Genomic DNA, 72,089 nt, shown 5'->3' on the forward strand with positions numbered 1-72,089 from the left:
GAGGCCATGGAGGGAATTGGACGGCAGTGAGGTCAGGGGTGACAGGTCAGTGAGGTCAGGGGAAACAGGTAAATGAAGTCAGGGATGATAGATAACTGAGGCCAGGGGTGATAGATCACTGAGGCCAGGGGTGATAGATCACTGAGGCCAGGGGTGATAGATCACTGAGGCCAGGGGTGATAGATCACTGAGGCCAGGGGTGATAGATCACTGAGGCCAGGGGTGATAGATCACTGAGGCCAGGGGTGATAGATCACTGAGGCCAGGGGTGATCAATCACTGAGGTCAGGGGTGATAGGTCACTGAGGCCAGGGGTGATCGATCACTGAGGTCAGGGGTGATAGGTCACTGAGGGCAGGGGTGATGGATCAGTGAGGTCAGGAGTGCTGTTGGAATGACACTTGGTGTGAGACAGAGTCCAGACCCACAGCATTTGGGACAAGCTGGAAATAAGAGGCAGATGTGATGGAGAGAATGTGGAGTTTGAAGCTCGGCTACGGGAGGTTCCAGTGGGAAGGAGGCCCATGTTTACTGGTCCCTACTGGAGGTTCCAGTGGGAAGGAGACCCATGTTTACTGGTCCCTATTGGAGGATCCAGTGGGAAGGAGACCCATGTTTACTGGTCCCTATTGGAGGTTCCAGTGGGAAGGAGACCCATGTTTACTGGTCCCTACTGGAGGCTCCAGTGGGAAGGAGGCCCATGTTTACTGGTCCCTATTGGAGGTTCCAGTGGGAAGGAGGCCCATGTTTACTGGTCCCTATTGGAGGCTCCTGTGGGAAGGAGGCCCATGTTTACTGGTCCCTATTGGAGGTTCCAGTGGGAAGGAGGCCCATGTTTACTGGTCCCTATTGGAGGTTCCAGTGGGAAGGAGGCCCATGTTTACTGGTCCCTATTGGAGGTTCCAGTGGGAAGGAGGCCCATGTTTACTGGTCCCTATTGGAGGCTCCAGTGGGAAGGAGGCCCATGTTTACTGGTCCCTATTGGAGGTTCCAGTGGGAAGGAGGCCCATGTTTACTGGTCCCTATTGGAGGCTCCAGTGGGAAGGAGGCCCATGTTTACTGGTCCCTCTTGGAGGTTCCAGTGGGAAGGAGGCCCATGTTTACTGGTCCCTATTGGAGGCTCCAGTGGGAAGGAGGCCCATGTTTACTGGTCCCTATTGGAGGTTCCAGTGGGAAGGAGGCCCATGTTTACTGGTCCCTATTGGAGGCTCCAGTGGGAAGGAGGCCCATGTTTACTGGTCCCTATTGGAGGTTCCAGTGGGACATGGACATCATGGTCGATGTGGAGCAGTTTCTTTCTGTTATACATATGTCATTGTCCACCTTTGCGGAGGTCACAAAATGGATAAAGGGGAACTTGTAGCTGTGATGTACTGGGAATTCAAAAATGTATTTCATAAATTACCACATCAAATGTTACTACACAAGATATGATGATGTGTGGGTAAGAAGATGGTGTGTGGGTAACATATTAGCATTGATAGAGGATTGGTTAGCTCACAGAAACAAGGGAGAGGGGATAAATGATTGTTTTGAGGTTTTGAAGATGTAATTTGTGTAGTTCTGGAACAATCAGTGCTGGGACCACAGCTATTCACAATCCATATCAATGACTTGGATAAAGGGAGGGAATGGAACTAATGTCCCAGTGACACTAAGATAGGTGGGAAAAGTAAGTTACCAAGAGGAGGTAGAGAGTCTGCAAACAGATAGAGACAGAGGAAGTGAGTGGCTAAACATCTGCAGTACAACCTGGGTAAATGTGAAGGTGTCCACTTTGGCAGGAAGAATAGAAAAGCAGTAAACTCTTGAAATGGAGAGAGATTGTACAACCCGGTGCTACAGAGGGATCTGGCTGTCCTGGGACATCAATCACAACAAGTTAGTCTGCAGCTCCAGCAAGTGATTAGGAAGACAAATGGAATGTCGGTGTTTATTACAAGGAGAATGGAATATAAAAATAGGGAAGTTTTACTGCAGCTGTACAGGGTCTCGGTGAAACCACATCTGGAATACTGTGTACAGTTAAGGTCTCCTTATTTGAAAAAGGATATCATTGTGTTAGAAACAGTTCAGAGAAGATTCACCCGACACATTCCTGGGGTGAGGGATTACCTCATGAAGAAAAGTTGGACAGGTTGGGCCTGAACCCATTGGAGTTTAGAAGAATGAGAGGTGATCTTATTGAAACATATCAGATTGTGAGGGGACTGACAGAGTGGATACCAGGAGGATGGTGTCTCTTCTGGGGCAGAGTGAGATGAGAATACAGAGGAACAAAGAGAATGAGCGATGTGCCACAGGGATCGATGCTGGGTCCATTGTTATTTGTCATTTATATTCATGATTTGGATGAGAATTTTGGAGGTATGGTTAATATGTTTGCAGATGACATCAAGATTGGTGGAATAGTGGACAGTGAAGGAAGTTATCTCCAATTGCAACCAGAATCAGGCCAGTGGGCTGACAACTGACAACTGGAGTTTAATTTAGATAAATGCGAGGTGATGTATTTTGGTAGATTGAACCAGGGCAGGACTTACTCAGTTAATGGTAGGGCATTGGGAAGAGTTACAGAACAAAGAAATCTAGGGGTACATGTTCATAACTCCTTGAAAGTGGAGTCACAGGTGGGCAGAGCGATGAAGAAGGCATTCGGCATGCTTGGTTTCATTGGTGAGAACATTGGATACTGGAATTGGGATGTCTTGTTGAAGTTATACAAGACATCAGTAAGGCCACACTTGGAATACTGTTCACAGTTCTGATCACCCTGTTATAGAAAGGATATTATTAAACTAGAAAGAGTGCAGAAAAGATTTACTCGGATGCTACCGGGACTTGATGGTTTGGGTTATCAGGAGAGGTTGGATCCACTGGGACTTTTTTGTCTTGAGCGTAGGAGGCTGAGGGGTGACCTTGTAGAGGTCTAAAAAATAATGAGGGGCATAGATCAAATAGATAATTTATATCTTTTCTCAAAGGTAGGGGATTCTAAAACTCGAGGACTTCGGTTTAAGGCAAGAGGGGAGAGATCCAAAAGTGTCCAAATGGGCAATTTTTTCACACAGAGGTGGAATAAGCTGTCAGAAGTAGTAAGAGTGGCGGGTACAATTTTGTCTTTTTAAAAGTATTTAGGCATTTACATGGGTAAGATGGGTACAGACAGATATGGGCCAAATGAAGGAATTGGGATTTGGGCTTTAAAGAAAAGGGCAGCATGAACAAGTTGAGCTGAAGGGCCTGTTTCCTTGCTGTGAACCTCTATGACTCTATGCGATAAAGTGAGGGAGAAACCGAGAGGAATAGAGGGAGCCAGGATGAGAAGGGAGAAAGAAAGAGTGAACGAGAGGGTAAACAAAGAGTGTGAGACAGGAAGGACAAGAAAGGGAGACAGTGAGAGTGTGATGGACAGAAACATAGACTAATGAAGAGTTACTCAGAGAGTGAAAGAGACAGCAATTGAGGGAGTGATATCAACAGAGTGATGGAGACAGAGACTGAGGGACAGATATTGAGAGAGAAAGACTGAGACTGAGAGAGAGACTGAGAGACAAATATTGAGTGAGAGAGACAGAGACAGCAAGTGAGGGAGAGATATTGAGAGAGTGAGAGACAGAGGCTGAGGGACAGACTGAAGGACAGGCACTGAGGGACAGAGACACTCAGTCTCTGACCCTCAGTCTCTGTCCCTCAGCCTCTGTCCCTCAGCCTCTCAGGGAGAGAAGAAGAGGAAGTGAAAGGTGCTGACGTGGTTTCTCTGGGTCAGACCATTTACAAACTGAGGAACAGGCAGTGAGACTCTCACAGGCTGCAGCTTTATAAAGCAGAGCCCAGTGAAGGGAGAGTTTATCAGTAACCAGGCACAGGGACACGAGCACACACCATGATTTCAGCCATCCAGCTGCTCTGGCCTCTGGCATTCTGCATCACAGGTACAAATCTCTCTCCTTCCACCTTGAATATTTCCCTGCTCTCCATTTCAATCCAATTCTCCTGACTTGTGATTGAAGGGAAAATGCTGAAAGGAGAGGAACAGTCAGTGTCTCCAACAATATCTCATTGTACAGCCTCTTTCTGTGACAGTTCTTACTTCACTCTGTTTCTCTATTACACCTCAGGTATCAGTGGAGACATCATCTTGACCCAGACTCCCCCGGTGCTGTCAGTGAGCCTGGGCCAGACCGCCACCATCACCTGTACGGCCAGTCAATCTGTTAGCGATGACGTGCATTGGTACCAACAGCGAGAAGGACAGAAAACAGCTCTGCTGATCTATGATGCAACAAATCGATTCACAGGAGTATCCGACCGATTCACCGGCAGTGGATCTGGGACAAGATTCACCCTGACAATCAGCAATGTTCAGAATGAGGATGTCGCTGATTATTACTGTCAGCAAGATTACAGCTCCCCCTAACACAGTGATACAGAGCCCTACAAAAACCCCAATACACATAGCACCACCTCCTGTACTGACACATCCCACAGTTTTATATAATATATAATAATGGACACACAGTCCCACCTCCTGTACTGACACATCCCACAGTCTTATATAATATATAATAATGGACACACAGTCCCACCTCCTGGACTGACACATCCCACAGTTTTATATAATATATAATGAACACACAGTCCCACCTCCTGTACTGACACATCCCACAGTTTTATATAATATATAATAATGGACACACAGTCCCACCTCCTGTACTGACACATCCCACAGTTTTATATAATATATAATAATGGACACACAGTCCCACCTCCTGTACTGACACATCCCACAGTTTTATATAATATATAATAATGGACACACAGTCCCACCTCCTGTACTGACACATCCCACAGTTTTATATAATATATAATAATGGACACACAATCCCACCTCCTGTACTGACACATCCCACAGTTTTATATAATATATAATAATGGACACACAGCACCACCTCCTGTACTGACACATCACACAGTTTTATATGATATTTAATGAACATAAGAAAGGAAACTGAACAAGTTATTTGCACTATCCACTACACACTCCAGTCCCTGTGGTGTCCACCGTTCGCTGAGGGCCTCGAGTTTCCCTCTTACTCTCCATGTCCACATATGAAGAGCAGCTGAAAGATTTATCATCTCAAATTAGAATTCTCAACTCTCCCAACAAAACACAGAGATATTGAGAGAAACAGAGAGAGAGAAAGAGTGAGAGAGAAAGAGATGAGTGAGTGAGTGAGTGAGTCAGAGAGCAGAGGTTTTTGTACAGCTCCTCCACTGGAAGCTGTCAGTGTGCTATACGTTCAGTAAAGGAACCAAACTCACTCTGAGTAAGTAAAGCCCAATCCTCCATTATTAACCCTTTCAATGCTGAAACTTTCTCAAACACAAATACTGAATAGTTGAAGGTGTTAGTGAGGAAGCTGCAGTCAGTGAAATGGTTGATTGAAGAACACTGTGTAGAACAGGGAGTCCAGCTGTATTTCTTTCCTTCCATTCCCCCCTTTAAGCAGCAAGATATAAGTAAGCAGCTTTTACCCACCGTGTGGAGGAGATCTGGACGTTTGCAGACTGTGTTCACATTCCTGCAGCATGGAGTGAAATCACTCTCTAGACTCCTGTCAGTCTCAGTGTGACACACACAGGCAGAGTTTGATGTGAAGTTGAACTCTCTGTCTCACTCTCTGATATAACTGATCACAGCAGCAGCACAGTGAGACACCGAGGTGCCACCTGCCCCAGCTTTCACTCTGCTCTCTCCACTCCCTGCTTATCTCTTGCTGAAGTTCTGATGACAAACAGCCACAGCAGGGCTCACAATCCAGTGGCTTCAGTGTTCCAGGCTTTTGGGGAGACTCGCTGTTACTTTCTCTTTGGGATGAGTTCAATCCAATATTTATCCCGAATCCAACATCACTGAAAATGCTGATTGTTTCATTGCTGTGTGTGGGATCTTGCTTTGTACATGTTGTGACCAGTCCTCAGACAGGCTCCCTCATTTGTTAACTTCCTCAACCGGATCCCAATTTTGTTTTGCTCCTGGATGAGGAGTAATCAGCTGGAATCCCGCCCTCGATTGGTCACAACAGGGTTCATTTAAAATGGATCCCTTCACCCGTGGAAACCTTACACAGTCCATGTAGTTTTTTATTAGCCATTGAATCCCTACAGTGCAGGAGGAGGCTATTCAGTCCATTGACAGAATTACGAGGGACAGAGATAGGGTAGATATGAGGAAACTTTTCCCCTTAATCACAGAGGCAGCAGATTTTGAGAGACGTGAGGGAAATCTTTTCACCCGATTCTCCAAAAGAGCTTCTTACCCAGGCTCCCTGTAACCCTGCGCATTTACCATTGCTAACCCACCTAAAGAACACACTCGGGGTAATTTAGCATGGCCAATCCATCTAACCTGCAGACCTTTGGAATGGGGGAGGAAACTGGAGCACCCCGAAAAATGTCTCAACTCACATTCTGTCACCCCAGCACCAGTACACACAGCTCAGGGATACAGTTGGAATTTTAACCCATTTCCCTGTTGTTTCCTGAAATGTAACAAACAAACATGTCTTTCACCCAGAATCAGTTTACTTTGAACTCAGACCATTTCCACATTCTGGGATATAACTCAACAGGAGATGGGTTTTGGATTCAGCTGAGATGTGACAATCAGTCTCCATTGTCTCCATAACCACAGGAGATTAAAGTTTCTATTTTCTGTTTGAAGAAGTCCCTGACACCTTTCAGGTGTGATATTCCATCTTCTCTCGGGTCTGGTCAGTCAAATATAATCCACATCGGAATTTTCCAGAAGTTGGTCACTTTACATTCTCGGCCATCTTGGTTCAGTCAGCGTGTCATAGACATTTACAGCACAGAAAGAGGCCCTTCAGCCCATCCTGTCTCTGCTGGCCATCAACCTCCTAACTATTCTAAACCCATTTTCCAACACTTGATCCGTAGCCTTGTGTGCTTTGGAATTTCAAACGCTCATCTAAATACTTCTTCAATGTTGTGAGGGTTCCTGCCTCCACCACCCTTTCAGGGAGTGAGTTCCAGATTCCCAACACCCTCTGGGTGAAAAGGTTTTTCCTCCAATCCCTCAAAATCTTCTGTTTCTGAAATTAATTCTGTGCTCCATGGCTTTTGAATCGACTGCTAAAAGGGGAAAAGTTCCTTCGTATCTGCTCTGTGTCTTCATAATTCTGACCTGCTGCAGTTATTCGGGGCTTTGGTGAAGCAGCACTGGGAATATTGTGCACAGTTTTGGTCTCCCTATCTCAGGAAGGATATTTTTGTTCTAGAGGGAGTGCAGAGAAGGTATCCCAGACTGATTCCTGTTATAATGGGACAGATGTATGAGGAGAGATTGAGTTGGTTAAGACTTATATTCATTGGAGTTCAGAGGAATGAGGAAACAACTCATGGAGATTTATAAAATTCTAACAGGTTAGGGGGAATAGTGAGGTAAATACATGGGGTTATGGGGAAAGAGTTGATGCAGACTCGATAGGCCGATACAGGAAGCATGTTCCCAATGCTGGAAGTGTCCAGTTTGAGGGATCATAGTCTGAGAATATGGGGTAAACCTTTTAGGATTGAGGTCAGGAGAAATTCCTTCACCCAGTGAGGGGTAAACCTGTGGAATTCACTATCACAGAAAGCAGTTGAAGCCAAAATATTATACGTTTTCAAGAAGGAGTGAGATTTAGCTTTTGGGGTGAATAGGATGAAAGAATTTGTTGGGGAAGGCAGGATCTGACTACTGATTGGATGATCAGCCATGATTATGATGAATAGTGGAACAGGCTCAAAGGGCCAAATGGCCTATTCCTGTTCCTACTTTCTGTGATTCTATGCAGACCAGCATTTATCACCCATCCCTAATTGCCCTGGTGAAGATGGTGCTGAGGTGGTGGAATAAGTTCTACTCCAATGAGTATCGGCCCAACTTGCTCAAGCTTTCCTCATAAGACAATCCCTTACTCGGTGGAATCAGCCGAGTGAACCATCTCTGAACTCTTTCCAATTCTCCTGTATCTTTCCTTAAGTAAGGAGACCCTAAGTGTCCACAATATTCTAAGTGTGATTTTCCCAATGTGCTGTAGCAAAACATCCCTCCTTTTATACTCATCCTCATTGGAATGAAGAGCAACATTCCATTCATCTTCCTAATTTCTTGCTGTTCCTGGATGGAAAGACACCCAGATCACTCGACAGAATTTCTCCAGTTTACTAGTATTCTGCTCTATTCTCCTGCCCAAGTGGACAACCTCACATTTTCCCACATTGTTCTCCATCTGTCAATGTTTTCTCACTCACTGAACCTATCTCTATTCCTTTTCAGACTCTCTATCCTCCTCACAACATGCATTTCGACTTTTCATTTTATCATCAGCAAGTTTAGTGACATTACTCTCATTTCCTTCATCCAGCTCATTAATATAGCTTGTTGAGTTAAATCCTAACCATCTTCCTTTGTGCCGGGTATAACTCCAACCAGCGGAGAGTTTTCTCCTGATTCCCATTGGCTCCAGTTTTGCGAGGGCTCCTTGATGCCACATTTGCTCAAATGCTGCCTTGATGTTAAGGGCAGTCTCTCTCACCTCACCTCTGGAGTTCAGCTCTTTTCTCTATGTTTGAACCAAGGCTGTAATGAGGTCAGGAGCTGAGTGACCCTGGAGGAACACAAACTGAGTGTCAGTGAGCAGATTATTGCTGAGTAAGTGCTGCTTGGTATCACTCTGGATATGTTCAGATCACATTGCTGATGATCGAGAGTAGACTGATGGGGTGGTTATTGTGCAGATGGATTTGTCCTGTTTTTGTGCACAGTTCATAACCGGGTAATTTATCACAATGTTGGGTTGATGCCAGTGTTGTAGATGTACTGGAACAGCTTGGCTAGGGACACGGGAAGTTCTGGAGCACAAGTCTTCAGGACCTCCGGAGGAGGTCGAGATGGACCATCCACTCGGAACTTCTGGCTGAAGATTGCTGCAAATGCTTCAGCCTTTAGTTAGTTGTTTAATTGTCCACCACCATTCACGGCTGGATGTGACAGGACTGCAGAGCTTAGATCTGATCCATTGGTTGTGGGATGGTTTAACTCTGTCTATCACTTGCTGCTTCTGCTGTTTGGCACACAGTCTCTGTGTTGTAGCTTCACCAGGTTAACACCTCATTTTTCAGTATGTCTGTTGTTGCTCCTGCCATGTCCTCCTGCACTCTTCATTGAACTGAAAGCAGCAGAGAATCCACAGAAACAGACTGATGTTTGTCTGATGTGTCTGTGTGTTTATTAGTTGTGACTGAGCAGATAGCAAGAGTTTCAGCAGCAACAAAGATGTTTCTCTAGTTCACCTCCCACTTTCCTCATCCACTTCCAAAATCCTTACGGGGAAAGGGCCAGCACCTGTCACATCCCCCCTCTAAACTACAGGCCTCCCATCTTTCAGATGAGACAATCTGATATCTGCCCTCTCAGGGGGTGTAAAAGATCCCATGGTACTATTGGAAGAGCAGGGGAGTTCACCCCGGTGAACTGGTCAATATTCATCCCTCAATCAACATCACTACAAATCTGCTTATCTGTTCTTTCTCACACTGCTTCCCGGGATCCTGCTGTGCACAATGAGCTGTAAAACACATTGGGACATTCTGAGGTGCTGACAGGTGCTGTAGAAATGTAATTCTGTCTTTGAGCTTGGAGATTCCTGATCCTGACTCTCACCCATTATTCATACATGCACACCCCAGAGTTCATGGGGTCATTCAGAGCAGTGACCCTGTCTGACCCCCTGGACACTGAGACTAATTCTAGCCTCACCCTTGACCTCAGCCCAGTGCTGGGCAGTAAGGTTTGAAATGAAATCTGGAAGCTTCTACACCAGCCAATGGGAATCCTGTGTGAAGTGTGTTGATCCAAGTCTGCTCCAATGTTCTGGGATAAAGTTCTCCTGATCTGTGTGTGATCTGAGGTTTGTTGATGCTCAACCTGTTTCCCCCAGACAGACTGAGCAATAGTTCCAGCTTCCTGATTGGTTAACACTCTGTTAAAGGGACACTGTGTCTTTAAATACTCTCACTATTAACCATTTCAGTGCTGAATTTGTAGTAATCTTCTTTACAAATGTTTCAGTAACATTGTAAAATGATTTTACCAGCTACAAATCAAACCTTTACCCTCAGACACTAAACTAATTTGAAATCGAATGTGCCACTTTCCCTAGGATTCCATCAGCTTTTAATTTTAAAAAGCATTATCCATCCTCCAGTCCACCCACACCACACCTGTCGCCAGAGCGGATTGGAAAATAATGGTCAGAGTCTCAGTTATTTCTTCCCTTGCTTCACTTCGCATCCTGGGATACATTTCACCCGGCCCTGGGAATTTCTCCATTTTAAAAGATGATAAACACATTAATATCTCCTCGCTCACTATCATTATCCCATTAATTATTTCACAATCCCTCCCCCCTGAACTACAATGTCAACTTTGTCCCTCCCACTTGTGATATTTGATATAAATTATTCATTAAGAACCACCTACATGTCTTCTCTCTCCACACACAAGTTACCTTTTTGCTCTCGAATTCGCCCTATTTAATCCTTAGTTATTCTCTTTGCAATGTCCCACACTATTGCTTGATGAACAGATATGTCCTGAACTCTATCTCCAGCTCGAATATCCTCCCACTGCTCTGACACTGATTTACCTTCAAGTTGCTGTTTCTGGTTCATTTTAGCAAATTCCAGTTTGGTGAAATTGGCCTTTTCCCAATTTAAAATGTTTACCCTTGATCGATCTTTCCCCTTTTCCGTAGCGACTCTAAATCTATTATGATCATTATTATCCAAATGCTCTCTCACTGATATACCTTCCATGTGTCCAGTTTCATTCTCCAAAACTGCTAAAACTGCCCCTTCTCTTGTTGGGATTGTTCCATACTGGTTAAAAAAGTTCCCCCGGAATGGATTTTCAGAATTCTGCAACGTTGAAACATTGACACTGATTTGATCCCAGTTAATATTCGGGATGTTGAAAGCCTGAAAATGGCAGTGATTAAAATTCCTTCTCTTCTCTTTCAGCCCGTGAGAATTCACAACCCACGCTGACCCTACTGCCCCCCTCACCGGAGGAGGTCAAGACCAAGGGCACTGCCACCCTGGTGTGCCTTGCCGATCACTTTTATCCCGATGAGGTGGAGGTGAAGTGGAAGAAGGATGGTGCAGCCATTTCCAACGGGGTTCAGACCAGCAACTACCTGCGAGCTTCGGACAACACCTACAGCGTCAGCAGCCTGCTGACCCTCTCTGGCTCCGACTGGGAGTCCAACGCTCGCTTCTCCTGTGCCCTCACCCACGTGAGCCTCTCCTCTCCCCTCAGCAAGAGCATCAGGAGTTCAGAATGTGCCTAGAGTGTTAGAGACAGTTCACAGAGGAGACACAACTTGGAATAGAACAGGGGTGAGCTGGGAGGGCAAAGGTCACTGTCAGCATTGAATTACAACTCTCTTCCTTCCTGGGACTGAGTCTGAGACACTTCTGAGGGTCAGGGATTAAAGAACATTGTTGGGATATTGTAGAGGGAGCTTTACTCTGTATTAACCCCATGCTTTTCCTTTACTGGGAGTGTTTGATGGGGACAGTGTGGATTTGTGATAACAAGTAAAACCTCTCAAAGATGCTGAAGACTGTCAGCTGTACAGAAATAATGTGACCCTCTGAAGTATCTGCTTCAGTAAACCAGACCTCCTTCCTGCTCACCCTGCAGTTACAATTGAAGCTTTCGTCACTGTTTAAAGGGACAGGATTCTCATGTTATTGAGAAAATCTCCACAAGTGTTTTAATAAACCTCCATTCTCCCTGTGAATTTCTCCAGCTTCCTCTGGCTGGGCTGTTTATTCAAGTCTTTTTTCTGTCAATGTCAATGTGTAAAAGGTAATAAACATTAAGAATATTCAGTATATGTCTGGTGAGTGCTTTGGAAATGTCCCACCTCCCCATCAGCTGATTGGCTGCAGTTCACCAAGTGATTGTCCTGATTGGCTGCTTGGCCTGTCAATCAATGACATCAGCAGAAGATTGGATTCCGATCCAATGATCAATCATTTGAAAATGATCAGTTTGATCTGGAATCTCTTGAGTGACAAGATTGAAATCAGAAAAGAAACTGAAAGTTGCTGGGATTATACAATCACAATCACAATTCTCCATCCCATATTCACCACCTTCCCCTTGACCTTTCCATCTCACGTGGTCCCACTACTCCCATAGTTTCAATCAGAGATAAGACCATCTCTCATCACTTCCTTCTATCAATCCCCAGACACATCCCCCTTCCATACCCCAACCCTACTCCCTTCTGTATCCATCCCTGCAAAAACCTATTCCCCAATTTACTTACATTCAAGTTTCCAAATCCCGACTATCATAAATTTCATTGTACTTGAAGCCAGTTTATTGTCAGACCAGCTCTGTAAGGAGGCAACCCCTTTGTTTCTCCTCACCCAACTCTTCCAGCTGTGTCCATTGACTTACAACCACACTTTCCAAATCCCAACTGTCTCGTCTCTGGCCCTCTGATCACCACAACATTTCAGCAGTGACTGATTTGCTCCCCTTTACCTTACCTTTGATATCCTAATACCCAATAAAACCATGATTCTCTCTCCCTCTGGCCATTCCCCCTACTCTGGCCTCATCTCCACTCACTTCATCCCAGGGATACAGAGCTGAAAAGATCTGGTGGACAACTGGTTTATCCATTCACTGGCTGATCTAACTGGAGCCCTTTAAACATTTCCCGGCTCCTAATCTCATTTGCTAAAACTGCTGACTATTCCAGGATCATCCTGGAATGAGAAGATAAGCTCTGGCTTCTTTTCCCAACTGCAGATTGTATTTTTAAACCCCTTTCCCCTGTCTGGTTCCCCTTCACCTCCAGCAACAAGTGTGAGGATCTTACGGAGGTCTTTGTCTCTAAAATTGAGACCATCCAATCTGCTGCCTGTGCCTTCCACTAGCATAGTGGAAGATATCTCCTCTGAGATATCTGTGTTCCTCTAATCCTGGCCTCTTGATCATTCCTGATCGTAATGTCTCCACCATTGGTGGCCGTGCCTTCAGCTGCCTGGATTCCAAGCTTTGGAATTCCCTCCCTAAACCCCTCCAGCTCTCCGACTCACTTTGATCCTTTCAAACTCTCATTGTCCACCTCTTTATTCCATCTTCAGTTGGTCTGACCTCCTGACCCAAAACTTCCAATCTCCGGATGGTCATATCCCAGACTGATATGGGGGAATTCCCCTGAGCCTGGAACCCTCTGAGTCTCAGACTGAAATCCGGAGAATTTGGATGTTTCTGACTTACTGCCCAGAGTTGTTACCCAGGAAAAGTTCGAAAGATTCAGAGCAGTTCTTACATCGGGTAAGTATAAAACGGAAACATTTCCCCTGCCTCCACAGGGCACTCTGTCTGACCCCCTCACCCTCCTGAATACCCTCCTGACTCGATTGGCAGCACTAAAACACCAACCACCCCGTGACCTGACCCGTCCTTCACAATATCCCCCAATCTCAAACTCAACCAAAGCCCCAATGCATCCAAACCCTCACCCACTCCAGTGACATCTTACCCCCTCCCTTACCCACTAAAGCATTTGCCTCATCAACCACAGGAGGCATCACACACACACACGTACACACACTCACACACACACACACTCACACACACACACTCACACACACACACACACACACACTCACACACACAAACACACTCACACATACACTCACACACAATTCCCAGCTCATTGATCGTAGGAGGCATCACAAACATACACAACTCCCAGCTCATCAACAACAGGTGGCATCACACACAACACACATACACAAACATACACACACACACGATTCCCAGCTCATCAACCATGGGAGGCATCACACACATACTGCACACACAACTGCCAATATAATACAACATTTTTGTCTGTGAGAATGTTCACTTTTGACCTTTAGGATTAGTATCTGAGGTTGTCAATTAATCTGTCCAAGAAAGGTCGGACATCCAGAATAAACAGACCAACGAAATACCATTAAAACTGATAAATCTCCGGGGCCTGATTGCATTTATCCTAGGCTGCTTAGGGAGGTGAGAGATGAAGTTGCTGGGTCTCTGACACAAATCTTTGTCTCTTCTTTGGACACAGGTGAGGTCCCAGAGGACTGGAGGATAGCGAACGTGGTACCGTTGTTTAAAAAGGGTAGGAGGGATAACCCTGGTAACTATAAGCCGGTGAGTTTGATGTCAGTGGTAGGCAAGTTGATGGAGAGGATTCTTAGGGATAGGATGTCTGAGCACTTAGAGCGTTGCGATCTGATTAGGGATATGTAGCATGGCTTTGTTAAGGGGAAGTCTTGCCTTAGAATCTGGTAGAATTTTTTGACGAGGTGACAAAAACAGTCGACGAAGGATGAGCCGTTGATGTCGTCTATATGGATTTCAGTAAGGCGTTTGACAAAGTCCCTCATGGTAGGTTGGTAGAAAAGATTAAAGCTCATGGAATACAAGGCCAGGTATCTAGATGGGTTGAGAACTGGCTTGGTAAGAGGAGACAGGGAGTAGTAGTGGAAGGGTCCTTTTCTAGCTGGAGGTCTGTCACTAGTGGTGTGCTGCAGGGCTCAGTACTAGGACCTCTTCTTTTTGTAGTATATATAAATGACTTGGAAGAGGGAGTAAGTGGTGTGATCAGCAAATTTGCTGATGACACTAAGATGGCTGGATTGGCGGGCAGTGAGGAGCAGTGTCTGGCAATACAACGGGATATAGATGGGCTGGTATATTGGGCAGATACATGGCAAATGGAGTTTAACCCTGATAAATGTGAGGTGATACATTTTGGGAGAAATAATGTAGGGGGGAGTTATATGATTAAGTGTAAGCCTATAAAGAGTATAGAAACTCAGCGGGACCTGGGGGTGCAAGTGCACAAGTCTTTGAAGGTGGCAGTACAAGTGGAGAAGGTTGTGAAGAAAGCTTATGGTACGTTAGCCCTGATAGGAAGGGGTATAGAGTATAAGAGCTGGAGTCTAATGTTGCAGTTGTATAGAACGTTGGTTAGGCCGCATTTGGAGAACTGCATCCAGTTCTGGTCACCTTACTACCAGAAAGACGTAGAGACCCTGGAGAGAGTGCAGAGGAGGTTTACCAGGATGTTGCCTGGTATGGAAGGACTGGGTTATGAGGAAAGATTGAGCAAATTGGGGCTGTTTTCCCTTGAAAGAAGGTGACTGAGGGGAGATCTAATAGAGGTGTATAAGATTATGAAGGGTATAGATAGAGTCAACAGTGGTAAGCTTTTTCCTATGATAGAAACGCACATTATGAGGGGCCACGGGCTTAGGGTGAGGGGGGCGAGGTATAACACGGATGTTAGAGGGAGGTTTTCCACACAGAGGGTAGTGGGGCTATGGAATGCTCTGTTAAGCAAGGTGGTGGAGGCAGGCACGCTGGAGTTGTTTAAGAGTTACTTAGACAGGCACATGAGTGGGTTGGAGATGGAGGGATATAGGAGATTGTTTTAAATAAGGTTCAGGAGCCTTGGGACGTCCCTGGGAATGTATAAGGATGTGGATTATAATGATGTTTTTCTCTCTTAATCCACAGGTGCTTCGGTCCGCCTTGTTGTCCAACGAGGGGCATACACGCGATGGGTCGTACAAGGGCTGCTCTTGGAAGTTTGAGAGTAGCCTAGTACTTCATGTCGTTAGTGCGTGCTTAAACTGGACCAGATGCTGGGCAACATGACAGCTCAGTGACTATCACTGTTTGCTGTGCAGACACATGGATTTGGGCCGGTGTCTGTGGGAGTTTGCGCATTCTCCCCGTGCTTGCGTGGTTTTTCTCCGGGCGCTCCGGTTTCCTCCCACACCCCAGGGATGTGCTATTAGGCTGACTGGAGGTAATAAATTGTCCCTAAATTAGTTTTCCCTCAATGTGGAATGCCATAAGCATAGATAAGGGTCATGGGTGGAGGGGGGACTCAAAATGTTAAAATGGCGGCGCAGGCTCGTTGGGCCGAAGGGCCTGTTTCCCGGGCTGTTTTGTTTTTTGTTCTTTGTTCTTTGTTGTTATTCAGATGATATTCTACAATTGGTTGAGGTATATGGCAGGTATTATTGCTGATTGTTGTATACTGAAGATGATTGATGCTAAGCTAGTGAAAGGCATTTATATCTGATAAGAAAGTAAATAATGGTCCTGTTTCAAGCTGTAATTGTCATATTATCATCAGAGGGGTCCGGCTGCTCAATCACTGAGGAGCTGGGACCCTTCGGTGATATCTCACAATGATCATCGGTTTAAATAAAGATATGTCTTTAACTGTGACATCGGCTTCATGATGCTTTGTGGTCACCTAGCAAAAAACCCTGCTAATATTCAGGAACAATTCCTTCTCCTGTGTCTGCTGATCCTGTCCCTTGGGAACAATCCCTCCCTCCTGTGTCTCCTGATCCTGTCCCTTGGGAACAATCCCTCCCTCCTGTGTCTCCTGATCCTGACGCTTGGGAACAATCCCTTCCTCCTGTGTCTGCTGATCCTGTCCCTTGGGAACAATCCCTCCCTCCTGTGCCTGCTGATCCTGTCCCTTGGGAACAATCCCTCCCTCCTGTGTCTCCTGATCCTGTCCCTTGGGAACAATCCCTCCCTCCTGTGTCTGCTGATCCTGTCCCTTGGGAACAATCCCTCCCTCCTGTGTCTGCTGATCCTGTCCCTTGGGAACAATCCCTCCCTCCTGTGTCTCCTGATCCTGTCCCTTGGGAACAATTCCTGAGGGGAACATCTGCTCTCTCACCATCACCAGATGGTGAAATATTCAACGGGACTCCAGGGGAAAGTGAAGATTGAGGGCTGACCTTAAAGCCCTTCTGGTGTCACAACAAGATTTAATCTAAAAAGAATCCCTTTTCACGGAAGGGGAGAGGTGAGAGTGACTGCCCTTGACATCAAGGCATCATTTCACCCAGTGTGGAATCAAGGAGCCGCAGCAAAACTGGAATCAATAGGAATCAGATTGGAGGTCAGTCATCTGAGCTCGTGGACATCACTGCAGGAGTTCCTCAGGATAGTGTCCTCGGCCTAACCATCTTCAGCTGCTTCAACAATGACCTTCCTTGCATCATAAGGCCAGAAGTGGGGATGTTGACTGATGACTGCACAATGTTCAGCACTATTCAGGATTCCTCAGATACACAAGCAGTTCCTATCTGAATGCAGCAAGACCTGAACAATGTCCACATCTGAGCTGGCAAGTGGCAACTAATATTCATGCGACACAAATGCCAGGCAATGACCATCACCAATAAAAGACACTCTAACCATTGACCCGACATTCAATGGCACAACCATCACAGAACGCCCATTATCAACATCCTAGGGATTACCATTGACCAGACACTGAACTGGGTGAGCCATAGAAAAACTCTGTCTACAGGAGCAGGTCAGAGGCTAGGAATCCTGTGGCGACTGACTCACGTCCTGACCCCCAAGGCCTGTCCACCATCTACAAGGCGCAAGACAGGACTGTGATGGAATACACTCCACTTGCCTGGATGAATGTATCTCCAACAACATTCAAGAAATTAGACACCATCAAGGACAAAGCAGCTCGCTTGATTGTTACGCCTTCCACAAAACCTCCACCACCGATGAACAGTGACAGCCATGTGTACCATCTACAAGATACAGCACAGGAACTCACCAAGTCTCGTTTGACAGCACTTTCCAAACACACAAGCACTACCACCTAGAAGGACAAGGGCAGCAAACACCTGGGACACCATCACCTGGAGATTCCCCACCAACTCATTCACCATCATGACTTGGAAATATATCGCACTTTCTTCACTGTCACTGGGTCAAAATCCTCAAACTCCCTCCCTAACAGCCCTGTGGATGTACCTGCACTTCATGGACTGCAGTGGTTCAAGAAAGCAGCCCACAGGAAAATAGGGATGGGTAATAAATGTTGTAAGAAGTCTCACAACACCAGGTTAAGGTCCAACAGGTTTATTTGATCGTAAACACCACAAGCTTTTGGAACACATTGTTCCTTCGTCAGGTGAGTGGAGAGTTCTGTTCAGAAACAGGGCATATAAAGGCACACAACATTTACAGAATACTGATTAGAATGCAATCTTTACAGATAATCTGCGACTTAATTCTTAAAGGTGCAGACAATGTGAGTGGAGATAGCATTCAGCATAAGTTAAAGAGATTGTATTGTTTCCAGACAGGACAGTAAGTGAGATGTTGCAAGTTCAGCAAATCATGGGGGTTACAGATAGTGTGACATGAACCCAAGATCCCGGTTGAGGCCGTCCTCGTGTGTGCGGAACTTGGCTATCAGTCTGTGCTCAGCGACTCTGCGCTGTTGTGTGTTGTGAAGACTGCCTTGGAGAATGCTTACCCAAAGATCAGAGGCCGAATGCCATGCCCATGAGAAGGGAAATTGTGAAATTAAACAGGAGTTTATGGATTGAATGATGTATTATGAATAGAGTATTATGAACTGTCCACAAATCCACCAACCTTTGTGTTATCCGCATTATGAATGTGCGAATGACACAAAGGTTGGTGGATTTGCGGATAGCGATGAGGACCATCAGAGGATATAGCAGGGTATAGATCAGTTGGAGACTTGGGCGGAGAGATGGCAGATGGAGTTTAATCTGGACAAATGTGAGGTAATGCACTTTGGAAGGTCTAATACAGATAGGAAATATACAGTAAATGGCAGAACCCTTAAGAGTATTGATAGGCAAAGGGATCTGGGTGTACAGAAACACAGGTCACTGAAAGTGACAATGCAGGTGGAGAAGGTAGTCAAGAAGGCATACGGCATGCTGGCCTTCATCAGTCAAGGCACTGAGTTTAAAAATTGACAAGTCATGTTGCAGCTCTAAAGAACCTTAGTTAGGCTGCACCGAGAATTTTGTGTTCAATTCTGGTTGCCGCACTACCAGAAGAATGTGGAGGCCTTGGAGACGGTACAGAAAAGATTTAACAGGATGTTGCCTGATATGGAGGGCATTAGCTGTGAGGAGATGTTGGAGAAACTTAGCTTGCTGTCACTGGAGCAACGGAGGTTGAGGGGAGACCTGATAGAGGTCTACAAGATTATGAGAGGTGTGGACATAGTGGATAGTCAGAAGCTTTATCCCAGGATAAAAAAGTCAATTACTAGGGGGCATAGGTTTATGGTGCAAGGGGCAAGGTTTAAAGGAATGTATGAGGCAGATTTATTACACAGGGAGTAGTGGGTGCTTGGAACTCGTTGCTGGGGGAGGTAATGGAAGCGGATACGATAGTGACTTTTAAGGGGCGTCTTGACGACTATATGAAGAGGAGGGGAATAGAGGGATATAGTCCCAGAAGGGTAAGTGTTTTAGTTAAGTCGGGCAGCATAGTCAGTGCAAGCTTGGAGGGCTGAAGGGCCTGTTCCTGTGTTTTAATTTTCTTTGCTCTTGGTATTTCTCTCTGAGGTCGGCCCTGTTGAAAATGGATTGTTTCCAGATAAAAACAAACTCTGCGATGTTCTATTGGTGTCAGAAGGAGAGAGCAGCAGGAATCTTTATCTTGCATGTTCAGTGGGGAAGTTTTGTCGAAATTGATCAATAAAATCAAGAAGGAATTCCAGGCTGGAAGCCAGGCTTCAGGAGCTTTTAAACACATCGGTTAAAACAGGAAGCAAAAGAATTTAGGTGTGACATTGAACCGACAATCATTTGGGAAATGTTCATCCCATCCCAATAAATGTGGTCAGATCCTCACAAAAAGGAGATCCAGTGTCCAAGGAAGAAAGGGGTCCTTGGAGAATTTTGATTGGACAGTTGACCTGTGTATTCAGCCCAGACCTGATGCCAGTTGTGAGGTGTTGGAGCAGAGTACATGATGAAGCAGGCCAGGACAGAGGGGAAGCTCTGATAGCAAACTAAACATTGAGGGAACTAAACTTGGAGAAACCCACACTCAAGTTCCCAGCCCTGACTGAACCAGGTGAGATGGGTGGTAAGAAGCAGAAAGGATATACCCAATGGTGGGGATGTCCAGAACCAGGGTTCACAGTCTGAGGATCAAGGATAGAGTGTTTAGGACAGAGATAAGGAGAAATTTCTTCACCCAGAACATGGTCAGCCTGTGGAATTTGCTACCATAGAAAGCAGTTGAGGCCAAAACCTTGTATGCTTTCAAGAAGCAGTCTGTAACTAGTGGTCTTGAGCAGGGATCAGTGCTGGGACTTCTATTGTTTGTAATATATACAAGTGACTTGGAAGAAAATATAGTTGGTCTGATTAACAAGTTTGCAGATGATACTAAGATTGCTGGAGTTGCGGAAAGTGATGAAGATTATCAGAGAATATAGCAGGATACAGATAGGCTGGAAAATTGGGTGGAGAATTGGCAGATAGAATTTAATCCAGATAAATGTGAGATGATGCATTTTGGTGGATCCAATTCAGGTGGGAGCTATAAAATAAATGGCAAAACTATCAGGAGCATAGACACACAGAGAGATCTGGGAGTCGAGGTGCACAGATCCTTAAAAGTGGCAGGACAGGTGGAAAAGGTGGTGAAGAAAGCATATAACATGCTCACCTTCATCGACTGGGGCATTGAGTATAAAGGTTGGCAAATTATGTTCCAGTTATACAAAACGTTGACTAGGTCACATTGGGAATACTTTGTTCAATTCTGGTCGCCACACTACTGGAAGAACGTGGTGGCTTTCGAGGGAGTACAGAAAAGGTTTGCCAGGATGTTGCCTGGTATGGAGGGCATTAGCTTTGAGGAGAGATTGAACAAACTGGGACTGTTGTCCCGGGAAAGACAGAGGCTGAGGGGCACCTGATAGAAGTTTATAAAATAATGAGGGGCAAAGATAAGGTGGAGAGTTGGAAGCTTTATTCCCAATTACAAGGGGGCACAAGTTTAAGGAACGGGGAAAAAGTTCAGTAGAGGTGTGCAGTGGAAGTCTTTCACACAGAGGGTAGTGGTGGCCTGGAATGCAGTGCCAAGTAAGATGGTTGAGGCAGTTATGTTAGCAATATTTAAGACTTTCCAAGATAGAAACATGAACAGGCAGAGTATAGAGGGATACAGGGTCTAGATAGAACAATGTGATTGGCATAGGCTTGGTGGGCTGAAGGGCCTGTGCCTCTGCTGCATCGTTCCTGATTCAGTTCGATAAAGCACTTGAAGTGGAAGGGATCAAAGGATCAAAGGATACACGAGGAATGCTGTTGAGTTGGATGATCAGCCATGATCATAATGAATGGTGGAAGAGGATCAAAGGGCCAAATGGCCTCCTCCTCCTCCTAGCTTCCATGTTTCTATGTGAAATTAGTGATGCTTCACATGCCAATCTTCTGGGTAGGTTTTTGAGCAGCACAGGATTCATCATATTCTTGGTGGGAAAGAATACGAAATGTTACCCTTTAATTTGAGAATCCAAGAAGAGTTGTGAAAAGCACTCATTGTTCTCCATGGGATAATGTCCAAGATAATGCAGCGGAAAAGGGCTAAGAATAGACTTCGCTCACATAATAGATAGAGGATTGGTTGTCAAATAGGAGGCAGAGAGTGGAGGTCAATGGGTGCTATTCGGATTGGCGGTTGGTGACTAGTGGAGTGCCCCAGGGGTCGGTGCTGGGGTCCCAGCTATTTACCATTTATATAGATGATCTGGAGGAGGGAACCGAGTGTATGGTGTCGAAATTTGCTGATGACACCAAGATTGGTGGAACGGCAAATTATGTGGAAGGTGTGGAAAGTCTGCAGAAGGATCTAGATAGGCTGGGCGAATGGGCCAGGAAATGGCAAATGGAATTTAATGTTGGCAAGTGCGAGGTAGTCCACTTTGGTAGGAATAATGGTAGGAAGGACTATTACTTACATGGCGAAAAACTGCAGCAGGCGACGGTGCAAAGGGACCTCGGGGTCCTTGTGCATGGGTCGCAAAAACCCAGCCTGCAGGTGCAGCAGGTGGTCAGGAAGGCGAATGGGATGTTGGCATTCATAGCGAGGGGGATTGAATATAAAAGTAGGGAGGTCTTGCTGCGGCTGTATAGGGCATTGGTGAGGCCGCAGCTGGAGTACTGTGTGCAGTTTTGGGCGCCGTACTTACGCAAGGATATTTTGGCCTTGGAGGGAGTGCAGAGGAGGTTTACTAGGCTGATACCGGAGTTGAGGGGGTTGAGCTATGAGGAGAAGCTGAATAAACTAGGCTTGTACTCGTTAGAGTTTAGAAGAATGAGGGGAGATCTCATTGAGACGTATAAGATGATGAATGGGATGGATAGGATAGAGGTGGAGAGACTCTTCCCGCTCAGAAAGGACAGTAGGACTAGGGGACACAGCCTCAAGATAAAGGTGGGGCGGTTTAGAACGGAGTTGAGGAGGAACTTCTTCACTCAAAGGGTGGTGAATTTCTGGAATTCTCTGCCCATTGAGGTGGTGGAGGCTGCCTCGCTAAATATTTTTAAGACGCGGGTTGATGGGTTTTTGATAAGTGAGGGGATTAAGGGTTATGGGGAGAGGGCGGGAATGTGGAACTGAGACACGACAGATCAGCCATGATCTTATTGAATGGCGGGGCAGGCTCAAAGGGCCAGATGGCCTACTCCTGCTCCTATTTCTTATGTTCTTATAAATACAGTGTTCAAGAGAAGGGAGATCTCCAAGATACAAAGACTTAACACGAGTCACTAATTATCAACTGCTTTACAGATAAACATGCTTGTTCCAAGAAATTATTAATTATGTTGGGACGTTATAAAGAAAAAGTGCATGTTTTGCTTTGTCATTGTGTCTACAAATGGCAGGGTTTATGATGGTTTTGTTTCATTTAAATCTGTTGTCTTTGAAGAAAGTGGGATGAAAATATTACAGTTCCATAACAGTTTGAGGACCACAGCATATTACCTTGTCCAATACCAGTATCCTGGAATGGAAAGAGTTCAAATTCCTCCCAGTGTCATAATGGGATTTGAACCCAAATCCCATTTGGGTTCCCCAGGCCTGTAACATTGTTATTGTGCTACCATCCCTCCCTGTTTCCAAACTGGCATTTTCACCAACTCAGCCTTTGTCAATGTGCTCGCCATTGCATCCTTTGATATTTATATTCTTCATCCAATTAGATTGTTCAAGACAGGTGATGATCATTGGTCCAATGATCAATGGACACAGTTTGGAAGAGTTGGGTGTGGAGAAACAAACAGGTTGTCTCTCTGCTGGGCTGGTCTGAGAATAAACTGGCTTCATGTAAAATCAAGTTGCCGATAGTTGGGATTTGGAAAGTGCAGTTGTAAGTGTATTGTGGAATAGGTTTTTGCAGGGATGGATACAGAAGGGGGTGGGTTTGGGGGTGTGGAAGGGGGATATGGCTGGGGAGTGATACAAGGAAATGATCAGAGATGTTCTGATCTCTGATTGAAATTATGGCAGCAGTGAGACCATGTGAGATGGTAAGGTCAAGGGAAGGTGGTGAATATGCGGTGGAGGATTTTGACTGTAATGATTTAATCACAGCAACTTCATTTCACCCCAGAGTCAGTTTCCTTTGACCTCAGACCATTTCCACATTCTCAGATATAACTCAACAGGAGATGGGTTTTGGATGTCTGCTGAGATGTGACAATCAGACTCCATTGTCTCCATAACAACAGATTAAAGATCAGAATTGTGATTGTGATGATTTAATCCCAGCAACTTTCAGTTTTTTTTCTGTTTTCAATCTTGTCACTCAAGAGATTCCAGATCAAACTGACCATTTTCAAATGATTGATCATTGGATCGGAATCCAATCTTCTGCTGATGTGTCATTGATTGACAGTCCAAACAGCCAATCAGGACAATCACTTGGTGAAATGCAGCCAATCAGCTGATGGGGAGGTGGGACATTTCCAAAGCACTCACCAGACATATACTGAATATTCTTCATGTTTATTACCTTTTACACATTGACATTGACAGAAAAAAGACTTGAATAAACAGCCCAGCCAGAGGAAGCTGGAGAAATTCACAGGGAGAATGGAGGTTTATTAAAACACTTGTGGAGATTTTCTCAATAACATGAGAATCCTGTCCCTTTAAATAGTGACTAAAGCTTCAATTGTAACTGCAGGGTGAGCAGGAAGGAGGTCTGGTTTACTGAAGCAGATACTTCAGAGGGTCACATTATTTCTGTACAGCTGACAGTCTTCAGCATCTTCGAGAGGTTTTACTTGTTATCACAAATCCACACTGTCCCCATCAAACACTCCCAGGAAAGGAACAGCACAGGGTTAGGTACAGAGTAAAGCTCCCTTAGCACCATCTCAATATCGTGCCTCAACCCCTGACCCTCAGAAGTGTCTCAGACTCAGTCCCGAGAAGGAACAGAGCTGTAATTCAATGCTGACAGTGACCTTTGTCCTCCCAGCTCACCCCTGTTCTATTCCAAGTTGTGTCTCCTCTGTGGACTGTCTCTAACACTCTAGGCACATTCTGAACTCCTGACACTCTTGCTGAGAGGAGAGGAGAGGCTCACGTGGGTGAGGGCACAGGAGAAGCGAGCGTTGGACTCCCAGTCAGAGCCAGAGAGGGTCAGCAGGCTGCTGACGCTGTAGGTGTTGTCCGAAGCTCGCAGGTAGTTGCTGGTCTGAACCCCGTTGGAAATGGCTGCACCATCCTTCTTCCACTTCACCTCCACCTCATCAGGATAGAAGTGATCGGCAAGGCACACCAGGGTGGCAGTGCCCTTGGTCTTGACCTCCTCTGGGGAGGGGGGCAGCAGGGTCAGTGTGGGTTGTGAATTCTCACGGGCTGGAAGAGAAGAGAAGGAATTTTAATCACTGTCATTTTCAGGCTTTCAACATCCCGAATATTAACTGGGATCAAATCAATGTTAATGTTTCAACGTTGCACAATTCTGAAAATCTATTCCAGGGAACTTTTTTAACCAGTACGGAACAATCCCAAGAAGAGAAGGGGCAGTTTTGGGTAGTTTGAGGGAACAAATCTGGGTCGCTGGAAGTTGTAACGGTGGGGGAACATTTGGGTAACACTGATCATCATAAAGTTAACGATTTAGAGTCGTTATGGAAAAGAGGAAAGATCGATCAAGGGTAAAAGTTTTAAATTGGGGAAAGGCCAATTTCATTAAACTGGAATTTGCCAAAATGAACCAGAAACGGCGACTTGAAGGTAATCAGTTTCAGAGCAGTGGGAGGATATTTGAGCTGGAGATAGAAATATATTCACACAAAGCAATAGCATGGGATATTGCAAAGAGGATAACTAAGAAATGAATAGGGCTGGTTAGAAAGCAAAAAGGTAACTTGTGTGTGGAGGGGAAAGGCACAGAGATGGTTCTGAATGAACAATTTATATTAGATATTACAAATAAGAGGGACAAATCTGACATTGTATTTCAGAAGGAGAGAGATTGTGAAATAATTGATGGGTAATGTTAGTGAGAGAGGAGGTATTAATATACTTATCATTTTTGAAAGTGGAGAAATGCCCAGGCCCGGGTGAAATGTATCCCAGGATGCGAAGGGAAGCAAGGGAAGAAATAGCAGAGACTCTGACCATAATTTTCCAATCCCCTCTCTGACCACAGTTGTAGGGTGGGAGGACCAGAGAACGGGTAATGCTGTACCGCTGTTGAAAATTAGAAGCTGATGGGATCCGAGGGAAAGTGACAAAGTGGGTTTCAAAGTAGTTCAGTGTCTGGGGGTAAAGGTTTGACTTGAAGCTGGTTGAATCATTTTACAATGTTACTGAAATATTTGTAAAACATTACTACAAATTCAGCACTGAAATGGTTAAAATGGAGAAATTCCCAGGGCCGGATGAAATGTATCCCAGGATACCAAGTGAAGCAAGGGAAGAAATAGCAGAGACTCTGACCATTATTTTCCAATCCTCTGTGGCTACAGGTGTGGTGTGGGTGGACTGGAGGATGGATAATGCTGTTTAAAATTAAAAGCTGATGGAATCCAAGGGAAAGTGGCACATTCGATTTCAAATTAGTTCAGTGTGTGACTTTAAAGGTTTGATTTTAAGCTGGTTAAATCATTTTACAATGTAACTGAAACATTTGTAAAGAAGGTTACTACAAATTCAGCACTGAAATGGTTAATGGTGAGAGTATTTAAAGACACAGTGTCCCTTTAACAGAATGTTAACCAATCAGGAAGCTGGAACTATTGCTCAGTCTGTCTGGGGGAAACAGGTTGAGCATCAACAAACCTCAGATCACACACAGATCAGGAGAACTTTATCCCAGAACATTGGAGCAGACTTGGATCAACACACTTCACACAGGATTCCCATTGGCCGGTGTAGAAGCTCCTAGATTTCATTTCAAACCTTACTGCCCAGCACTGGGCTGAGGTCAAGGGTGAGGCTAGAATTAGTCTCAGTGTCCAGGGGTCAGACAGGGTCACTGTTCCGAATGACCCCATGAACTCTGAAGGGTGCGAGTGTGCGGACAATGGGCGAGGATCACGAATCCCCAAGCTCAAAGACAGAATTACATTTCTATAGCACCTGTCAGCACCGTCTCAGGAGTGGGATTTGAAGCATCAGTGTGTTTCTGTGGATTCTCTGCTGCTTTCAGTTCAATGAAGAGTGCAGGAGGACATGGCAGGAGCAACAACAGACAGACTGAAAAATGAGGTGTTAACCTGGCGAAGCTACAACACAGAGACTGTGTGCCAAACAGCAGAAGCAGCAAGTGATAGACAGAGTTAAACCATCCCACAACCAATGGATCAGATCTAAGCTCTGCAGTCCCGTCACATCCAGCCGTGAATGGTGGTGGACAATTAAACAACTCACTGGAGGAGGAGGCACCACAAATATCCCCATCCTCAATGATGGAGGAGCCCAGCACAAAAGTCCAAAAGATAAGGCTGACAAATTTGCAACAACTTTTAGCCACAAGTGCCGAGTGGATGATCCATCTCAACCTCCTCCGGATGTCCTGCAGACTCGTGCTCCAGAACATTCCATGCCCTTGGCCAAGCTGTTCCAGTGCAGGTACAACATTGGCATCAACCTGGCAATGTGGGAAATTCCCTGGTTATGATTTGTCCACATAAGAGAAATCCAATCTGCACAATACCCGTCCCTTCAGTCTAATCTTGATTGTTAGCAATGTGATCTGAACATATCTACAGCGATATCAAACAGCACTTACTCTGCAATAACCTGCCCATTGACCCTGACTCTGGGTTCCAGCAGGGTCACTCAGTTCCTGAGTGACTCTGTTTGCCTTGGTCCATGTTTGCCTTGGTTCAAACATGGACAAAAGAGCTGAACTCCAGAGGTGAGGTGAGAGTGACTGCCCTTAACGTCTCGGCAGTATTTGACCAAGTGTGGTATCAAGGAGGCCAAGCAAAACTGGAATCGATGGGAATTAGGGAGGAAACTCTCCGCTGCTTGGAGTTATACCTGGCACAAAGGAAGACGTTTGTTGTTTGGGGTTTGACTCTACAATCTGTATTAATGAGCTGGATGAGGGGAATGAGAGGATTGTCACTAAATTTGCTGATGATAAATTTATGAGTACAAATGCAAGTTGTGAGGAGGATACAGAGTCTGAAAAGGAATAGAGAAAGGTTCAGTGAATGGGAAAACATTGACAGATGGAGAATAATGCAGGAAAATGTGAGGTTGTCCACTTTGGCAGGAAGATAGAGCAGAATACTAGTAAACTGGAGAAATTCTATCAAGTGATCTGGGTGTCTTTGCATCCAGGAACAGCAAAAAATTAGGCAAATGGAATGTTGTTCTTCATCCCACTGAGGATGAGTTAAGAAGTAGGGATGTCTTACTACAGCTGTACAGCATGTTGGAAAGATCACACCTGGAATATTGTCAACACTTTTGGTCTCCTTACCCAAGTAAGTATATAGTACCATTGGAAAGAGCTTAGAGAAGGTTCACGAGGCTGATTTCACCGAGTAAGGGATTGTCTTATGAGGAAAGCTTGAGCAGGTAGGGCTGATACTCATGATAGTAGAACTGGTGGGGATGAGAATGATAGCTCATTAGGCACTGGGATCGGGAGCGAGTTGGGTGACAGGGTAGGTTTGGTTGAAAGGAAAATTATCAGGGGAAATGAGGATCCGAGTGGGCCTGGAGGGTTGGATTGCGTCTGTTTTAATGCGAGGAGTGTAATGGGTAAAACGGATGAGCTTAGGGCCTTGATGTTCGTGAGGAATTTAGATGCGGTGGCAGTGACGCAGATGTGGTTAAAGGAAGGGCAGGACTGGCAGCTGAATGTTCCTGGGTATAAGTGTTTTAGGTGTGACAGAGGAGGGTTCAAGAGAGGTGGTGGGGTGGTGTTGTTAGTAAAGGAGCACATCACAGCAGTGCAGAGGGAGGATAATATGGAGGAGTTAGGGGTCGAGTCGCTGTGGGTGGAGTTGAGGAATAGGAAGGGAGCGATTACTATGCTAGGGGTGTACTATAGGCCACCCAACAGCCCAAAGGCAGTGGAGGAAGGTCTTTGTAAAGACATTTTAGATAGGCGCAGAAAGAATAGGGTGGTTGTAGTGGGTGACTTTAATCTTCCTGGAGTGGATTGGAAGGTGCTTAGAGCTGGGGATACGGATGGGGAGGAGTTTGTAAAATGTGTGCTGGAAGGGTCCTTGGAGCCCGACTAGGGAGGGGGCTATACTGGATTTAGTTTTGGGTAATGAGCCGGGGCAGGTGGTTGAGGTTGCAGTCGGCGAACTTGTGGCTATCAGTGACCACAAGTCTGTCTACTCTAGGATAAAAATGGAAAAGGATGAGTGCTGTCCGAAGGGGAGGGTGCTGAACTGGGGGAAGGCGAGCTATAGCCAGATTAGGAAGGAGCTGAAGGACACCGATTGGGAGGGGTTGTTAGCGGGTGAGTCCACGGTTGGCAAGTGGGAGGCTTTCAAGGGCAAACTGATAATGTTGCAGGAAAGACATGTGCCGGTAAAGAGGAAGGATGGGAAAGGCAGGATTAGAGAGCCCTGGATTACAGGGGATATTAAGGACTTGGTCAGGAAGAAGAGAGTGGCATATGTTAGGTCTAAACATAAGAACATAACATAAGAACATAAGAAATAGGAGCAGGAGTAGGCCATCTAGCCCTTCGAGCCTGCCCCGCCATTCAATTAGATCATGGCTGATCTGTCGTGTCTCAGTTCCACATTCCCGCCCTCTCCCCATAACCCTTAATCCCCTCTCTTATCAACCCATCAACCCACGTCTTAAAAATATTTAGCGAGGCAGCCTCCACCACTTCAACAGGCAGAGAATTCCAGAGATTCACCACCTTTTGAGTGAAGAAGTTCCTCCTCAACTCCGTCAACTGGGAACAGAGAGAGCGCTGGAGGAATATAGAGAGAGCAGGAGGGAGCTAAAAAGGGGAGTTAGAAGGGTGAAAAGGGGGTATGAAATGGCTTTGGCTGATAGGATTAAGGAAAATCCAAAGGCATTTTACTCCTTTATTAGGAACAAGAGGGTGGTTAGAGGGAAAATAGGTCCTCTTAGGGACAAAGGAGGGGAGCTATGTATCGAGTCTGAGGGAATGGGGGAGATCCTGAATGAATACTTTGTGTCGGTATTCACGAAGGAGAGGGGTTTGGTGTCTTGTAATGTCTTGGAGGGAGCTGTAGATCAGTTGAAGGAGATATCCATTACGAGGGAGGAAGTGTTAGGGTTTTTAGGTAGCATAAAAACGGATAAAGCTCCGGGGCCTGATGGCATTTATCCCAGGCTGCTTAGGGAGGTGAAAGGTGAAATTGCTGGGCCTCTGACGCAAATCTTTGTCTCTTCTTTGGACATAGGTGAGGTCCCAGAGGACTGGAGGGTAGCTAATGTGGTACCGCTGTTTAAAAAGGGCAGTAGGGATAACCCTGGTAATTATAGACCAGTGAGCTTGACATCGGTGGTAGGAAAATTATTGGAAAAAATTCTTAGGGATAGGATGTATAAGCATTTGGAACGTTGCAATCTGATTAGGGATACGCAACATGGCTTTGTTCAGGGGAGGTCTTGCCTTACGAATCTGGTAGAATTTTTTGAGGAGGTGACAAAAACGGTTGACGATGGGCGAGCCGTTGATGTGATCTATATGGATTTCAGTAAGGCGTTTGACAAAGTCCCTCACGGTAGGCTGGTAGAAAAGGTTAAAGCACATGGGATACAGGGACAGGTATCTAGATGGATTGCAAACTGGCTAGGCAACAGGAGACAGAGAGTAGTAGTGGAAGGGTCACCTTACTACCGGAAGGACGTGGAGACCCTGGAGAGAGTGCAGAGGAGGTTTACCAGGATGCTGCCTGGTATGGAAGGACTGGGGTATCAGGAAAGATTGGGTAAACTGGGGCTTTTCTCCTTAGAAAGACGAAGATTAAGGGGGGTTCTGATAGAGGTGTATAAAATAATGAAGGGTATAGATAGAGTCAACAGGCTTTTTCCTAGATTGGAGAAAAATATCACGAGAGGTCACGAGCTAAGGGTGAGGGGGGAGAAGTATAATTTGGATACTAGAGGGAGGTTTTTCACACAGAGGGTCGTGGGGGTATGGAATGCGCTACCAAGTAAGGTGGTGGAGGCAGGCACGCTGGACTTGTTTAAGGTTTACTTAGATAGGCACATGAGTGACACAGGGATGGAGGGTTATAGGCAACGCTTTTAAAAAGGGTCAGAGCCTCGGGACGATACTGGAAATGTAATACTACATGTTAATGTTTTGTCTCTTTTAATCCGCAGGTGTGTCGGTCCACCTTGTTGTCTAATGAGGGGCATGCACACGGTGGGTCGTGTGTGGGCTGCTCTTGGATGTTTCGAGAGTGGCCTAGAACTTCACGTTGTGGTGTGCGCTTAAACCTGGACCAGCAGACGGGCACCACAACAGCTCAGTGACTAGCACTGCTAGCTGTGCAGATACATGGATTTGGGCCAGTGTCTGTGGGAGTTTGCGCATTCTCCCTGTGGTTGCGTGGGTTTCCTCCGGGTGCTCCGGTTTCCTCCCACACCCCAAAGATGTGCTCTTGGGCTGATTGGTGTACCAAATTGACCCTACACTATTCTCCCCTGAATCTGGTTACAATAGTGATACCATTAGCATACACACAGGGCAAGGTAGGTGTAGGAGAATGCTTTGTTAAGATGGCAGCACGGGTTTGTTGGACCGAAGGGCCTGTTTCCCATGCTGGGTTGTTCTTTGTTCTTGTTATTCCACCACCTCAGCACCATCTTCACCAGGGCAATTAGGGATGGGTAATAAATGCTGGTCTGCATAGAATCACAGAAAATAGGAGATGGAGGAGGCCACTCTACTATTCTTCATGATCATGGCTGATTATCCAATCAACAGCCAGATCCTGCTTTACCTCCAAATCCTTTGATCCCATTCACCCCAAGAGCTAAATCTCCTTCTTGAAAACGTACAATATTTTGGCCTCAACTGCTTTCTGTGATAGTGAATTCCACAGGTTTACCCCTCACTGGGTGAAGAAATTTCTCCTCACCTCAGTCCTAAAAGGTTTACTCCGTATCCTCAGATTGTCACCTCTGGAACCCACCACGGACAGTCCCACCATTGGGAACATCCTTCCTGCATCTGCCATTTCCAGTCCTGTTACAATTTTATAGGTTTCGAAGTGATTCCCTTCATTCATCTGAACTGCAGCGAATATGACCTTAATCAAAACAATCTCTCTTCCTACATCAGTCCATTATCCCAGGAATCAGTCTGGTAAACCTTTGCTGTGCTCCCTCTGTTGCAAGAACATCCTTCCTCAGAGAAGGAGACCAAAACTGCGAACAATATTCCCAGTGTGGCCTCACCAAGGTTCTGTATAACTGCAGCAATGATGTGGAGATGGCGGCATTGGACACCCCAGTCCAACACCGGCATCTCCATATCATGGCTACCGTCGACACTGTGGCTCCGAGTGGAGAGAATCTCCAAGGAGATTGCGCATATCGACATCTTACTGTAACTGCAATAAGACAGATACAAGGAACCATTTCCCTTAATTATAGAGACAGCACATTTTGAGGGAGGGAAATATTTTCACCCAGAGGGTGTTGGGAATCTGGAACTCACTGCCTGAAAGGGTGGTGGAGGTGGGAACCTTCGCAACATTTAAGATACATTTAGATGAGCACTTGAAATTCCAAAGCATACAAGGCAACGGATCAAGCGCTGGAAAATGGTTAGTGTACATTTAAACTGGGCCATCTGACGGGCAACATGACAGCTCAGTGACTATCACTGTTTGCTGTGCAGACACATGGATTTGGGCCGGTGTCTGTGGGAGTTTGCACATTCTCCACATGAATGCGTGGGATTTCTCCGGGTGCTCCGGTTTCCTCCCACATCCCAAAAACGTGCTCTTAGGCTGATTGGTGTAACAAATTGTCCCTAAATTAGTCTTCCCTCAATCTTCTCCAATAGGTGTAGACAAAGGTCATGGGTAGAGGAGGGCACTCATAATGTTAAAATGGCGGCGTGGGCTCGTTGGGCCGAAGGGCCTGTTTCCCGTGCTGTGTTGTTCTTGGTTCTTTGTTCTAGAATAGATAGGTGCATGGTGGCCAGCACAGACACGGAATCACAGAATCCCGAAAGTGCATGCTGAGTCCATTCCGTCCATCGAGTCTGCATTGACTCTTACCCATAACCCCATGTATTTAGCTCACTAATCCCCCTAACCTTTCAGAATTGTATAGGTTTCTTTGAGTTTCCCCCCTCATTCTTCTAAACTCCAGCGAATATAAACTTTGAATAATTCAATCTCTCCTCGTATATCAGTCCCACTATCGCAGAATTCAGTCTGATAAACCTGTTCTGCACTCCATGTAAAGCAAGAACATCACTCCTCAGATAAGGAGAACGAAACTGTGCACAATATTCCCAGTGTGACCTCACCAAGGCTCTGTATAACTGCAACAATACAGAATTGTGAAGATGTGGAAACATGGACACTGAAACATAGATGATAGGAACAGGAGGAGGCCATTTGGCCCTTTGAGCCGGCTCCACCTTTCATTACGATCATGGCTGATCATCCAACTCAATAACCTAATTCTGCTTTTTCCCCATAACTTTTGATCCCATTCACCCCAAGTGCCATATCCAGTCACCTCCTGAATACATTCAATGTTTTGGCATCAACTACTTCCTATGGTAATGAATTCCACAGGCTCATCACTTTTTGGGTGAAGAAATGTCTCCTCACCTCCCTCCTAAATGGTCTACCCTGAATCCTCAGGCTGCGACTGGTTCTGGACTCTCTAACCATCGGGAACATTCTCCCCGTATCTATCCTGTCTAGACCTGTTAGAATTTTATAAGCCTCTATGAGATACCCCCTCATTTGCCTGGACTCCAGCGAAAATAATCCTAACCTCATCAATCTCTCCTCACACATCAGTCCAACCATCCCCAGAATTAGCCTGCCCTTCCTCGAGAGCAAGAACATCCTTCCTCAGAAATGGAGACCAAAACTGCGCACAATACTCGAGGTGTGGCTCACCAAGGCCCTGTATGTTTGCAACAACACATTTCTGCTCCTGTACTCGAAACCTCTCGCAATGAAGGCCAACGTGCCATTTGCCTTCTTTACTGTCTACTGTACCTGCATCCTTACCGACAGTGATTGGTGCACAAAGACACCCAGGTCCCGCTGCACACTCCCCTCTATCAATTTACAGTCATAGAGACATAAAGTAGATACAAAGAAATTTTTCCCCTTTTAGCAGAAGATTCAATAACTGGGGGGCAACGGATTTAATTGTAGAAGCAGAAGATTTTGAGGGATTGGAGGAACACCTTTTCACCCAGAGGATGGGTGGGAATCTGGAACTCATTGCCTGAAAGGGTGGTAGAGGCAGGAGTTCATTTAAGTAGCATTTAGATAAGCACTTGAAATTCCAAAGCATACAAGGCTACGGACCAAGTGCTGGAAAATGGGAAGAGAATAGGTCAGTGCTTGATAACCAGCAGAGAACAGATGGGCTGAAGGGCCTCTTTGTGTTCTGTAAAGCTCTATGACACGATGACTGAGCCAAGATGGCCGAGAATGTAAAGTGACCACCTTCTGGAAAATTCCAATGTGGATTATATTTGACTGACCAGACCCGAGAGAAGATGGAATATCACACCTGAAAGGTGTCAGGGACTTCTTCAAACAGGAAACAGAAATGCAGATGGAAAAAATGCCTAAAACTGAACTTTAATCTCCTGTGGTTACGGAGACAATGGAGACTGATTGTCACATCTCAGCAGAATCCAAAACCCATCTCCTGTTGAGTTATATCCCAGAATGTGGAAATGGTCTGAGTTCAAAGTAAACTGATTCTGGGTGAAAGACATGTTTGTTTGTTACCTTTCAGGAAACAACAGGGAAATGGGTTAAAAATCCAACTGTATCCCTGAGCTGTGTGTACTGGTGCTGGGGTGACAGAATGTGACTGAGACAGAAACAAGGAGACACAGCCCAGTCACCCCAGCAAAAGACAAACAGACAAAGGATTTCTCTGTGTCACTGGGGGAAAGTTCAGCAGATGTCACCATCTAAAGGACAGTGATCCAACAACCCTGCAGAACCCAGAGTCTCCAAACGAACTGCTAAAATACCAAAGACAGCTCGACCGGAATCACTTAACTTAATGGCTGCAACATCCCACCCTCCACACTCACTGACAAGACAAAGACAGATTTATATTTTTAAACTTCTATCTGGACTTTTAACTTTTCATTTCGAGTCAGTGCATGACTGTGTGCGTTTCACATGTTTATTATTTTCTCAGCTATTTAGTAACTAATGAACTTATTCAAGAAAACCTGGTTAAAATAACTCTTAAAAAATTAAAAGAGGCGGCACGTAGATATAGTGATTAGCAATGCTGCCATTAATCCTCACCCAGGAGGAAAACAAAATTGGAATCCCATTCAGGAAGTTAACAAATGAGGGACCCTGTCTGAGGACTGGTCACAACATGTACACAGCAAGATCCCACACACAGCGATGAAACAATCAGCATTTTCAGTGATGTTGGATCCGGTATAAATGTCGGATTGAACTCATCCCAAAGAGAAAGTAACAGAGAGTCTCCCCAAAAGCCTGGAACACTGAAGCCACTGGATTGTGAGCCCTGCTGTGGCTGTTTGTCATCAGAACTTCAGCAAGAGATAAGCAGGGAGTGGAGAGAGCAGAGTGAAAGCTGGGGCAGGTGGCACCTCGGTGTCTGACTGTGCTGCTGCTGTGATCAGTTATATCAGAGAGTGAGACAGAGAGTTCAACTTCACATCAAACTCTGCCTGTGTGTGTCACACTGAGACTGACAGGAGTCTAGAGAGTGATTTCACTCCATGCTGCAGGAATGTGAACACAGTCTGCAAACGTCCAGATCTCCTCCACACGGTGGGTAAAAGCTGCTTACTTATATCTTGCTGCTTAAAGGGGGGAATGGAAGGAAAGAAATACAGCTGGACTCCCTGTTCTACACAGTGTTCTTCAATCAACCATTTCATTGACTGCAGCTTCCTCACTAACACCTTCAACTCTTCAGTATTTGTGTTTGAGAAAGTTTCAGCATTGAAAGGGTTAATAACGGAGGATTGGGCTTTACTTACTCAGTCTGAGTTTGGTTCCTTTGGCGAACGTAAAGCACACTGACAGCTTCCAGTGGAGGAGCTGTACAAAAACCTCTGTCTCTGACTCACTCACTCACTCATCTTTTTCTTTCACTTTTTCTCTCTCACTCTTTCTCTCTCTCTGTTTCTCTCAATATCTCTGTGTTTTGTTGGGAGAGTTGAGAATTCTAATTTGAGATGATAAATCTTTCAGCTGCTCTTCATATGTGGACATGGAGAGTAAGAGGGAAACTCGAGGCCTTCAGCGAGTCGTAGACACCACAGGGACTGGAGTGTGTAGTGGACAGTGCAAATAATTTGTTCAGTTTCCTTTCTTGTGTTCATTAAATATTATATAAAACTGTGGGATGTGTCAGTACAGGAGGTGGGACTGTGTGTCCATTATTATATATTATATAAAACTGTGGGATGTGTCAGTACAGGAGGTGGGACTGTGTGTCCATTATTATATATTATATCAAACTGTGGGATGTGTCAGTACAGGAGGTGGGACTGTGTGTCCATTATTATATATTATATAAAACTGTGGGATGTGTCAGTACAGGAGGTGGTGCTGTGTGTCCATTATTATATATTATATAAAACTGTGGGATGTGTCAGTACAGGAGGTGGTGCTGTGTGTCAATTATTATATATTATATAAAACTGTGGGATGTGTCAGTACAGGAGGTGGGACTGTGTGTCCATTATTGTATATTATATAAAACTGTGGGATGTGTCAGTACAGGAGGTGGGACTGTGTGTATTGGGGTTTTTGTAAGGCTCTGTATCACTGTGTAGGGTTTGCTGTTATGTTGCTGACAGTAATAATCAGCGACATCCTCATTCTGAACATTGCTGATTGTCAGGGTGAATGTGTTGGATTGGTAACTGCCGGTGAATCGGTCGGATACTCCTGTGAATCGATCGCTTCCAGAATAGATCAGCAGAGCCGGTTTCTGTCCTTCTTGCTGTTGGTACCAAGCAACATAGCGACTGACAGATTGACTGGCCGTACAGGTGATGATGGCGGTCTGGCCCAGGCTCACTGACAGCACCAGGGGAGACTGGGTCATGATGATTTCTCCACTGATACCTGAGGGGTAATAGAGAAACAGAGTGAAGTAAGAACTGTCACAGAAAGAGGCTGTACAATGAGATATTGTTGGAGACACTGACTGTTCCTCTCCTTTCAGCATTTTCCCTTCAATCACAAGTCAGGAGAATTGGATTGAAATGGAGAGCAGGGAAATATTCAAGGTGGAAGGAGAGAGATTTGTACCTGCGATGCAGAATGCCAGAGGCCAGAGCAGCTGGATGGCTGAAATCATGGTGTGTGCTCGTGTCCCTGTGCCTGGTTACTGATAAACTCTCCCTTCACTGGGCTCTGCTTTATAAAGCTGCAGCCTGTGAGAGTCTCACTGCCTGTTCCTCAGTTTGCAAATGGTCTGACGCAGAGAAACCACGTCAGCACCTGTCACTTCCTCTTCTTCTCTCTTCCACCCTCTCTGCCTCTCTCACTCTATCGATATTTTGCCGTCGCTCGCCGTCTCTTTCACTCACTCTCTCTCCCTCTCAATATCTGCCCCTCAGTCTCTGCCCCTCATCTCTGCCTCTCACATTCCCACAGTTTCTGTCTCTCTCAGTCTCTGTATCTCTCAGTCTTTCAACATCTGCCCCTCAGTTACTGTCTCTAGCAGTCTCTCGACATCTGTCCCTAGGTCTCTTTCTCTCACTCTCCGTATATTTGTCTCTCAGTCTCAGTCTCGCTCAGTCCCTCCATATGTACGCGTCAGTGTCTGCCCCTCACTCTCTCTCCGTCTGTCTCCCTGTCTTTCTCTCTCTCCTCTGCTGTCTTTCCCTACCGCTCTTTCTGTCTCTCTTCCTCTCTCACTTTCTTTCTCAGTTGTCCCTCTGTCTATTCATTTCCCCAGAAGAGGCACCATCCTCCCGGTATCCACTCTGTCAGTCCCCTCACAATCTGATATGTTTCAATAAGATCACCTCTCATTCTTCTAAACTCCAATGGGTTCAGGCCCAACCTGTCCGACTTTTCTTCATGAGGTAACCCCTCACCCCAGGAATGTGTCGGGTGATTCTTCTCTGAACAGTTTCTAACACAATGATATCCTTTTTCAAATAAGGAGACCTAAACTGTACACAGTATTCCAGATGTGGTTTCACCGAGACCCTGTACAGCTGCAGTAAAACTTCCCTATTTTTATATTCCATTCTCCTTGTAATAAACACCAACATTCCATTTGTTTCCCTAATCACTTGCTGGAGTTGCAGACTAACTTGTTGTGATTGATGTCCCAGGACAGCCAGATCCCTCTGTAGCACTGAGTTGTACAATCTCTCTCCATTTCAATAGTTTACTGCTTTTCTATTCTTCCTGCCAAAGTGGACACCTTCACATTTACCCAGGTTGTACTGCAAATGTTTAGCCACTCACTTCCTCTGTCCCTATCTGTTTGCAGACTCTCTACCTCCTCTTGGTAACTTACTTTTCCCACCTATCTTAGTGTCACTGGGACATTAGTTCCATTCATTCCCTTCATCCAAGTCATTGATATGGATTGTGAATAGTTGTGGTCCCAGCACTGATTGTTCCAGAACTCCACTAATTACAGCTCCCCAACCCCAAAACAATCATTTATCCCCTCTTTCTGGTATCTGTGAACTAATCAATCCTCTATCAATGCTAATATGTTACCCACACACCATCAGCTCATATCTTTTGTCATAACATTTGATCTTTTTAAAGTTTTATTTATTTATTAGTTACATGTGAGCTTACATTAACACTGCAATGAAGTTACTGTGAAAATCTCCTAGTTGCCACACTGCGCTCAGAGGGAGAATTTAACATGGCCAATGCACTTAACCAGCATGTCTTTGGATTGTGGGAGGAAACCAGAGCACCCAGAGGAGACCCACGCAGATACGGGGAGAAACATACAAACTCCACACAGACAGTGACCCAAACCAGGAATCGAACCTGGGTCCCTGGCACAGTGAGGCATCAGTGCTAACCACCGTGCCACCAAACTTTAAACTTTAAACTTTAAAATATATAAATAAACACCCTCCAATAGGGACCAGTATACATTAGAGTCACACAAGTGTTGTTCCAACAATCCCCCTGACCTCACTGACCTATCACCCCTGACTTTGTGAGAACATAAGAAATAGGAGCAGGAGTAGGCCATCTAGCTCCTCGAGTCTGCCCCGCCATTCAATAAGATCATGGCTGATCTGATAGTGGTTCAGTTCCACTTACCCGCCTTCTCCCCATAATCCTTAATTCCCTTCTTGATCAGGAATCTATCTACCTGTGACTTAAACATATTCAACGAGGTAGCCTCCACTGCTTCAATGGGAAGAGAATTCCAGAGACTCACTACCCTCTGAGAGAAGAAGTTCCTCCTCAACTCTGTTCTAAACTGACTCCCCCTTATTTTGAGGCTATGTCCTCTAGTTCTTGTTACCTTTCTAAGTGGACAGAATCTCTCTACGTCTACCCTATCCAGCCCCTTCATCATCTTATATGTCTCTATAAGGTCACCCCTCAGCCTTCTAAACTCCAATGAGTACAGGCCCAATCTACTCAATCTCTCCTCATAAACTAACCCCCTCATCACCAGGATCAACCTGATGAACCTTCTCTGTACTCCCTCCAAGGCCAATATATCCTTTCGCAAATAAGGGGACCAGAATTGCACACAGTACTTCACTGTGCTCCAGTTCCCTCCATGGTGTCACCCCTCCCTAACTCTGCGTCCTGCTGTACATTCTCATTCCTTAGCTCACCTTCCATCTTCTGATTCTGCTCTCCTGCCCATCGCTGCTTCCTTCATCCCACCATTGACAGCAGAACCTTCAGACACCCAGGCCCTGCACCCTGATCTCGCATTCTTAATCCCTCCTCCTCTGCATGTCTCTCACCCCATCAAACTCCATCCTTTCACTCAAGCCTCTCTCTTCCTAAAGACCCCCAGCCCTTCCTCCTATTCCTCTGACTGCAACTCTGAAACACCTTTAGCTGTGTTGTACGATGAGGTGCTATATAAATTCAGATTCTTTGTGGATTTTGGGGGAAGCAGAATTGGCCACAGTGGTGAAGGTTCCTACAGTCAAATATCCTGCTGACAGGATTCAGATTTCAACACACACAATGGGGCATCGAGTAATATAGGAATTTTTTTTAAGTTTATTTGTTTGTGGGGGGTGTGTGTCAGTGGCTATGTTAACATTTATTACCATTTCTTAATTGTCCTTGAGGGGGTGGTGGTGGTGAGCTGCCTTCTTGAACCGCAGCAGACCATTTGGTGTAGGTATACCCTCAGTGCTGTTAGGGAGGGAGTCCCAGGACTTTTACCCAGCAGCAGTGAAGGAGCGGTGATATATTTCCAAATCAGGATGTTGACTGACTTGGAGGGGAACCTCCAGGTGATGGTGTTCCCCGGGACCTGCTGCTTTTGCCTTTACAGATGAACTGGTCAGTGGTTTCGAAGGTGCTGCCTCAGGAAACTTGGTGAATTCATGCAGGGCATCTTGTAGATAGTACACACGGCTGCCAATGTTTGAAGGTGGTGGAATGTTTGTGGAAGGGGTGCCAATCAGCTGGGGCTGCTCTGTTCTGGATGATGGCAGTTTTCTTGAGAGTTCTTGGAACCGCATTCTTCCAGGCAAGTGGAAAGTATTCCATCACACAACTAACTTGTGCATTGTAGCTGGTGGACAGGCTTTGGGGAGTTAGGAGGTGGGTTACTCTTCACAGTATTCCCCTCTACTGACCTATTGTTGTACCATAGTATTTATATGACTCGTCCAGTTAAATTTCTAGTCAATCGTAACCACCAGAATGTTTAAAGTGGAGGATTTCGTGAGGTAATGCCATTGAATGTCAAGGGGAGATGTTAAAATTCTCTTTTGTTGGAGATAGTCATTGCTTGGCACTTCTGTGGTATTATTGTTATTTGCCAGTTGTCAGCCCAAGTCTGGATATTGTCCAGGTCTTGCTGCATTTGGATATGGACTGCTTCAATATCTGAGGAGTTGTGAACGGTGCTGAACATTGTGCAATCATTGGCGAACATCCCCACTTCTGACCTTATGATGGAGGGAAGGTTATTGATGAAGCAGCTGAAGATTCTTGAGTCTAGGACACTGAGGAATTTGCGCAGTGATGTCCTGGGGCAATCTCTGATTGAAATCCTATAACCACAACCACCTTCCTTTGTGCTGGCTATGACTTCAACCAGCAGACACTTTGCCCCCGATTCCCTTTGATTCCAACTGGGGCTCCTTAGAAAAATAGAAACATAGAAAAACTACAGCACACTACAGGCCCTTCGGCCCACAAAGCTGTGCCGAACATGTCCCTACCTTAGAGATTACTAGGCTTACCTATAACCCTCTATCTTACAAAGTTCCATGTAGTTATCTAAAAGTCTCTTAAAAGACCCTATCGAATCCGCCTCCACCACCGTTGCCGGCAGCCCATTCCATGCGCCAACCACTCTCTGAGTGAAAAACTTACCCCTGACATCTCCTCTGTACCTACTCCCCAGCACCTTAAACCTGTGTCCTCTTGTGGCAATCATTTCAGCCCTGGGAAAAAGCCTCTGACTGTCCATTCGATCAATACCTCTCAACATCTTATCCACCTCTATCAGGTCACCCCTCATCCTTCATCTCTCCAAGGAGAAAAGGCCAAGCTCCCTCAACCTATCCTCATAAGGCATGCCACCCAATCCAGGCAACATCCTTGTAAATCTCCTCTGCACCATTTCTGTAGCTTCCACATCCTTCCTGTAATGAGGCAACATCGAGGGCCGAAGGGCCTGTACTACGCTGTAATGTTCTATGTTCTACGTCCAGAACTGAGGCACCTTGATGCCACATTTGCTCAAATGCTGCCTTGATGTTAAGGGTAGTCACTGTCACCTCACCTCTGGAGTTCAGCTCTTTTGTCCATGTTTGAAACAAAACTGTAATGAGGTCAGGAGCTGAGTGACCCTGGCAGAACACAAACTGAGTGTCAGTGAGCAGGTTATTGCTGAGTAAATGCTGCTTGATAGAACTGTCAACATTTTCAATCACTTTACTGATGATTGAGAGTGGATTGATGGGGCGGTAAGAGGCCAGAATAGATTTATCCTGGTTTTTGATATACAGGACATACCTGGGCAATTTTCCACATTGCCGGATAAATGCCAGTTTTGTATCTGTACTGGAACAGCTTGGCTGGGGACGCGGACACTCCTGGAGCACAGGTCTTCAGGCCTATTGCTGGAATATTGTCAGGACCCAGAGTCTCTGCTGTACCCGGTCACAAATGTATCAGCTTTATCTTTTGCACTGATGTGCTGAGCTCCTCCGGAATTAAGGATGGGGATATTTGTGGAGCCTCCTCCTCCTTGTTTAATTGTCCACCACCATTCACGTCTGGACATGGACTGCAGAGCTTTGATCTGATCCATTGGCTGTGGGATGGTTTAACTCTGTCTATCGCTTGCTGTTTGACACACAGTCTCTGTGTTGTAGCTTCACCAGGTTAACACCTCATTTTTCAGTATATCTGCAGTTGCTCCTGCCATGTCCTCCTGCACTCTTCATTGAACCAGGGTTGATCCCCTGGCTTGGTGGTAATGGTAGAGTGGGGGATATGCTGGGCCATGAGGTTACAGATTGTGGTTGAGTACAATTCTGCTGCTGCTGATGGCCCACAGTGCCTCATGGATGCCCAGTTTTGAGTTGCTTGATCTGTTTGAAATCTATCCCATTTAACACGGTGGTAGTGCCACACAACATGATGGAGGGTATCCTCAATGTGAAGATGGGATTTTATCTCCACAAGGACTGTGCGGTGGTCACTCCCACTGATACTGCCATGGACAGATCCATCTGTAACAGGCAGGTTGGTGAGGATGAGGTCAAGTATGTTTCTCCCTCTTGTTGGTTCCCTCCCCACCTGCCGCAGTCCCAGTCTAGCAGCGATGTCCTTTAGGACCCAGCCAGCTCGGTGTGTGGTGGTGCTACTGAGTAACTCTTGGTGATGGACATTGAATTCCCCACCCAGAGTACATTCTGTGTCCTTACCACCCTCAGTGCTTCCTCCAAGTGGTGTTCAACATGGAGGAGAACTGATTCATCAGCTGAGGGGGGGACGGTCTGTGGTAACCAGAGGAGGTTTCCTTGTCCGTGTTTGACACGGTACTGAGGGACTACATGGAGTCTGGAATGTTGTTGAGGATTCCCAGGATAACTCCCTCCTGACTGTATCCCACTGTGCCTTCTGTGCTGGGAGATTGGAGGTAGTGAACACGGTTCACCATTTTCTCCCGTCTCAGTAACAAACATCCAGCTGCTCTGAGCTCCTTCTTTCACTTCCTCTGTTGGTTACGTTTCAATCTTCCGATCTGACAGTCTTTGCAGTTATTTTTGACACTGGGGATTTGTGCTGTGGTCTGAATCTCTAACAATAACTGTCCAATCAGTGAAAAGAACAGCAGCTCAGAGCAGTCAGGACTGAGGAGCCAGGCTCACTGGGAAACACATTGGGAAGATCAAAGCCATGGTCTTCATCTCCCGATACAAACTCCATTCCTCCCCCTGAGCACTGTCTGCTGCTCAACCAGACTCTCTACAACATGAGCAGTGACAGGCAGGGACTGAGGAAATGGGAGTTTCGGCTGTTTCGATTGTCCCTATCGGTGGAAGTCTTGAAGATTCCTCCCACCCCCTCCACTGCGAGTGTTTTTTTTGTTTCAAGTCTGAAAGTTTAATGTTGTTCAGATAATTGTTATCCGAATGGAAATATACATCTCTTTCTATTTGTGTGTGTTTGTGTACAATGAAGAATTTGTGTGTGTGAGCTTTCATGTCTTTCCTTCCCTAATTTCTCATTTGTGTGTGAAGTTTCAGCAATTTGAAGCTTCACAATGTGGATAATGAGTTGGATTCAAGGACAATATAATGAAACAAAGCAAAGTTTGAAGTTATGAGGTTTGAGTTGAGATTTCTGTCCAAAAAGCAGAGTTTGATTGTTCTGTAAAGATATACCAGCTTTTCCCTGTGTTGAAAATGAATCGCTTTGTAGCAGCCTCTTGCAGACAAACACAGAGTGAACTCTTTGCAACAACAGCTTAAACTTTCAGATTGCTGAATCCATTCCCCCGAGCAGAATGGACCTTGTGTTTTTATTTCCAGAGAACCACAAATGGAACAAGATTGGCAGCAGCATTGAGACTTGGAGAATTCACCGGGCTGATACCGGAGATGTGGGGGTTAGCTTATGAAGAGAGATGGAATAGACTGGGCCTGTACTCTTTAGAGTTTAGAAGGCTGAGGGGAGATCTTATAGAGACTAACAAGATAATGAAGGGGCTGGATAGGGTAGAGGTAGAGAGATTCTTTCCATTTAGAAAGGAAAACAGAACTAGAGGGCACAGCCTCAAAACAAGAGGGGCAGTTTAGATCGGAGTTGAAGAGGAACTTCTTCACTCAAAGGGTGGTGAATCTCTGGAATTCCCTGCCCATTGAACTAGTGGAGGCTACTTCGTTGAATTTATTTAAGTCACGGGTAGATAGATTTCTAATAGACAAGGGAATTAAGGGTTATGGGGAGAAAGCGGGAAAGGGGAACTGATCCACTTCAGATCAGCCATGATCTTATTGAATGGCGGGGCAGGCTCGAAGGGCTAGATGGCCTACTCCGGCTCCTATTTCTTATGTTCTTATGAATTGATCCAAAGATTTTTATTCCCACCGCATAGTCATGGCTTAGAACCAGGCGGCACAGTGGTTAACACTGCTTCCTCACAACTCCAGGGACGTGGGTTTGATTCCCGGCTTGTGTCACTGTGGAGTTTGCACATTCGCCCCGTATCTGCGTGGGTTTTCTCCAGATGCTCCGGTTGCCTCTCACAGTCAAAGATGTGTGGGTTAGGTTGGTTGGCCATGCTAAATTTTACCCCTTAGTGTCCCGGGATGTGGAGGTTCAAGAGATTAGTGGGGTAAATATGTGGGGTTCTGGGGATAGGGCCTGGGATGGGATTGTTGTCGGTGTAAATTTGATGGGCCAAATGGACTCCTTCTGCACGATAGGGATTCTGTGGAAAATGATTTAACCCCTTCAGGACCATTGTTATTTTATGCCTGGGGACAGGAGATCTGATATGGACACACTGAACAATGAGAATCAGTTCTTTTAGCAAGTGACCTTTGAAAAACGACAATGTTATCTAAGATAAAGAATATGTGTTGATAAAAACATGGCACTTTCAATCTGGATACAAAGTCACACACATCAGGAAGAGGGAGTTTCAATTTTGATCGTGGCAACTATAATTTGAAGATTTGAGCTTTGGGTCCTGATAATGTTCTCAACAGGAAATGTTTATTTTAGAAGATTTAACAACAATTGACACAAATCCAAATGCTGAAAGCTTCTGTGCTGAATGAAGAGTTTAAAATCTGTTTGTCTCTTCCCAAAATATAAACCCAAAAGTTTGATGTTTGTCAGAATTGCAACTTGTAGCAGAGTTAAAGAAGGCAGGTCAACAACAAAACTATTCAGATCTGGAATCATTTAAAAATCACCAGCAACAATCTCCAGAGTTACTTTCAAGAGAATAGAATGTTGTTTGAGAGAAAGAAGAGAAAGAAACAAAACATGTTAATGTCTCGAATCAAATAGAAAGGCCTGATTTCTATTTTAAAAATATTTTGAGTCTAGGCCTGAGGCCTGTTGCTGCCACTAACTTTTATAATTTTGTATTTAACATTTTATTTCTGCTCTACTTTGATTTGTAAGATTTGAACTCATTTTGTGTTTTCTCACTTGATCCACATTGATCTTAACCCAGCTGTGATTGTGCTCTGATTCATTCAGAAGAAGAATCAGGGTAAGCTGTTTCTCCAGACTGTGTTTTCTCTCTGTACTGACCACACAGCTGTTGTTTAGACTCGATCTTTTGTTTCTCCAGTTTCTCAAGCTAGAATATTAAAGGAAGTTGTTTCTTGTTCATTACAGGTACTGTTCTACCGCATTCTGTGAGCCTTGGACTACAGACCAAATCGCTGAGGAATTTTATCTGGTGTGTTCACCTGAAGCATCAGAAGATGACGTTTAATTGATGGACATAACAGCTGATTGATGACAGATGTGAAGATACCATCAAGAGCTCCGTCAACAAGTTGAATATTACGAAAGCTGCTTAACATTGAGGTCCCTGTGGGAAGAGCTGAGATTTATTTTGGGACAGACAGTGTCACAGTCTTCACAAGACTGGAATGGAACCAGAAATCCAGATTAAAGAGACATTGTTTCAGAGACTCAGTGCTGCAGCCAAGGTGGAATAGTCACCCAGGGACAACAGCAGGAAGGGTTAGAAATGGAAACGTTATAAAAACATTATTTGTTAGTGAAACCAGAGCACTCGGAGGAAACCCATGCAGACACAGGGAGAACATGCAGACTCTGCACAGACAGTGACCCAAGCCGGGATTCGAACCCTGGTCCCTGGAGCTGTGAGGCATCAGTACTAATCACTATGCCACTATGCCACCCCTTAAGTGACTGACTGTTGTGCTCACCCATTGGGGTTACTGAGCCACTTGAGAATGTGTGTACCCAGGGAAGGGTAAAGTGTGCACCAATTCAGGGGAGTTGTTGTGGATCAGAGCAAATTGGATTATTGTTTGTGTTCAAACAAACACAAGACATAAGACTATAAGACATACGAGCAGAATTCGGCCACTCGGCCCATTGAGTTTGCTGCACCATTCTATCATGGCTGATATTTTTCTCATCCCCATTTTCATGTCTTTTCCCATAATCCCTGATCTCCTTATTAATCAAGAATCTATCTATCAGTGTCTTAAAGATACTCAATGACCTGGTCTCCCCAGCCTTCTACGGCAAAGAGTTCCACAGATTCACCACTCTCTGGCTGAAAACATTCCTCCTTATCTCTGTTTTCAAAGATCATCCCTTTAGCCTGAGATCGTGCTCTCTGGTTCTGGTTTTTCTGACTAGCGGAAACATCCTCTCCATGTCCACTCTATCCAAGCCTCGCAGTGTCCTGTAAGTTTCAATAAGATCCCCCTGCTCATCCTTCTAAACTCCAGTGAGTACAGACCGAGAGTCCTCAATCGTTCCTCATAGACAAGCTCTTCATTGCACAGATCACTCTTGTGAACCTCGTCTGGAGCCTTTTACAAGGCCAGCACATCCTTCCTTAGATATGGGGCACAACATTGCTCACAACATTCCAGATGGAGTCTGACCAGAGCCTTATACAGCCTCAGAAGTACATTCCTGCTCTTGTATTCAAACCCTCTCGATATGAATGCCAACATTGTATTTTCCTTCCTAATTGTCGATAGAACCTGCACGTTAACCTTAAGAGAATCTTGAACAATGATTCCCAAGTCCCTTTGTGTTTCTGATTTCCTAAGCATTTTCCCATTTAGAAAATAGTCTATGCCTCCGATTGTCTTCTATTCTTCAGATATATACAAAGTGCTTTCTCCTTTCAATAAAGTTATCTTTCTTCCTTTCCATACACATTATCTTTCTTATATATTTTATCAATTATCATTGTCATATTATCATTATTCAATAAAATGGTTGTTTTAACACAATCCTTGTCCCAGTCGTTCATTCCTGTTATGTCCAGAGTCCGCTTCTGAACCTCAGTGAGACTCTGAAAGGAACTCTCACTGCTCCTTACATGAAAACACTTTATTGGACTGTAAAGTCCCTCCAGACAAACTGAACCAGATAAGTTACTAACTATTGTCTGTGTAAAAGGTTCTGAGCAAATGATTCAGGGTCAGAGATAGAGTTTGGGAAAAAGGACACAACACACAAACTATTGAAGAGATCTGAATTTAATAATCTGGCCATTAGCTGTGACATTGGAACCAGACAGGGGGAGATAAACAAAGATCCAGAGTGAGAGACCTCCCCACCCCACCAACCTTCTTTGACATGAAATGGTTAAAAGGGCCTAAAGTGTAAGAAAACAGTTTTTTAAACAATCGAGGCAATATAGAAACTGACTTTAAGAGAATCTTCAGATGATCGTGGCCAGAAGGAATAAAAAACTGAAAGTAAAATGAGAAGGAATCTGTGTTTGAGTCAATTGGAGGGTCTGGGAAAGTCACATTTCCCAACAATTGTTGGATTCAGGTAAAGGGAGAGCTGAACAAAGGATGGGTGGGTGTATTAGTGAGCGTATTAATCAGCTACACAAAGTAGGAACACAGGATTAACACCATGATGACAGGCAGAGCTGGGAGTGAAGATACTGGGCCATTGAAAGAGAAGAGAAGAAGCTACATTGTAGAGTTGTGTAGACAGCTTCAGGAATTGAGGTCCGAGTTCACACAGCAGCAGGAGGTAGAAGAACTGGAAAGAAATGACGGGGAGCAACTCCTCCACGACATGCCTGTGACCCAGCCACCGGACGAAGGGACAGGCTGTCCCAAAAGCTTGCGGCGTTTGCTACAAATAAACCTGTTTGAACTTTAAACTGGTGTTGTGGGATTTCTTTGTGTTCTGTCAAGATGCCAATTTTGTATCCATTTTGATACCTCACCCTGGATTCCGTGAGATTTCACTTTGTGCAACAACCTACCATACGGTCCCTTGTCAAAGCCCTTGCTAAAGTCCATGTGAAAAACATCAACTGCACTGCCCTCATCTACCTTCTTGGTTATCCCTTCAAAAAACTCAATCAAATTTGTGAGACTCCTCCTGACTCTTTTCTTACCCAGGAGGTGGTTGTAGAGAGTTGTTTTTCAAACTGGAGGCCTGTGACTAGTGTTGTGCCTCAGGGATCATAGAATCATAGAAACCCTCAATGCAGAAGGAGACCATTCAGCCCATCGAGTCTGCACTGACCACAATTCCACTCAGGCCCTACCCCCATATTCCTACATGTTTACCCGCTAATTCCTCTAACCTACACATCTCAGGATTCTAAGTGGTAATTTATAGCATGGCCATTCAACCTAACCAGTACATCTTTGGACTGTGGGAGGAAACCGGAGCACCCAGAGGAAACACACGCAGACATAAGGAGAACGTGCAAACTCCACACAGACAGTGACCCAAGCCGGGAATTGAACCCAGATCCCTGGAGCTGTGAAGCAGCAGTGCTAACCACTGTGCTATTGTGCCACCCGATGGATCAGTGCTGGGCCCACTGTCATTTGTCATTTATATTAATGATTTGGACGAGAATATAGGGGGTATGGTTAGTAAGTTTGCAGATGACACCAAGATAAGTGGCATGCTGGACAGTGACAGATCTTGATCAATTGGGCCAGTGGGCTGATGAATGGCAGATGGAGTTTAATTTAGACAAATGTGAGGTAATGCATGTTGGTAGATTAAACCAGGGTGGGGCTTACTCACTTAATGGTAGGGCACTGGGGAGAGTTACAGAACAAAAAGATCTAGGGGTACATGTTCATAGCTGGTTGAAAGTGGAGTCACAGGTGGACAGAGTGGTGAAGAAGGCATTTGGCATGCTTGGTTTCATCGGTCAGAACATTGAATACAGGAGTTGGGACATCTTGTAAAAGTTGTACAAGACATTAGTAAGGCCACACTTGGAATACTGTGTGCAATTCTGGTCACCCTATTACTGAAAGGATATTATTAAACTAGAAAGAGTGCAGAAAAGATTCACAGGGTTGCTACCAGGACTTGATGGATTGAGTTATAAGGAGAGGCTGAATAGAACAAAGAACAACCCAGCATGGGAAACAGGCCCTTCGGCCCAACAAGCCCGCGCCGCCGCATCACCCTACACCTATTCTACCCTGCGTATCTACAAATAGAACCCCTGACTTAGCCAGATTCAGGGGAGAATAGTGTCAATCTGGTAAAACCAATCAGCCTAAGAGAACATCTTTGGGGTGTGGGAGGAAACCGGAGCGCCCGGAGGAAACCCACGCATCCACAGGGAGAATGCACAAACTCCCACAGACACAGGCCCAAATCCATGTATCTGCACAGCTAGCAGTGCTAGTCACCGAGCTGTTGCGGCACCCGTCTACCGGTCCAGGATCAAGCACACGCACCGACACGAAGTACTAGGCCACTCCCGGAACCTCCAAGAGCAGCCCACGCACGACCCACCGTGTGCATGCCCCTCGTTTGACAACGAGGTGGACCTCCACCTGCGGAGTGAAAAGACAAAAACGTTAATCACAAACCTGCCTTTCCGGTGTCTCCCGAGGTTCTAACCCTTATTTAATAACCCCTACCATAACCCTCCATCCTCGTTTCACTCATGTGCCTATCTAACTGAACCTTAAACGAGTCCAATGTCCCCGCCTCCACCACCCCACTCAGTAGCGCGTTCCATACCCCCACTACTCTCTGCGTAAAGAACCTTCCTCTCATATCCAAATTATACCTCTCCCCCCTCACCCTTAAATCATGTCCTCTTGTATTTGTAACCAACCTAGGGAGCAGTCTCTCACTATTGACTCTGTCTATTCCCTTCAGTATCTTATATACCTCTATCATGTCCCCCCTCAATCTCCGTCTTTCCAAGGAGAACAGTCCCAGTTTCTCCAACCTTTCCTCGTAACCCAACCTCTCCATGCCAGGCAACATCCTGGTAAACCTCCTCTGCACCCTTTCCAGAGACTCCACGTCCTTCTAGTAGTAAGGTGACCAGAACATAGACTATGACGTTTTTCCTCTGGAGCATAGGAGGCTGAGGGATGAGCTTATATAATGAGGGGCATAGACAAGGTAGATAGACAAGGTATCTCTCCCACGTCACCTGAAACCTATGCCCTGTAGTTGTAGACTAACCTACCTTTGGGAAAAGATGTTGACTATCTACTTTATCGATGCCCCTTATTATTTTACAGACCTCTACCAGATCACCCCTAAGCCTCCTATGTTTCAGGAAAAAAATTCAATATCTTTCCCCAAAGGTAGGGGAGGTTAATGATAATATGAGAATCTGGTACTGAATCATGGAATTACATCATCTGCTCCTGTGGAATACCCTGAAACCCATCAGTAACAATTCTGCCATTGTGTTTCCCTTAAACTTCTTGAAGTGGCTTTCATGACAGTCCAAACCTCCCTTACACACTGCTGCATTCTCACACAAGATTACTTTCTCTCTCACAGAACCCCTACAGTGCAGAAGGAGACCGATCAGCCCATTGAATCTGCACTGACAACAATCCGACCCATCCCCTAGCCCCATAAAACCATTTATTTAACCTGCTAATCCCTCTAACCTACATATCTTGGGACACAAATGGTCAATTTAGCTTTGCCAATCAACCTAACCTGCACATCTTTGGAGTGTGGGAGGAAACTGGAGTACCTGGGGGAAACCCATGCAGACACTGGGAGAACGTGCAAACTCCACACAGACAGTCATCTGAAGCTGGAATTGAACCCAGGTCCCTGGTGCTGTGAGGCAGCAATGCAAACTATTGTGCCATCGTCCAGCCTAGTCATTTATTTCACACACTAACACAGGGAATGCTGGAAAATCTCAGCAGGTCTGACAGCATCTGTGGAGGGAGAGAGCAGAGCCAACGTTTTGAGACTTGACAGGGAGCGACTACCCAGGAGATGCCAGAGTGAGGGATAAGGTACTGGTTCAGCTGGAACCGAAACGCCCGGGATTTGTTTCAGATTTCAGCATGCGCAGTATTTTGCTTTTATTTTAGACATTTACTTTGTTGAATCTTTATTTAACCTGGTGAGTCAATTGAGAACCAATTCTCATTTACAACAACAACCTGACCAAGAGACAAATGCCGCGGCAACAGAAATGACAAAATACAATTGAGTGAAAGGCTAAAAACAGCCCAATACAAATTAGCAGCGACGGAGAATTGATAGTTTAGTCAGTACAAGGATCAGTGAACAGAGATTTAACCTTTCAGTGAAAGGTTTCCATGGACAGGATGAGATTCCTATCTGCAGGATTACAGACTGACATTAATCACATCTTCTGCTTACAGATCCCTGACTCCTTTACGGTGACAAACTCTCATCGTGTGGGTCAGACCCTCACTGGTTATGTATTCAGTCCAAGGTGGGACACAATGTTAAACATCGACACTACCCCAGACCCAATGTCTCGGGTTGCGGTGGAGAGAACCCTGACCACAACCAGAAAGTTTCTGGAACAAAACAATCGAACAATCCCAAGGGGAAGGGGGCAGGTGAACCTGGTCACAGGAAAGACTAGGAAACTGGAGGATTCAGTGAGAAATGGAGGGGAGATGGTGAGAATGCAGAATAAATGGAGGGAAGTAGGGAGGGTGACAGCAGCTGGTGAAACTGTTCCAGTTGAATAGTTAGTCTGTGTATTTGATGTTATCACAGACTGTTGCTGTCCAAAGTGGTACAGATGCTGATTGTAATAACTGGAGAAGACTGGATTTGGAAATAACTAACTAAAGGCTTTATTGATGAGAAGAACTATTTACAATGAAGGGTTTAACAACACAACCACACAGGTCTACTCCCAACAACATCCTGACCCCAACTGAAGCCTCCAGTCCCAGGAATGATCACCCTCACTCCCAATTGGCCCAGGTTCACATCCTCACACTCCATTGGCTCCAGCCTAGTCATGTGGCCTGTGAAGGACTGCCCCTTAAAGGGACCAGGCTCACACACTCCTTCCCCCGTAACATCTTGGACTCCCTGTGATAAAACAAAAAGTACAACAGTTAACACACAGGCAGAGAAACAACAATATTACAGAAGGGTCACCAGGGAAAGACAGTTCATAATGTCAGCTGGTCCAGAGATTTCTGGAACCTTGCAGAACACTGCAACTCTATCAGGGGCACTTCAGCAGCCATCGATACAGGATCCACTGATGGGGTGGATGTGCTAACCACCTCTGGAGCTAGGCCCTGGACGGCCCTTTCCTCTGCCTTACCCCCCCAAGCCAGAGGCTGCCTTGGCCTCACCGTAGACATGGAGCTATCTTGTTCAGAGCTGGTACATACAAACTGGATGCGGGGTCCAATTGCTCATCTCCTGGAACTTGCTCTATTCTCGTGTGTAGGTAGCCAACATGCTCCTTAACTCAATGGCCCTGTGTCTCCCCATCTTTTCCACAACTCTCCCTGGCACCCAGGCGGGTCCGCCACCCAAATTCCCTCTCAATATAACGTTGCCATCATTAAACAATCTGTCCCCTTTCTGAGAGTCACGATACCCTTTCTGAGAGGCTTGCTGAGCCTCCACCCTCCCCGACAAATTTGGGAACATTAAATCTAAACAGGTACACAGGCACCGACCCATTAACAACTCTGCAGGCGTGACCCCGACATGACCCCAGTGATGGTGTGAGGTGTAGTGTTGTAGGACAGCAAATAACTGGCCAATCGCAATGGCAGCGGTCCATGAACCTGCTTCTCATGGAGCCTTGAACATCAGCATGGCTCACTCCTGTTGTACCTCGATCTTGCGCCGACCAGTGGAACCAATCTAATGACCCTCTAACCTAAACTATTCCAATGTTATCCATATGCTATCCACTGATCATTTGAACGCCCTTAAAGTTGGCGAGTCCACAACTGCTGCAGGTAGAGCATTCCACGCCCTTACTACCCTCTGGGTAAAGAACCTACCTCTGACATCCGTCCTGTAATTACCAGCCCTTAATTTAAAGCTATGTCGCCTCTCTGTCCCATTTAACCTGGATAATGTCTGCTTCTCTACCAAGGAGCTGTTCTAGACAACTGGCAATTGCAATCACCTTCCTAAGCTTGGGAGCCCTTTTACCGATTTCCTTATGGGCATGATTCCCACAATTCTCTCCCTCAGATCCCAGATCCGGTTTCAGGGCATCACCCCACTGTACCCATTTGGGCCACTTTGGGTTCAAATATAAACAGGGAACTTCCTCCCATTCGGCATGACTGGCCATAATTATTTCCTTTTAGGATTTGTCACTTGAGTATAGGTAAGGGATTGGGGTAGGGGTCCGGTTTTCATGAAATTCCCTCCCGTAGATTTTACCCAAATTCCCCAGACTGTTCTAGTTTTAACTACACAGTTTGTCCACCTTGTGTTACAGACACTAGATCCATGGCCCAATTTACTGGTTGAATCTGTATTAGTCCTTCACTCACTTAAGACTGGCCGTCACGTGGGGCAATTTCTCTCTTAATTCAGGCTCAGACGGAGTGTTGGAGAATACCGGGTTGAAGGTTCAACTTCGGGGCAACGTATCACTTCTTATCAAAGTCCTCTCTGGGGTGCCAATGTTACATAAGAACATAAGAAATAGGAACAGGAGTAGGCCATCTAGCCCTTCGAGCCTGCCCCGCCATTCAATAAGATCATGGCTGATCTGAAGTGGATCAGTTCCACTTTCCCGCTTTCTCCCCATAACCCTTAATTCCCTTGTCTATCAAAAACCTATCTACCCGTGACTTAAATATATTTAGCGAGGTAGCCTCCACCACTTCAACGGGCAGAGAATTCCAGAGATTCACCACCCTTTGAGTGAAGAAGTTCCTCCTCAACTCCGTTCTAAACTGTACCCCCCCTTATCTTGAGGCTGTGCCCTCTAGTCCTGCTGTCCTTTCTGAGTGGGAAGAATCTCTCTACCTCTACCCTATCCATCCCTTTCATTATCTTATATGTCTCTATAAGATCCCCCCTCATCCTTCTAAACTCCAACGAATACAGACCCAGTCTATTCAATCTCTCTTCATAAGCTAACCCCCTCATTTCCAGTATCAGCCTAGTGAACCATCTCTGTACTCCCTCCAAGTGCCTCCAACTACCTGTTCACATCACGTGGAGTGAATGGAATTGGCTGGAGACTGGGATCGGAGAATGTTGGAGACCACTGGAGGAGGCTGAGGTGGATCCACCAGATTTTCACACTTTAGTTTTTAGGTATGCTTACTGCTGTGCCTGGCATAGCCTCCCTGCACTCCCCACTGAACCAGACTAAGCAATGGTAACCCCCAGGATGTTGATAGTGGGGGATTCAGTGATGGTAACCCCCCAGGATGTTGATAGTGGGGGGGGATTCAGTGATGGTAACCCCCCAGGATGTTGATAGTGGGGGGGGGGAATTCAGTGATGGTAACCCCCCAGGATGTTGATAGTGGGGGGGGGGAATTCAGTGATGGTAACCCCCCAGGATGTTGATAGTGGGGGGGGGGATTCAGTGATGGTAACCCCCAGGATGTTGATAGTGGGGGGGGGGGGAGTTCAGTGATGGTAACCCCCAGGATGTTGAGTGTTGGGGGGGGGGGATTCAGTGATGGTAACCCCCAGGATGTTGATAGTCGGGGGGGGGGGGGGGAATTCAGTGATGGTAACCCCCAGGATGTTGAGTGTAGGGGGGGGGGCGGATTCAGTGATGGTAACCCCCAGGATGTTGATAGTGGGGGGGGGGGGAATTCAGTGATGGTAACCCCCAGGATGTTGAGTGTTGGGGGGGGGGGATTCAGTGATGGTAACCCCCAGGATGTTGATAGTCGGGGGGGGGGGGGAATTCAGTGATGGTAACCCCCAGGATGTTGAGTGTAGGGGGGGGGGCGGATTCAGTGATGGTAACCCCCAGGATGTTGAGTGTAGGGGGGGGGGGATTCAGTGATGGTAACCCCCAGGATGTTGATAGTCGGCGGGGGGGATTCAGTGATGGTAACCCCCAGGATGTTGATAATCGGGGGGGGGGGATTCAGTGATGGTAACCCCCAGGATGTTGATAGTCGGGGGGGGGGATTCAGTGATGGTAACCCCCAGGATGTTGATAGTCGGGGGGGGGGATTCAGTGATGGTAACCCCCAGGAATGCCAAAGGGCAGTGGTGAGTGTGTGTGAGTGAGGCACTTACTGTCCTCAACACTGACCCACCCCCCCAAGGAGAATAACCATATCCAGTGCATTACCCCCCCACCAACCCTCAGGGAGGGAATATTGTCCTTGCAGGGGCCTCCGGGACTGATTCACTGGAACCCATCCAGGGGCTGGAAGAGTTAAACCTCAAGGACAGGTTCACTCAGTCAAGGCTGGTGTCCCTCCCTCGAGTGTGGAATATCGAGGGGGGGGGGATCTAATCAAGGGGGGATTAAGGTGACTAAAGGATTGTATAGGATCGATAAAGAGAAACTACGACTGACCCCCCCACAGTGCGGCGCCCCCCCAGCACCGACCCCCCCACAGTGCGGCGCTCCCTCAGCACCGACCCCCCCACAGTGCGGCGCTCCCTCAGCACCGACCCCCCCACAGTGCGGCGCCCCCTCAGCACCGACCCTCCCCCACTGCGGCGTTCCCTCAGTACCGACCTTCCCTCAGCACTGACCCTCCTGACCAGGACTGGGCGTTAATGTGTTAAGTTTCTCTCTTTTACCTCTGACCCTCAGTTGTCTGCCATGTTTTGCTACCACCTTTGACCCAGTGAAAGATATTCCTGCCCCTTTTCACCCCCCCGCCCCGACCCTCCAGCCCCCTCCGTCCCCAGTTCCAATACATATATCCCTGGTTTCCCTTGTTCCAATACGGAGCCCCCCTCCATTCCCAAGTTCCCCCCGTTCCGATACGGATCGCCCCGATTACACCCATTCTGATACGGTGTCCCCTCACCCCGATCCAGGGACAGTGATTCCGGGGATCACTCTTTGTGCTCCTCCAGTTATTCACTGCCAGCCCAGTCTGGATCCCTCAACTATCCCAGTTCCGAATCCTGCTCCCACCCCTGGGTCCCAGCGCAATACAGAAACCGCAACCCCCACAGGAGGTCGCAGCCTGGAAAACCACCATCTGAACCCCATCCCCATTCCCTCAGCCGATCTCACACACCCTCCCCCCCTTGCTCCTTCCCCCTCCTCCATCGTTCCACCCTCCTCCTCTCTCTCTGTCCTCCTGTCTCTCCCCCCTCCTCCACCCCAGGACCGGATGGAATGCATCCAAGGGTTGGAAAGGTGGTAGGACTGGAGGGTCTCAATGACATTATTGTTACTAGAGAGGCGGTGCTCGACAGACTGGAGGGGCTGATTGTGGACAAGTCCCCAGGACCGGATGGAATGCATCCGAGGGTTCTGAAAGAAATGGCGGAGGTGATAGTGGATGCCTTGCTGGTTATTTTCCAGACGTCGCTGGATTCCGGGGAAGTGCCGGAAGATTGGAAAGCAGCTAATGTTACGCCGTTGTTTAAGAAGGGTGCCAGGCAAAAAGCGGGGAATTATAGGCCAGTTAGTTTAACGTCTGTTGTAGGTAAAATGTTAGAATCCGTCATCAAGGAGGAAATAACGAGGCATCTTGAGGGGAATTGCTTGATAGAGCAGACGCAGCACGGTTTCGTTAAGGGGAAGTCGTGTCTGACAAATTTATTGGAGTTCTATGAGGATGTGTCTAGGGCGGTGGATAGAGGAGAGCCGGTGGATGTGGTCTTTCTTGATTTTCAGAAGGCGTTTGACAAGGTACCTCACAAGAGGTTACTGCAGAAGGTCAGGGGGTATGGAGTTGGGGGTAGGGTGTTCGTGTGGATAGAGGATTGGTTGTCAAATAGGAGGCAGAGAGTGGGGGGTCAATGGGTGCTATTCGGATTGGCGGTTGGTGACTAGTGGAGTGCCCCAGGGGTCGGTGCTGGGGCCTCAGCTACTTTCCACCAGTTTGCTAACTCCAAGGTTTTACCTCGGTGCCCTTATTTTCAAGATGGACAAAGGACAAACACAAGTAAAGGTTCAACAAGTTTATTCATAATAACACTGTTAACTCTTAAATTACCCACATAAAACAAGAGGACATCCCAGATTCAAGTATAATACCCATAAAGATGGTTTGGTTAAAATTGCAGCCTCGATTCTCTGAGTCCCTCTGGTCTGTTGTCACGAAGGTGAATCTTGATGGCAGCTTCTTCCTTCCCTCCCTGGTCAGTATTCTGCATGGTGAAGGTCACTTCCTTCATCAAGTCTTCACTTGCTGGTGTCTGAAAATGTGCCCCTTTATCCCACTACCTGCTTGCCTTTCCAGAAACTTCTCTGGCTTCCGGCCAATGAGGTCCCAGGAGGGGGTTCCAACCCCCAGGGGGTTTCTTGATGTCTGCCTGACAGGACACCAGGGTCCGCCCCCAGGTGTCCATCTCCATGGAGTTGCTTATATGTAACCTGTTATCAGATAAGGTAACTGCAGGAACTCTCGGTGACAGAAAGTCTGGCCCGATCTGGGCTTCTAACAATAGGCTGGTGCATTTCAATGGGGTGCAATGATCTCCTGCTCAGTATCAGTAGGGTGCAACAACCTTTGCTGGGTGATTGATGGGTTAGGCCCAGACACATTTGTGTATTTGTACAATTGGCCTGCCCGAGGTTTGACTGTGTTTGATTTTAATATGCCCAATTCTTTAATTTAGGATATCCAATTTTATCAGCCTTAAAACTAGATCCTGTTTATATTACCACACTCCTTCCTGTTGATCCAGTGAATGTCAATGAGCCAAACACACAATTCTCACCAAACCATCTCAAAAAGCAAGTACCCTGAATCTGGGGTTGATAGAATCATCCCTAACCCACAATCGTACCAACAAATTTAAATGAAGTAAAACAATTTAAAAAAGAAACAATACATCAACTGAGTATATACAACATAAAGCAATAAACAGTACAAAATGACAAGTGACAATACATATTAAATATAGATGGGAGAGTATCCAGGCTCTTGATTGTAGAGCCTCTCCCGATGTTGGATGGCCCTTGCCGAGTCCAAGTTTTACAGAAATTCCTTCTTCCATCAGGTGAATTTAGATGTGAGGATGGTTCTGTACACTGCCATATCTAGGATTCCTATTACAGCCAGGTGTGACAGAATGTGGACCCATGGGTAGATTTGGACATTTGAACCCCAATCCCAGAGGTCCTCCCACCATGTAATGACTCTAATTTCTCTAATGTTCTTTTCTATTTCCCTTGTTTGTTGCACCATTTTGACAAAGGTCTTGTGTGCTGCGATCAATTGTGTCCAAATTTGTTGAAGTTTCTCGGGAAGAATTGTTATCCCAGTATCAAATTTTTCAAAATAGTCTCCCAAGCTTTGTCTCAATTTCTCGCTAGAATTTATTAGTGTTTTCTCTCTTCTGTGTATGTCTACCATCTCAATTAATCCTATCCTAGCGGGAATCTGTGGTTTAATGCAAAAGGTAGTGTTGTGGATGTTACAAATGGCTGCCCCATTCTGGTAATTTTCCAGCGAGGTTGTAATAAAATATTCTCTCTCCCCCTGTAAGCCACCCGGGTGACATCCCTTTCCAAATTTCAAATTTCCAGTGTACAATTTAGGTGAGTGGTTGTTCTGAATCCACACAGGGCATGTTCATTTTCATACATCGGATATGGACACACAACCATTTTATCTGTGTGTTCACATTTCTCCAGACTGGTGCCTATGAGCTTCTCTCCTTTCTCAACCACATACGATAGAGTCCCCTGGTATCCCATCCACATCCCTCCTTTAATCATCCCTATATTTTCAGCTTCAAAAAGTCTCAACCCAACCTTATCTTTTAAAATTTTTCCCAACACCATTCCTAGTGCAGTCCCCGGGGTTTCTCTACAACTACCGTTAGACCAGACCTTGGTCAGTTGCCGTAATTGGCAGTTAGTGACATTGGGGTGTCTTTTTCCCTGGTACAGGTGTTCAATCTGTTCATCATTGATCCAGGACGGAACTTCTCTCCTGCTAACATGGTCGAGATTCGCTCTTAACTGCTCGACTATCCATTGCTCATAGATGCTACATAGAGCTCGGTTCTGTTGCCTGGCATCATCTTCCACCCTCTCTCGGGCGATCTGATTAATAGTTTGGGCATGTTCTTCTAGTACAGTAACCATAAGGATACTAGCCCTGTTCTCAGCTAAATCTCCCTCAGCATCTTGTCGAGCATTTTCATTTAAGCTGTCCAAGGCCTGTTTAACTTATCGGGTTAGGACTCTGAGTTTATTACCCAAATCAGCCAGATCCAGTGCATTAATGGTGGATAACCCAGCTCCGTATGCAGTCACCAGATCATTCAGGATTTCCCTCCTCTTGCGCCCCTTTGACCTGGGCATCTCTTCCCCCACGTGTGTCCCAGTCTTTCGGCTTAGCAGCTTCTGGGTCAAGTGGAGGGACAATTTTCTAAAGGACACCAGTCTGGTAATTGTGTTCCGGCTAAATCTACCACTACTGGTACCAATTTGTAATGTGTGTTGTCAAATAATATTTTCCCTGTATGTTTTAATATCAACCCATTTTGGGGCCCTGGGGTGGATTTGGAACAAGTGGGGATGGTTGTGCTAACATTTGGTCTTAACACATTCTTAATTTCGGAGTATATATACTCATTCTGAATAACCTTACCGGGGCACTTCTTCCCTAATTCCAGCCCTTTTTCTGGGCCATGGGCGAGACAGACTAACTCCACGTACCCATGGTTACTGTACGCCCACCAATCACTAATGAGGGTCACCCTTAGGGAGCAGTAATCAGAGCTCCCATTATCTTTCCTATTCATCACTCTTTGGTGATTACACCCAGAGGTGATATCCTTACTGGTGTACCAATAGGAAGCCATCCTCACATTTGCCTGCATCTGGTGGGGTGAACCACATATACCCGGGGTATCGGAGGCTGATATTCTGGTCTTTGGTTGGTGCGGCGTCTGTAGTTCGGTCTGAGATGAGGAGTCCCAGATAGCAGAGAAGTATGTAGTTCATTCTGGGGGAGATCAAGGTAGCACCTGTTAATGCTTATTAATACCGATTCTCTTTTTCATTTCATTACAAGAATGTCATATGACTCCCCTCTTTTTATAAAAAAAACAAAAACAAGGAAATAAGTAAATGAATAATAAAAGCCCAATAGAATCATACGAAGGGTTGGTCGGCAATCATTGTTTAATGGGGTTGAGTGGGGTAAGGAGTTTGCAGAGCGTGAAAATAAAATGTTGGGTATGTGGCAGGTGTTCTTGTTGTTGGAGGACTATGGCACAGAATAACATTAGATTCCTCATCCCACAACCAAACTGTGGTGTGTGGGAGGATTATGATGCAGTGTAATGTGGGCAGATAAGAAGCTCTTTGGGATTGGATGATGTGTAGAGTGGATGGATATAGCTATTTCCAACCTGGACTGTGATGTCCTGATTCTTTCTTAGTGGAGGGAACCTATATGGGTGGGCTTTGGCTGCCAGGTACCCACTGCATTACCACCTCTGGCAGTGAGCATCGGGTCAAACGGTTCAGGGAGTCCCGGTACCAGGGTGCCATAGCGGGTAAGGTTTGTAGGTTTCCCATCCTTTTCGTCGGGGTCCCCTGGGGCAGGGTTTTATTCCTGAAACCCTGTAAAGTGGGGCGGGAACCGAGGGTGCGTGTGCTGGTCCTGGGGATACAGGGTGGGGGTTATAGCTGCTTGTCGGGCTGGTCCTTCGAGGGGCATGGGTCGGGGTCCATCATCAGGGAACCGCTGAGATGGTCGTCTGGGGTAGTTGGGTGGTGCCCTACAGTTCTGGGCAAAATGGTTGGGTTGCCTACAGGTATAACACCCTGCTTGTGGGCATGGGCCTCTGGGCTCAGCTCTATATCATTCTCGGTATCGGGGATTGGACCTATGTCCTGTGCGGTCTTGTGGTTCCCTGTGTCGGCGATCAGCAGGGGTGTATGGGCGTGTGAGGTTTGCTGGTCCCCTGAAATTTGGTGGTGCCCTACAGTTCTGGGCAAAATGGTTGGGTTGCCCACAGTTATAACACTGTGCTTGTGAGGATGCATATCTGGGATTGGTTTTATCTTGTTCCCTGTACCTGGGGTTGGGAATATATCGGGGTTCTGTGCGGGGCTGAAATCTTCTGAATCGATGATTGATGGGCGTATACGGGGGTGAGTTTCCCTGTCCTCTGTTTCCACCTCCCCCTTCGTTACACCAAACCAGGGTCTGTGTGGATCGAGTTCATCATTCCGTGTTTTGTGGGCTTGGGGGGGTGTCTGTTTGTCTGACTTCCTGTTCCCACACACGAGGCATTTTGCGGATGGCCCAGGCTTCTGTGTGTGTATTATCATCAGGGTCAAAATTCTCACAGGCTTTCCGACTCCCCTCAGTGGCGTGTGCTATCAGGGTCCGGATCCATGTGGACCGGTGGTGTGCATTTAATTGGACTCAATTTAATTGGCCGAAAACCGCAACAAATTAGTTCCATGTTTGGCCAGCACAGGCTGTCAGATGTTCCCCTCTCTTTTGTTGGTAACTGTTGAAGCCTTGTACCGGGTCATCCCTATTGTAGCCGATGGCAGCCAGAACGGCTGCCTTCATTTCTGGTAGGGTTCCCCTGGTCACGTTCTGGGGTTTGGGTCCGGCGGAACGGATGGCAGGACTTAAACATAACGGAATAAGGTTAACCTCTTCTACCTCGTCTAGGCCGTTTAAAACACGATATTGGGTGACCTGGTCAAAGAGAGCATGTGGATCCCCAGAGGGTTCAAATACTCCAATCACTTTGGCTATATCAGGGAACTGGGTCATGGTGTATGGAGTTACATAAATCACATTGTGGTTCTGTCCATCCTGTCGTCGGGTGGTGAACGGATTCATCGGCACAGGAACCGGATTAGTGACTCGGCTTCTTGGGATGGGAATAGGACTAGGAGCTGAGACTGAGTTTTCCGAGTTGGGGGCTGGATGAGGTGGTGCCGTTGGTTCCATTACGGGGAAGGGAGGTGGGAGATCCCCAGTCAGCAGTGATTCTAGCTGTTGCATAATGGCAGGCATCCTCTTCTAAATCCCCCTCACTCTACTCCTGGGTCACTATCCCCTGTTTCAGTTGCGTATGCACAAATTACTAGCCTTTTTATGGCTAGTTGTGACTTTAATTCTGCAAACTCAGGCAAATATTTGCAGTGGTCTGTTGCGCGAGCTGTACTTGCTTTTCCTGCTTGGTGCAAAACTTTTACTGCAGCCTGCAGGTCGCTGCATTTACGTTTAACTTCCTCTATCTGTTGGAGCGCAGCCTCTCTCTCTCACTGACAGCACACTTTGATAGGTTTTATCACATTGATCCTGGAATTGGCTCATGTGTATCATATTGATTTGGTCCCTTTCCTCTCATGTGTGTACCTCCACTTCCAATTGTTGTATGCATGCGGTAGCACTCATTAAGTCCTGCTTAAATTGGGTTACCTAGAACAGAGAGAACATCGAACATTACAGCGCAGTACAGGCCCTTCGGCCCTCGATCTTGCGCCGACCAGTGGAACCAATCTAATGACCCTCTAACCTAAACTATTCCAATGTTATCCATATGCCTATCCACTGACTATTTGAATGCCCTTAAAGTTGGCGAGTCCACAACTGCTGCAGGCAGGGCATTCCACGCCCTTACTACCCTCTGGGTAAAGAACCTACCTCTGACATCCGTCCTGTAATTACCAGCCCTTAATTTAAAGCTATGTCGCCTCTCTGTCCCGTTTAAGCTGGATAATGTCTGCTTCTCTACCAAGGAGCTGTTCTAGACAACTGGCAATTGCAATCACCTTCCTAAGCTTGGGAGGCCCCTTTACCTATTTCCTTATGGGCATGATTCCAACAATTCTCTCCCTCAGATCCCAGATCCGGTTTCAGGGCATCACCCCACTATACCCATTTGGGCCACTTTGGGTTCAAATATAAACAGGGAACTTCTCGCATTCGGCATGACTGGCCATAATTATTTCCTTTTAGGATTTGTCACTTGAGTATAGGTAAGGGATTGGGGTAGGGGTCCGGTTTTCACGAAATTCCCTCCCGTAGATTTTACCCAAATTCCCCAGACTGTTCTAGTTTTAACTACACAGTTTGTCCACCTTGTGTTACAGACACTAGATCCATGGCCCAATTTACTGGTTGAATCTGTATTAGTCCTTCACTCACTTAAGACTGGCCGTCACGTGGGGCAATTTCTCTCTTAATTCAGGCTCAGACGGAGTGTAGGAGAATACCGGGTTGAAGGTTCAACTTCGGAGCAACGTATCACTTCTTAACAAAGCCCTCTCTGGGGTGCCAATGTTGTACCTGTTAATTCTCAGATACTTTCCACCAGTTAGCTAACTCCAAGGTTTTACCCCGGTGCCCTTATTTGCAAGATGGACAAAGGACAAACACAAGTAAAGGTTCAACAAGTTTATTCATAATAACACTATTAACTCTTAAATTACCCACATAAAACAACAGGATATCCCAGATTCAACTATACTACCCGCAAAGATGGTTTGGTTAAACTGCAGGCTCGATTCTCTGAGTCTCTCTGGTCTGTCATCACGAAGGTGAGCCTCAATGGCAGCTTTTCCCTTCCTTCCCTCCCTGGTCAGTCTTCTGGATGGTGAAGGTCACTTCCTTCGTCGAGCCTTCGCTCTTGGTGTGTCTGAAATGTGCCCCCTTATCCCTCTGCCTGTTTGCCTTTCCAGAAACTTCTCTGGTTCCCGGCCAATGAGGTCCCGGGGGGGGTTCCAACACGCAGGGGGTTTCTTGATGTCTGCCTGACAGGACACCAGGGCCCGCCCCCAGGTGTCCATCTCCATGCTGTTGCTTATATGTAACCTGTTATCAGATAAGGTAACTGCAGGAACTCTCGGTGATAGAAAGTCTGTCCTGATCTGGGCTTCTAACAATAGGCCGGTGCATTTCAATGGGGTGCAATGATCTCCTGCTAAGTATCAGTAGGGTGCAACAACCTTTGCTGGGTGATTGATGGGTTAGGCCCAGACACGTTTGTGTATTTGTACAATTGGCCTGCCCGTGTTTGACTGTGTTTGATTTTAATATGCCCAATCCTTAATTTAGGATATCCAATTTTCTCAGCCTTAAACCTCGGTCCTGTTTATATTATCACACTCCGCCAACCCATTTGGGGCAGGATGGTCAGGGACTGAGCTGACATGACAAATGTCATTAGACTTGACCAAAGTCTGAAATTCATCAGCGTGAATGCTGCTCCGTTGTCTGATAGCAACACTTCAGGAAGACCATGGATCACAAAGATCTGCCTCAGTTTATCAATGGTAAATGGAGGCTGTGATGGATCTCATGAGCTGATCGTCCAGCCACTTGGAATGGGCATCGACTAACACCAGGAACATCTGCCCCAAAAAACATCCAGCCAAATCTACATGAAACTGTGACCACAGATGGCCGGACATCTCAAGGGAGCATGTTCGCTGGTGGAGGTAATGCTTGCTGAGTCGGACAAATCTCACACTGCCCAACCATTTGTTCAATGTCTCTGTCAATGCCAGGCCACCAGACATAACCTCTGTCCAACACTTTAGTTCTGCTCTGGCCAGTTTGGATATCATAAGAACATAAGAACATAAGAACATAAGAAATAGGAGCAGGAGTAGGCCATCTGGCCCTTCGAGCCTGCCCCGCCATTCAATAAGATCATGGCTGATCTGTCGTGGCTCAGTTCCACTTTCCCGCCCTCTCCCCATAACCCTTAATCCCCTCTCTTATCAAAAACCCATCAACCCGCTTCTTAAAAATATTTAGCGAGGCAGCCTCCACCACTTCAACGGGCAGAGAATTCCAGAGATTCACCACCCTTTGAGTGAAGAAGTTCCTCCTCAACTCCGTTCTGAACTGCCCCCCCTTTATCTTGAGGCTGTGCCCCCTAGTCCTACTGTCTTTTTTGAGCGGGAAGAGTCTTTCCACCTCTATCCTATCCATCCCATTCATCATCTTATACGTCTCAATGAGATCTCCCCTCATTCTTCTAAACTCTAACGAGTACAAGCCTAGTTTATTCAGCCTCTCCTCATAGCTCAACCCCCTCAACTCCGGTATCAGCCTAGTAAACCTCCTCTGCACTCCCTCCAAGGCCAAAATATCCTTGCGCAGGTGCGGCGCCCAAAACTGCACACAGTACTCCATATCATGTAACTTAAGGAGCAATGGCCATTTCACAAGGGATGATACCATGACACAGACCACCCCCCCAACAATAGCACCCCATCTTCACAGGGTATCTGGTCCCTGCAATGTAAATACAGCTTCATTTGCTCTGCCTTGTCAAAGTGCCACCTGGTCAGTACCATTTCCTTTGCTAACACCAGCTCCCTATCTGTCCACATCTGGATGTGGGCTGCTGAGGCAGGCAGGGTGTCCAAATAACACAGAGCCAATACTATCTCCTGTGGAACAGGTGGTGACGGTGTGGTCTGTGGTAGCAGCAGGCAGCTCAATGCATCTGTATTTGAGATCTGTGTTCCCGGCCTATGTTGGAAGGTTTAGCTGTTTAGTGCCAGCAGCAATGCCCATCTCTGCACCCTGGCAGAGGCAATAGGTGGCACTGGCTTAATGTCCTGGAAAAGCCCTAACAATGGCTTATGGTCTGACACAATGGTGAAATGCCGCCCATAAACATATTGGTGAAATTTTTCACTGTGTGGATAACTGCTGGGCTTTCTGTGTCAATTTGTGAGTACATTTTCTCAAAGTCTGAAAAAACGCTCGAAACAAATGAATTTAACCTCTCTGTCCCATCTGCCAGTCTATGGGATAGATCTGCTCCAACTCCATATAGCATCATACAGTCACACAGCACAGAAACAGGCCCTTCGGCCCATCATGTCTATGCTGACCATCCAATACCAATCGATATTAATCCCATTTACCTGCTCCCATATTCAAACCCCGGCTAATGAAGGCAAGCATTCCAATTGCCTTCTTCATCGCACTATCTCCCTGTAATGCAACCTTCAGGGATCCATGGACTTGTACATCAAAGTCCCTTTGTTCTTCAATTCTCCCTCAGGACCTACCGTTCATTGTGTATATCCGACCTTTATTAAATCTCCCAACATGCAGCACCTCACACTTATCAGGATTAAACTCCATGTTTCATTGCTCTGTCTACCTTCCCCATCCCCAAAATGCTCACCCACTGATGCTTCAACAACTTGCCCGGATTCATTCCCAAGGATTAGGTCGAGCACTGGCGATCCCGAGTTGGATTATCTGTCTACTGACACAAAAAGCTGTCCTGGAATCACTTCAAAAATTCCACCCTGTCTAATCCTTTCACACTGAGGTGATTCTATTAATATTGGTGAGGTTGAAATCCCCGATTACTATAGCCCTATTCCTCTCACACCTCTCTCTGTGATTTGCCTACATATCTGCTCCTCTATCTCCCTCTGAGTGTTGGGAGGGCTGTAGTATAATCCCAGTACAATGATCACCCTTTATATTTCTCAACTCCACCCATATGGCCTCATTTGAAGGGCGTTCCAATACCTCCTTCCTCATTACTGCAGGCTTGGTCTCTTTAATCAATAAAACAATATCCCCTCCTCTCTCACACCGCCCCCCACCCCCATCCCCATCACGCCTGGAACTTCTATACCCTGGAATGTCGAGATTCCAGTCCTGTCCTTCTTTCAACCATATCTCAGTGATTACAACAATCTCATATTTCCACATGCTGACCAACTCTCTAAGTTCATCTGCCTGACCAGACAGGCTCCTTGTATTAAAATAGATGCTGTTTAGCCTTCCAATCCTCCCATGTGCCTTATCAAGCCCAAGTCTTCTCTGCCTGCTGGACTGACTGAGTTTTCCTTCTATATCTGACTGAACCTCACTCCCAACTGTACATCTACTGTGTGTTCACCCCCCTGTCAAAGTACGGAGAGGCGTCACAATGATTCCGAATGGTTTGCTCGGGTCAAAGTGCATGAGCAATGACGATGACTGTAAAGCTGGTTTGACTTTTACTAAATTTTCTTTCTGCCTGTCCCCACAATTCCATCACTGATGTTTGTTTAGAAGCTGGTGTAGGGGGCCGGGGAGGCCAGAGTTGTTGCTGAGTTCAGCAGGAACCTTCCAGTTGAGGAAGCCATGAGGAGGAGGCTGGTGATCAGGGAGTGGGGTGTCGGGATTGACAATTGGAGGGGTGGGGGGTATTGAGGAAGCCATCGGGAGGCCAGTCTATTGGGGAAGGGGAGGTGGGGATGGGGAAGTCGGGGCCTGTGATCAGGGGAGTGGGGAATTAGGTTGGGGAAAACCATTGCGAGGCAGGGATTTGGGGTTTCTGATTCAGTTCTCACAGGTGGGATTAATCCCATCCACTGGCGTAAATCCCTCGTGGATTTTGTGAAACACCAAGCGCCGGATATTCAACTAAGTATGCCCAGAAAATGGCAGGAAAATCTCCCATTTTCCCACCCCAATGGCACATAGTTTTTTGGGAAATTTGCTGCCATCTTTTTGAGAGAGAGATGGACACAATGTACATTGGACATGACCCACTAATAACACTTTGTCTACCTTCAACTCACTGTTTAACCTCCTCTTCCAATCCAGATGTTTCAGTCAAGGAGTCAGGTAGATCTACAGCACAGGGGGAGGCCATTCAGCCCCTCATGTCTGTACTAGCTGTTTTACTAGAGTCATTCACAGCTAACAGCTCAGTTTAATGTGTGTTGTGGGAAGGTGACTGGAATGTTTTATTAGAGACAGAACGAGTGAGAGACGTGAACTGATCAGAGAGTCAACATTGTTTTCAAAAGAGTCAGACGTGTTCAACTAAGCTGGTTACATTTGTTAGTGAGCCACTAATGTGCTCGAGAAGGGAATGTCTCTGGATATTATTTCTATGCATTTCCAGAAGACATTCGGGTAGGTGCCCCACGAGAGGCTGTGAATAAAGTATGGAATTTGAGGAAAGCTTTTGCCATGGATAAGGAATTGGTTCGGAGATAGGAGACAGAGAGTAGGGATAGTGTGTGCGTTTTCCAATCAGCAAGCTGTGAATAGTGATGTCCCCAGGGATCTGTGCTGAAGCCTCAGCTTTTCACTATATTTGTCAATGACTTGGATGAAGGAATAGAGAGTCACATATCCAAGATTACTGAGCACACTAAATTAGGCAGCTTGGAGGAGGTTACAGAGAGAGGGAGGGTGTAGGATAGGGAAGGATTTGAGAGGCAGAATGAGAATGTTAAAATCAGGGCATTGCTGGACCGGGGTCAGTGTAGGTCAGTGAGAACAGGGGGTGGTGGGTGAACGGGATTTGGTGTGAGTTCAGATCCGGGCAGCAGAGTTCTGGGTGAGCTGATGATTACGGTGGGTGGTAGGTGTGAGGTCGGCCAGGACAGTATTGGAATAGTAACGTTCAGAGGGTAACAAAGACACGGATGAGATTTTCAGCAGAAGATGATGTGAGGCAGGAGGACTCGGGAGATGTTACTGAGGTGGAAATAGGTGTTCTGAGTGATGGAGTGGATGATGTGGTGGGAAACTCATCTCAGGGTCAAATAGGACACCATGGCTGTGGACTGTGTGGTTCAGTGTCAGACACTCCAAAGGGGAAGGGATGGAGTTTGTATCGGGAGATGAAGACCATGGCTTTGATCTTCCCAATGTGTTTCCCAGTGAGCCTGGCTCCTCAGTCCTGACTGCTCTGAGCTGCTGTTCTTTTCACTGATTGGACAGTTATTGTTAGAGATTCAGACCACAGCACAAATCCCCAGTGTCAAAAATAACTGCAAAGACTGTCAGATTGGAAGATTGAAATGTAACCAACAGAGGAAGTGAAAGAAGGAGCTCAGAGCAGCTGGATGTTTGTTACTGAGACGGGACAAAATGGTGAACCGTGTTCACTACCTCCAATCTCCCAGCACAGAAGGCACAGTGGGATACAGTCAGGAGGGAGTTATCCTGGGACATCACTGCAGGAGTTCCTCAGGGTCGTGTCTGAGACACAACCATCTTCAGCTGCTTCAGTAATGACCTTCAGAAGTGGGGATGTTCACTGATGATTACACAATGCTCAGCACCATTCACAACTCCTCAGATATTGAAACAGTAACATTCGTGCCACACAAGTACCACGGAATCACCATCTCCAACAAGAGAGAATTTGAACATCTCCCCTTGACATTCAATGTCATTACCATCGCTGAATCCCCCACTGTAAAATCCTGTTGGTTCTGATTGACCAGAAACTGAACTGGACCAGCCTATAAATACTGTGTCTACAAGAGAAGGTCAGTGGATAGGAATCCTGCAGCCAGTAACTCACATCCTGACTCTCCAAAGCCTGTCCACCATCTACAAGGCACAAGTCTGGAGTGTGATGGAATAGTCTCCACTTGTCTGGATGAGTAGAGCTCCAGCAACACTCCAGAAGCTCAACATCATCCAGGACAAAGCAGCCCCACTTGATTGGCACCCCATTCACAAACATTAAATCCCTCCACCACTGTCGAACAGTGGCAGCAGTGTGTGCCATCTATAAGATGCCCTGCATGAACTCACCAAGGTTCCTGAGGCAGCACCTTCAAAACCCATGACCACTATCATCTGGAAAGACAAATGTAGCAGATCCCTGGGATCAACATCACCAGGAGATTCCCCTCCAAGCCACATGCCATTCTGAAGTGGAAATACATCTCCGTTCATGCACTGTCGCTGGGTCAGAATCCTGGAAACCCCTCCCTAACAGCACTGTGGGTGTGTGTACACCTCATGGACTGCAGCGGTTCAAGAAGGCAGCTCATCACCACCTTCTCAAGGACAATTAGGGATGGGCAATAAATGTTGGGATAGCCAGTGACACCCACATCCCATCAATGAATACATTTTTAATAATTCCTACTTTACACAATGTCCCAATCTGTGTGTTGAAGTCTGGATCCTGTCAGCAGGATATTTGACTGCAAGAGCCTTCACCACTGTGTCTAATTCTGTCCCCAGCTAAAATCCACACAGAACCTGAATTTATATAGCACCTTAGTGTACAACATAGCCCATTATGTTTCACAGAGCAGCATAAGAGGAATGGGGGAGGGGCTGGGGGTAGTTTAGGAAGAGAGATCGAAGGCTTGGGTGAAAGGATGGAGGTTGATGAGAAGAAAGATTTGGAGAGTGGGAGGGATTAAGGGTGGGAGGTCAGAGAGCAGGACCTGGGCATCTGAAGGCTCTGCTCTCAATGGTGGGATGAAGGAAGCAGCGATGAGCCGGGGAACAGAGTCAGCAGATGGAAGGTGAGGGAGAAATGTGAGTCTGGAGCAGGACACAGGGGTAGGGAGGAGTGAGGCCATGGAGGGAATTGGAGGGCAGTGAGGTCAGGGGTGACAGGTCAGTGAGGTCGGGGGTAACAGGTAAATGAAGTGAGGGATGATAGATAACTGAGGCCAGGGGTGATAGATCACTGAGGCCAGGGGTGATAGATCACTGAGGCCAGGGGTGATAGATCACTGAGGTCAGGGGTGATAGATCACTGAGGCCAGGGGTGATAGGTCAGTGAGGTCACGGGTGCTGTTGGAATGACACTTGGTGTGAGACAGAGTCCAGACCCACTGCATTTGGGACAAGCTGGGGTAGATGGAGTGTGAATGAGGGGAGCTGGGAGGGGATATTGGAATAATAGAGTTAGTAGGTGGGACATGCAGGGATAAGAGTTACTGTGCTTAAGGGAATGATGTAGTGTAGAGACGGATAATGTTGTGGAAATAAGAGGCGGATGTGATGGAGAGGATATGGAGTTTGAAGCTCAGCTACTGGATGCTCCAGTGGGAAGGAGGCCCATGTTTACTGGTCCCTATTGGAGTCTCCAGTGGGAAGGAGGCCCATGTTTACTGGTCCCTATTGGAGGCTCCAGTGGGAAGGAGGCCCATGTTTACTGGTCCCTAACGGAGGCTCCAGTGGGAAGGAGGCCCATGTTTACTGGTCCCTATTGGAGGCTCCAGTGGGACATGGACATCATGGTCGATGTGGATCAGTTTCTTTCTGTTTTGCACATGTCATTGTCCACCTTTGCGGAGGTCACAAAATGGATAAAGGGGAACTTGTAGCTGTGATGTGCAGGGAATTTGAAAAGATCTTTGATAAATTCCCACATCAAATGTTACTACACAAGATATGATGATGTGTGGGTAAGAAGATGGTGTGTGGGTAACATATTAGCATTGATAGAGGATTGGTTAGCTCACAGAAACAAGGGAGAGGGGATAAATGATTGTTTTGGGGTTTTGAAGGTGTAATTAGTGGAGTTCTGGAACAATCAGTGCTGGGACCACAGCTATTCACAATCCATATCAATGACTTGGATGAAGGGAATGAATGGAACTAATGTCCCAGTGACACTAAGATCGGTGGGAAAAGTAAGTTACCAAGAGGAGGTAGAGAGTCTGCAAACAGATAGAGACAGAGGAAGTGAGTGGCTAAACATTTGCAGTACAACCTGGGTAAATGTGAAGGTGTCCACTTTGGCAGGAAGAATAGAAAAGCAGTAAACTATTGAAATGGAGAGAGATCGCACAACTCGGTGCTACAGAGGGATCTGGCTGTCCTGGGACATCAATCACAACAAGTTAGTCTGCAGCTCCAGCAAGTGATTAGGAAAACAAATGGAAT

The 72,089-nt window shown here is 46.2% G+C and overlaps 1 pseudogene and 1 gene segment (V, D, J or C); one reads left to right on the plus strand and one right to left on the minus strand.

The window, feature by feature from the left end:
- Nucleotides 1-3,886: 3,886 nt before the first annotated feature.
- LOC145348446 (Ig kappa chain V region Mem5-like) lies at nt 3,887-11,420 on the plus strand (annotated as a pseudogene).
- Nucleotides 11,421-24,542: 13,122 nt separating this feature from the next.
- LOC145348445 (Ig kappa chain V region Mem5-like) lies at nt 24,543-37,012 on the minus strand. The segment is given in 4 exon segments: nt 24,543-24,871; nt 35,682-35,727; nt 36,476-36,777; nt 36,964-37,012. Coding segments are annotated over 4 exon segments (726 nt in total).
- Between the last annotated feature and the right edge of the window lie 35,077 nt (nt 37,013-72,089).

This window comes from Carcharhinus amblyrhynchos, chromosome 9 (genome assembly GCF_965287045.1).
Source record: "Carcharhinus amblyrhynchos chromosome 9, sCarAmb.v2.hapA, whole genome shotgun sequence".
In the NCBI taxonomy this organism is placed as follows: domain Eukaryota; kingdom Metazoa; phylum Chordata; class Chondrichthyes; order Carcharhiniformes; family Carcharhinidae; genus Carcharhinus; species Carcharhinus amblyrhynchos.